The sequence below is a fragment of the Hirundo rustica genome, chromosome Z (assembly GCF_015227805.2).
Source record: "Hirundo rustica isolate bHirRus1 chromosome Z, bHirRus1.pri.v3, whole genome shotgun sequence".
Taxonomy (NCBI): domain Eukaryota; kingdom Metazoa; phylum Chordata; class Aves; order Passeriformes; family Hirundinidae; genus Hirundo; species Hirundo rustica.
In genome coordinates this window covers 59438023-59509912 of record NC_053488.1, presented here as the reverse complement: position 1 = coordinate 59509912, position 71890 = coordinate 59438023, and the positions used below count along the sequence as shown (strand labels likewise).

General features: G+C 41.3%; 1 protein-coding gene across 2 annotated transcripts; it reads left to right on the top strand.

Moving 5' to 3' along the window:
- Window positions 1-12317: 12317 nt before the first annotated feature.
- Window positions 12318-32956, top strand: FEM1C (fem-1 homolog C). 2 transcript variants are annotated; one of them, XM_040089986.2, is made up of 3 exons: window positions 12318-12398; window positions 12939-13666; window positions 26761-32956. In XM_040089986.2, the coding sequence occupies exons 2-3, from the start codon at window positions 13123-13125 to the stop codon at window positions 28068-28070; spliced, it is 1854 nt and encodes a 617-aa protein (XP_039945920.1). In that variant the 5' UTR covers window positions 12318-12398; window positions 12939-13122; the 3' UTR covers window positions 28071-32956. The 2 variants fall into 2 exon arrangements, with proteins under 2 accessions (XP_039945920.1, XP_039945921.1); XM_040089987.2 differs by lacking the exon at window positions 12318-12398 and adding an exon at window positions 12710-12730.
- Window positions 32957-71890: the final 38934 nt, after the last annotated feature.

Below are 71890 nucleotides of genomic sequence, written 5' to 3'. Positions count from 1 at the left end.
CTCCTCTCCTCTCCTCTCTCTCCTCTCCTCTCCTCTCCTCTCCTCTCCTCTCCTCCTCTCCTCTCCTCTCCTCTCCTCAGTAGGGTGACCAGAGCCACCCAAGCTCCTTGAGGAGAGCCACAAGCACTGTGAGCAAGGGTGGAGAGTTTCAGCTGTGGGAGGCTTTTGCTGCTCCTCTGCCACTGCTGATTCACTGAAGTGCTGTCTACAGTATTTACAACCTTTATTTTTCTCCCACAATGTAAACATACTTTTTTTCTGTGATATTTAAAATGGTAGATGTAAAACAACGTGTCTATAGCATACAGTCTAAAAATTACACCAACTGCAGAATTATGCAAAGAAAACAGAAGGAAAAGAAAATGGGAAGAGATCTAAGAGAAATAGGGGTAGATGCAGCCTGTCCTGAAATCTTATGCAGATGAATGTTTACAAAAGGAAAAACAGGCTTGGACCAAACCTCAGCAACCCAGAGACTCCTGTCCTTGGACTCATGGGATGTTGCATTGTTGTTGCTAGTTGTTTCTTCCACCTCTATAAAATCATTCCTTCTGTGTGATCCCGGAAGGTATCAGTTGCTTTGCGGGTCAGAAGCCCATACTTGCAGGTAGTATCCTACTGTGTAGCTCTCAGCCAATGTTTGGCAGTTAAAATCCTCAAGTCTCTTACACTTTAATGTTATTCTCTTTCAATAGCTACTTCAGAAAAAAGTGTTCCCACAAGCATTACTGTCTGCTCATTTTGCTGCAAAGTGCCTTCAAGAACCACACAGACAGCTATCTTGAACCTTAAGAGTCTGCAAATAAAAATTACCATCTCATTTCAATGCTGAGATGTGTTCCTTGCCATTACTTACCACTGCCCATCTTCCTGCCACGCTTACCAGGATGCTTAGTGTACTGACCTGCTGGGTGACTACTGCTGCAACTCCAGCCAAATGAAGTTCCTGTTACCTGTCTGAGGCTGCACTCACTGCTGACTGCAGCTCTGCTGTACCTCTCCCAGGCAGCTGCCTTCATGTTATGTGCAGAGTTTCCTGAGCACTGCAGCAGCATGCAGCACTCAAAAGGGCACGCAGGGATACTCTGGCAAAGGGTGGAAATTAGTATCCTTCTGTGAGAAAAGTCTAAGAAATTACAATTTCATCCAGATGTGACCTGATCCTGCTCTCGCAGTGTAGTGGTTTTACGTTCGTCAAATTTCAGTTGCTAAATTTAGTGTTTATTCTTTTTTCTGCGGGAGATAGATTAGGCTAAAAAGCAAAGCAGGCTCAAGCTTAAAAATGAACAAAATAGTTTTATTAACACACACTAAAAGAATGGGGAAAAAAAAAAAAAAAAAAAGAAAGTTGGGAAAAAGAAAAACCAAAACAGAACGAAACTTCAAAACACTCTTCCCTCGTCCTACAAACTATTACCTTTCTTATAAAACAATATAGAAAGACACAACTTGTGACTTTCAGTCAGTTTCACTATTTAAACATAATCGTTCATTACTTCAGGAGAAGAGTCTCTCTAGAGTTTCATGGAGACATTTGCCACAACACAAAATAGTCCAGTAGCTCCCAATGTCACAAATCTCCAACCGCCTGGAGTTTTTGCAGACTGTGATATTCTATCAGCAGCCTTTTTCTTTGGCCACTTACGGGCCTCTCAGTGTATCTGGAGTACTATTTACAAATATATCTTCTAGTCTAAAATCATCTTTGTCTCAAAGCCTGAGACCTCCTTTTAATCCAGGAGTGAGGGCTTTAAAGTTCTCAACTAAATCTCAATCACATCAGTCCTCAGTTTTGATTAGAATTAGCATTCTCCCCAACCATACCAAGATGCTACAAAGAACAGTCCATTTCTCCTTAGTTTACCCCAGAGAAGTCCGGTTAGAAAACGTCCACTTCTTCAATCCTATTCCAATAATATTATCAGTTCTTTCACTTCTAATCCACTGACTTCATGCGGTGTCTGTTCTACATACCCTCCGTTTTATTCTCTCTCTCAAGGAAGGGTTGTGCTTTAGAAGCTTCACGTTGCTAAGAAGCAGCGGCCATGTGCTCTCCGCCCCGGGCTGCAGGGCTGTGGAGGTGCAAAGCTGCACCAATAGGGGAACTGGTGGTAGTCCTTCCTTCCATCCCTCGGTCTCATCCAGGGCAGTCTGGTTCGGAGCTGCCACAAAGCTGCAAGCACGTGGCATTGCTGAGCTGTTCTCTTTTCTCTCCCGCCGGCAGCCGGGAGAAAGGGCTCAACCCAGGCTGCTTCCATGCGGGCAGCGGCTCCCGGAGGCCTGGCCGGGCCCGGCCCGGCCGCCCCGAGGGCAGCGGGGCCTGACCCGGGTCCCCTGGCTGCCCACGACGTTACCTCGGGGCTATCTTAGAACAAAGAGAACGATCTGCCGGCGATGAGGGTTTTAAATGTGTCCTTCCCAAAGCCGCATCGGCATCTTCATTGGTTAAACTAGCTGCCAATATGTCGGCCAGCTTTCTGATAGGTCCCTGTCCTCGCCCCCCCCCACCCCGTCAAGCACCTCCAAGGTCCTGACAGGGAAAACATTCCACATTTCTCTATAACTAGAAACAAAACTGTGCCAACCAGTGATACACAGTCATTGATACTAGCGCTGGAAAAGTAAGCTGAGCAGCCCTTCCCTGCATTTGGAATAGTAAAAGAAAGAGAGTTACAGAGTTTTGACTACAAATCTAATATATGGAATTACATCTAAAGCTGCATTACTGCTCTGCAGGAAAAACTGAAGAAAACCGTTGCCATGACAATTGCATTTGCAAAGGACACTCTTTTCTGCACCTCAGATACCCTGCAACCTGCAGCCTCCACACTGTCGCCTCTCTCTGGAGGTTCCAAATGTTACCTTGATAACACCTGTCCCCTTTGTGTCCTGATGGGAGTGAACAAAGGGTCAGAGATGGGGAGGGACCTGGGGGATGCTGAGCATCATGTGGACTTGAGTGAAAGGGTACTGGCCTGGGTGAAACAGGCAAGGCATGGTGGTCACTGAGTTCAACAGCAGTGTTTGAATCAGGCGCTTTACTAATAGTTAGAAATCCAAATTTCCCAAACAGATGAGGAAAGATAGTGGTCAGGCCAAAAGGGCTGGGCCAACAAGGCAACAGACTGGAAAAATGCTCTGGTATCAGCCTCAGTCTCCTCTCTCCAAAGGAGGTTTGGTGTTCGGAGATGATCCCATGCTTTGCTATGCTCAGCTTTTAAATGAAGACAATGACCTTTATGCCACAGAAGGCTAATGCAGTTTATTTAAAAGTCTTGGAGGCATTGTACAATGGAAAGGAGAGCTAACACGCTCCTTATGTGTAAGGGTTTATTTGGCTTCCTCTGCAGCTGAATATTTGTGATTTTAAAATTTTCTTTTTTCTGCCTGAAGGCCTATAAGGATTTCTGCAAAAATGCCAAGACATATTAACTGGAAAAAGCCATTTTCTGATGTTTTTTTCCTTGTTAAAAGTAAAACCTTATTGCAAAATTTCTGGCATTCATTTTACATGTTTCTCTATCAATTTGACCTACCACCCCACCCTGCCCTTAGAGAAAGGGCAAAGTAAAATTAGCAGCTCTTCCGTCTCAGAAAACCATCTACCTCATTTGGTGTAACCACTAAATTGGAGGAAAAAAGCCAAACCCCAAGCAGAGACAAAGCAGTTTCTCCTCAGATTTCACTGCTGGCGATGGTCTGCCTGCACTCCCTGGCTGATAGCCTGAGTTCAGGGCTACCCAAGGTACCAAGGACAGTACCTGGGTACCCAAGGTACTAGTGGCATATATCCCACAGATTTATTATTCTTAAATAAGCTAAGGCAATCTGTGGAGAACAGTTTTGATGTGCTGATGAGGTCAGCACAGTTAACATTAAAAGCTAAGCAAACATCTCCACTCTTCTCTAACCGAATCTTCTGAGGCATGCTTCCAAGAAGCCCAGTAAAATGCATCCAGTTTGCAGGATGAAATGGAGCAGATGCTTATACCCTGCAGCAGTGGAACTGGCAGGCTACATAAGGAAGGAATTGGTTACATTAATGTTGTCTCTTGTAGACTAATGCAGAAATGGGAAACCCACTGTCAAAGGCAAGTGGTACGAGCTTGTGGACTTTCCTCAAGCAGGTTGTCTGGACAGGAGGATGTGGGATAATATCAAGGGCATGGCTGGGATCAACAGCAGCTACACAAAGAGAAGAACTACTGCTGAAATGAGACCAGTCTTATCAGAAAATCACCAGACAGGCAGAGACACCAGTGCACAAGGGAACTGAGCAACTCAGTATCTGAACCCTATGTAATTTAAAAATACACCAATCCTCTACCTCCTAACATAGACTCAAGCCAGGTTTGGAAATAATTTTCCTGTTAGTCCATGCCCTGTCTTTCTTCAGGGTTAAGCTCGAGCTGGCAATCAGGGATAAACTAACAAAAGAGTCCCTAATCATGATTTAGTAGGAAGCTACCTCCATACAACTCTTCACTAAAAGACCACACACTTGACTCTGAATAGCTGTTTATGGAAATGGTTAGAAAGCAGAAAATGAGACGAGAACTTTCCAAAGCATGTAAGCATGTGACAATGTGCATGCACACTCATACATACACACACACCCACGTGGCCAGAAACCACTGGGATTCTTTCTGACAGACAGAATGGTTTCAGGATATATATGGCAGTGTAAAAGGTCATGGTTAGTCTAAACAGCTCGATGCCTCTGCAGACTTCCAGTGACAGTTACAGCTGCAGATGACTAAAATGTAGGGATGCTTACAGCACTCACATCTGAAGCCAAGGACTGAAATACTACCCACCTGCTCCCAGCCACTCAGCAGTTTCTGGGAGAGCTGCAGCACGTGGCGTGCCACAATCCAGACTGTTGCCTAGCACTCATACTCTGTTTTGTTTGCTCTCTCGGATTGTGTTGGCTGGGGCCTAGGACAAATGGAGTATTCATCCAATTACCCCGGGCACCCCTTCCTACTGCCAGCAATTTGAGAAATAGTAGCTTTAGCACATGGATGTTTGTTTCCAACTTTTTTGAACTCCCTGGAGACTTTAGAACATTCCATTAACCCAGAGTGCTCACTAGCTGATCAGCTCTGTAGTTTTTCTCTGCAATGAATTAGCGGAGGGGTCTATGCAAATGCCTGGGAGTTAAATATGCATATTCCCAAGTATCATGATTAGCCTAGTAGGTTTCACTGTAGGTGAAACATCTGTTCTATACTTGGAAAGCAGAGGATGTAATGTATTTTTTATTCCACCCATTGTGGAAATCTTGCTAATTCAATAGCTAAAATTCTGCTTATCAACACTGTTGTGCCCATCTTTTAGCTGCTTGGCCTGGGCTAAGAAAGGAAAATAACAGGGGAATAATTTCTGTAGTTTCAAAAAAGGGCAGCAAGGAGACTGTGAGCAGTCTGTTCTGAAAGTTTCACATCTATAATATACCAGAACAGGTACAGACTGAGGGGCACCAGAGGCTTCTGGCATCAGAAGGGCACAACCTGAAGTTTAACAGAGCATAAGTATTAGTCAAAACAATCAGCTGTAAACAAAATTATAGTACATGCCCAACATGTCTCTGGTAGAAGATCACACCATGGCACAATACTGTTCTATGCCAGGATGACCAGCAAAATGAACACACCTGGCTTTACCTAATAATGGCACAGTTAAAGTACCATGAGCCAAGCCACCTAATTTGTAAAGCTAAGCTTTTTTTTTTTTGGGGGGGGGGGTGGGTGTTGGGGGTTAAGTTTTCCTGTGGAATTTTTTCCCCCCCATAAGTTGCTAGGAGACTAAATACTGATGCTTAAAGGGTGCTTGACCCGTACAAAAGAAGTGGATCACTTAGTTTAGGGGGAGGGAAAGGCTCCCGGGAGCTGAGGGTGGTGGTTTCGCTGCTCTCGGTTTTTTGGGGAAGGACGGTCAAGCGACGGCTAGTGGTGTGGAGTCCACGGTCTATCGTCTGCTGGAGCGCCCGGGAGTTCAGAGCTCCTCGCCTGCCCTGCTGGATCTGGTTCAGCTCGGGTCCAGCCACCGCGGCTTCTTCAGGGCTGCTCACTTTGCCTGCAGGGACACCCCCCTGCCTGCTGGGGACAACCCACCCTTTCCAGTCATCAGACCCCGGAGTTTCCACCGTTTTGGCTCGGTGCTCTTGGGGTCCCAAGGGATCAGACTGCCCCGGGCTTGTGAGACAAAGCCCCTCGGGGTTCTTGGTTCTGTTTTATCATTATTATAATTGCTGTTGTTGTTTGTCTGTCCTGTTATATTTACTAGGAAAGGACTGTTATTCCTTTCCCCATAGCTCTGACTGAAAAGTTTTTTTAATCTTCCAAATTATAATAACTTGGAGGGAAGGGATTGGAATTCCCCATTCCTAGAGAGGCCCGCCTCTCTCTAGCAGATACCTTTCTTTTCAAACCGAGACGGGGGGGAGGTGGTTTGTTTTGATTTGGGGTTTTTTTTTTTTTGGGGGGGGGGTGGGTTGTTGTTTTTTTTTTTTTAATCTCTATCTTAGACAATTGTCAGATTTAAACCACTGTTCTGGTGAGACTATCTCGATTTTGCAAATGTCGCTACTTTGGTAGCTACTTTGTTTTGCTGCATTTAAATCCTACCCTGTAAATTTACAAGTTTTACTGCTCCAGATCTGCAATGGAACCTAGGGCAGTTTCTACCAGAATGCCATATTGAAGAGGCAATGCATGGTCATGCACTGGCTAGCAGGAATGTCTTAGGGTATATGAATTCAAACATGCAGGTCTTTTATTATGCATGCCAGGGATTACCAGGAGAGGGGAAAAAAAAAAAAAAAAAGCATTCCAGGAGAGAAAATCAGCTTTCACAAGCTTGTCAAACAATGCCTTGAAAGCTACGTGCACCACTGCCACTGATTTTATGTTGAAAATCTGAAAATTGCAATCTCTCTTAGTGTACTTTCAACCTCTTGAAAAAACACCAGAACAATGGAGAGAGGAAAGGAAATTTTGCAGCTTGCGCATCAAACACCAAAATAATGTGGAAAGCCATAGGTTAATTAAAATTGCCTTTAAAATTGCCTTATTTATGCCTATTAGAAGTCCTTGCATCATTTGGAATAGCATCTGTGTCCTGTAGTATATTTCCGTTACTAAACTACTGCATGTATTTGAGGGAAGTTAATTTATAAATTATTTATATGAAAATAAATATGTACAGGCATACAGCTATACAAATGTAAAATTTAATAGCTATAAAATTAGTATTATTTGTAAAACTTTTTAAATATTGTAAACAAACTTAGATAATTACCTTCTTATTTCCCTGTTTTCATAGTACAGAAAAAATTAGAGAGCCAAATATTGTTATGGCTACTTGGGAAAAAACCCTGGCTCCCCTAGAAATAAAATGTCATCCTTACACCCTGGGGTGAATAGGCAGAGATGCTTATTTCCTCATAAGGAAAGAGTCACCTCCCCACACCAGACTTCTCTCTCTCAGCCTGTGTCCATAGGCAGACTGCAGTCCACAGTTTCTGCTGTCAGCTGTGGGTTAAACACCAAGGGACAAGGAGGGCTCACAGCTTGCAGCGGTTCAGCAAACATGCCAAAACTTTTCAGATCCTGATGACTCACATCTACAGCCATCTCATAATTTCTCAAAATTTTAACACCAATCTGCACAAGTCTGTTTGCTGATGAAACAACTAACAATTCAGCTCCCAGAATTTTATTGTCAGGATGATAGAAAGAAGAGTTTTCAGTTAAAGGAAGAAACTTTGTCATCTGGCTTGTCCAGAGTACACTTTCATATGAAGGGCTGGGTTTTTAGACCAGAAGTTGAACATGTAAATCATTGATGTCACCTAGCGTGAGCAAACACAGCTTAGGAGACTAAGCCTATATATGCAATTACCTCATGCATACAATCTCCCCAAGTTGAGGGTGTGTCTAGGGCACATGGAGCTGCTGTCCTGAGGGAGAGAGGGCTATTTTGTGATGTGATGCGGCACACACAGACTGTTCTTGAATCAGGCTTAGGCAAGATGAGAAGGTTCCCTGAGCCCTCAATCTGGCCCTGGCCCAGGGGTGAAGGTTTGCATCCCTGGCCAGCCAATGCAGAGCTCTCCCCACTGTGTTTCAGCCCCTGGCAACAGGTATTTCCAGCACAGGTGTCTCTGCCTTCACAAAGCTCTTCTGCTTTACATGAAAATACATAAATATTCATGGTTAAGAGCAAGTCTCAGTGATTGTGTATAGCATGAGTGGTGGTATCTGTGACACCAGTGGGGCTGCCAGAGGCGTGGGCAAGTACTGGCAGCCAGGAAGGGGCTTTACTAAGGTAAGTTTGGCAGCAGTTGACAGGAGCTGGTCATCCCTCCCTTGTTGCCCAGGAGTCAGGATACCTCAGAGAAGACCTAAGATCCAGGCTATGCTTGAAGAGGTGTTTCAATTTACCGAATAATTTCGCCTTCGCTCACATCCAGGCAGTTGCAAATGCTTTATGCATCTGTCTGCTCAGCTTGCCATTTGCTCTAGCTCCCCTTTTTGGAGGTCTACTTGATGTAAAATCCTATATTGCTTTCCTGACCTGACTCTCAGACGGGTCTGTGTAGGCAGCTGGGTACCAATTTACGGAAGACACAGACTGCAGACATAACACAGAACAGCTAGAGTGCTTGTCTGCCTTGCAAAATGGAACACAGCCTTTTCTCAGTTAGCTTGGGGCCTGACAGAAGTATGGTCATGCTAGGGATATCAAACATTGCTTGAACAAAAGTGGGTTAAAGACTGAAGAAATCACTGTATTAATGCATATATATCCCTTCTAGTTACAAAGCTACCACCTGAGATGTGGATTGGATTAGATTTCTCTTTGCCGTATTGCTGAGCATAGTCTACCTTGAAGATGAAGAAACCTCTGCCCCTTGTGTCATAGGGATAAGGAATTGAAGGGTTGAAACTGCATACAGCACTTTACAACTACATCTCTTGCTGAAGTCAGAATATGACTTCCAAAATATTATCCATGGCGATCTTGAAAACCCTTCAGCTGGTTCAGACCAAGCACTGCCAAGAAATGTCTAGTGACCTGTAACTTTTTCCTTATGGTATTACCATCTGTACACAAAATTAATATCAAATCTTCAATCTGGAATGAGGGATGTGAATACAACAGTAAAGCACTGACATATGAGACACAGTGCTACAGAGCTGTGACCCCGACACTGAGGGGACAACTGCTCCACGCGAAACCAGAGATGTCTGCAAGGTGGATAGCACGTTAGTCTCTTGTGTATGTGACAAATCCCTTCTGCTGTCTACTGTGAACAGCTGTGAGGACAAGAATACCACAAGGTGAGAACTAAGAAATTGCAACACTATTATTTCACTTAACACCATTCTCCATACACAGCTTTCAAAACCAGAGTGTTTTGAGGAAAAAAACTGAAAAACTGAACAAGCATCAAGACTGACTTGTTATTTTCAATGGCATGCATTATGTTTGTGGCACCACAAGAGATCCCAGCCTGACATCACACCCCTCTTCCCCATGGGCTTGGAGCCATTTTTCCTACATCCAACATGGGGCCAAAAGAGTGGGAGGCAAGACAAATTAAATTGTCACTGGCATTGTCTGCCCATGACAGATTGACTAGCTGTGAATGATTGAAGTTGAAACCTTAAAGCATGGATTGGTATCTCTTATTTTTCATGGTACTTCTGGTACACTGGGTCAAAATATTTGTTTTTGACATTTGGGAAGTTGAGCTTACATTCATTCTGGGAGCCAGATGCTAACTTGAGTAGGGAAGTCCAGGCTGGGACTATACCATGCTGGCTCTCAGTGCCCCCAGCCCCCAGGTGCTGCCAATAAAGTGCTTCCTCCACAAGGCAGAGTGAGAGTGTGAAACTCACAGAGCAGTCAGGAGGCAGCCACATTGTCAGATCTCCTTAAGTCCACTTACTTCATGAGAATGACCTTATTAAAATATAAATATGATCAAACTCTTGAAGATGTATATATAATGAGATACGAAAGAGAAAAATGGCAGCAGGGCACTCAGAAAGGTATAACTCCTGTAAAATTTTGTTTAATAATTAATTTCTCTGCTTAATTCATAGATGATTACACCTAGTTACTCTAAGGTAGATTTCAGAAATATTACGGCAGAATTATTTTTTTGCCACAGAAGTAAGATGTTTTTATATAAAGAAGAAGCCCAGTGGTTTGACAGGCAGAGTCTGAACTCCCCATCAGTGTGCCTTGTGGTTGCATGCACAGGATTATCTTCTGCCATGGTCCAGGCATTACATCTCTGCAGAAGCCATTCCTGTTCTCCTCTGGCCTAGTTGACCAATATTCCTTCTCTGGACCCTCTCCTAAGACCTTGGCCTAATTCAGAGCTGGGAGGGGGTGAGGACAGGCTGTGTTTGACACCCACAGACAGATTACTGTGCCCACTGCCCTGTAATTTGCAAGCCCACCAGTGCTGACTGAACTGCTTACTGCCTGTCCTGACAACTCCAGTGATTGAAGGGGGAAGGTCAGTCAGGTTACCATCTCTGTGTTCCCTCCAGCGCAGAACTGTTCCCTATAGTCCCTTATTTACACACACTATGATTTACACAGCCCACCACGACTATCAATTAGCTCCCAACTTAAAAATTATTTTTCTGGCCTGGCAAAGCCTCCCTACCAGCATATTATTTTTGATGCTAAGTATGCCCTTTCATCTGTTCATTTTGTTTCCAACTGTTATTGATCACACCCAGCAAACCTCTTCAAATAAATCCTCCATTCTACTCACATTTCTTGAAAATGTTCTCTTTTCTTCTTTCCCCCACTTCCTTTTAATTTAGCATTTTCACACAGTTAGGTCTTTTAATACCTCTCCATAAATTAATACCACCACTTCTGTAAAAAATTTAATGGTTTTACTTTAATTTCCCATCAGTTTCTCATGATCTTTCTTCTTCTGAGTCTTGCAGACAAAATAACAGCAGTCTGTGCACCATCTTGTCAGCACCAGGTACAAAGGGATAAAAGGCCACCCAGCCTCTGATACATTGCTTTTGTACATAAAATTAAAAATTGAACTAGTTTTCTCTCTCCCTTTCTTATTCCCCCCCCTCCACTTTTTTTTTTTTTTTTTTTTTTAAAGATGGGGAAGCTACTAGATTGAATTTCAAATTTATATCCAAATTACTGACCATTAATGCTTACGAGGCTTCTCTGAATTTGTTTCTGCATGTGGCTCCTTTCTGAAACTTCCAGGCAACATACTTGGTTGTGACAGAACTTACATTCCCTTGCTCAGGTGCAGCTCTTTGAGGATACTTCTCCCTTTCCAGTATCAGAGGAATGCACAGTAGATGCCAAGATCCTAAGCCTGTAGCAAACCATGTGCAATCTCAGGCATGAAAAGCAACTTTTGCACCAAACAGCAACATTTTCCAGAGCCAGAGCATCCTCTGTGCTGCAAAACTGGAATTTGAATCCAATTTTTTAAAATTAATGAAGCATATATGTACAGAATCATAGAATCATAAAATAGTTAGGGATGGAAGGGATCTCTGGAGATCATCCAGTCCAACCCCCCCACCAAAGCAGAGTCATCTCCAGCAGGTTACACAGGCGGGTTTTAAATGTCTCCAGAGCGGGACACTCCACAACTTCCCTGGGCAGCCTTTTCCAGCACTCTGCCTCTTTCAGTGTAAAGTTCTTCCTCAGGCTGAGGTGGAATTTCTTGTGCTGTAGTTTATGGCTCTTGCGCCTCGATGGGTACCACTGAATAGGGTCTGGTACCATCCTCTTGGCACCTGCTTTTGAGATATTTATTGATGAGGCCTCCTCTCAGTCTTCTCTTCTCTGAACGACAGAAGCCCAGCTCCCGCAGTCTCTCCTCGTACAGGAGATGCTCCTGATCCCAAACCATCGTTGTGGTCTCCGCCGACCCTCTCCCGCAGCTCCTTGTCCCCCTTGTGCTGCGGAGCACAGGAAGCCAGCAGTGCCGGTATACGGACGGACGGCAGATGTGTCCCTACAAGGCCCACGGGGTGTCTATGAAACGCCTTCCCGAAGGACCTCTGTAGAATTCTGCGGGATTCCGCGGGATCTTCGCGCCCTCCGCACTCCCGGGACCCCCGCGCTGCTGCTCCCACGCGCCCCCTAGCGGCCTGCCGCGCCAGCACGGCGCCCTCGAGCGGCGGCGTAGTCCCGCCCCTGGGAGCGCGAAGCTTGGCTCTGATTGGTCGCGACGGGGCGGCCCCGCCCCCTGCGCAGGGCCGGCCCTGGCGGCGGGGCCCGGCTGTCATGGAAGCGCCGGACGGAGCGCGGGCAGCGGCGGCGGGCGCGTCCCTCTGAGGGCGGCGGCGGCGGGAGACGGTGCGGAGCGCTCCGGAAAGGTAACGCGCAGCCTGGCGGGCCTTTCCGGCAGGCGTCGAGCAGGGCGGCCGGGGGGATTGGGTGCCGTGAGGGAAAGGAGGGAGGGGGATGGGACCGCCGGGCTCGGGACGCAGCGGGTCCGGTCGTGCGGCGAGCGGTGGGCTCGGGCTCTCCCCGCCGCCCGGGGCTTGGCCGGCGTGCGGCTGTCGCCTTCCCCGCCCGGCTGCCCTGGAGGTGCGTGTATGGGGGTCTTCGGCGGGAGCCGGGGGCTGTGTACCTGGGATACGCCCCGAAACGAGTCGGGGGTGCAGCTGACGGAGGAATGAGGGAGAAGAGGATCGTTCTGTGTCTGGTATGGATAATGCCTTGGTAGGATCAGCCCCCTTCTCCCCGTCGCTTTCCTCAGAGGCCACCGCGCGGCCCGGGAGAGTCCCAAGGAATGCAGCTGGACACCGGCGCGCCATAACAGCGACTTGTTTGGGTGTAGCTGTGGGAAAATACAATGCGGTTGCTTGTTTGGGAAGTAGGAGGTGAAAACATCGAGAATTCTCCTTTTACAGATTTGTGATAAGCATAGCCTGCGCTTCGTCAGGACCCTGTTGGGAGTCTCCATGTTGTTCTGTCTGGATGAAACCGATCTGACAAGAAGCTGGGGACATTCTGTTTGGGCTAAGCACTTCCAATAAACTCTTGACTGAAAAAATCAGGTGTGTATCCATCAGGAAGCAAAGAGGTACAGACTAAATGGATCTAAAGACAGCAGTCTTCAACGCAGCTCGTGATGGCAAGCTGCGGCTCCTTTCCAAGCTATTGGCGAGCAAAACAAGGGAAGAGGTGGCCCAACTGATGTTAGAAAAAACCAATGGTGCCACACCACTTCTGATGGCAGCCCGCTATGGTCACCTCGACATGGTGGAATACTTGTTGGACCATTGCTCTGCCTCAATAGAGGTTGGCGGCTCGGTGAATTTTGATGGCGAGACTATCGAGGGGGCTCCGCCGTTGTGGGCAGCATCAGCTGCCGGCCATTTGAAGGTTGTTCAGTGTCTGTTGGATCATGGTGCATCTGTCAACAACACAACGCTGACAAATTCAACACCGCTTAGAGCAGCCTGTTTTGATGGTCATCTGGAAATAGTCAAATACCTTGTGGAGCACAAAGCAGACCTGGAAGTATCAAACCGTCACGGGCATACGTGCTTGATGATCTCATGTTATAAAGGCCACAAAGAAATTGCTCAGTATTTGCTTGAAAAAGGAGCTGATGTGAACAGAAAAAGCGTTAAAGGTAAGTGAGTTTTTTCGCTTTCATTGCAGTAAATAGAGGTAAAGTTACTCATTTACTTCTTTAGGAGTCTGACAAAAAATATTCTGCTATTCTCATAAAGCGTAAGATATAAAGTGTTTATAGCTATGTTTTTACTTTTTACTCTTTTTTAATGTGGTTTATAATTTTTTTTTAGAATTGATGCATTTTAATCTTAAATCCCTAATTCTTAAAAGACTTAGTCATATGGAATGTCACATTTATGCATGTGTTACAAGCTAATAAACTTGCTGAGAATCTCTCTGTGTAGCAGGTTGGTCTATCAATGTACTCAAATACATGAGCTGGTATTCTTGGTTTTTGTACTATTGTTTAACAAATCAAGTATGCTGTGCGTAAAACCAATCTGTGCCAGTAAGACTGGTCTAAGGAAATACACATAAAGGAGAATAATTACTTTCTGCATTGGAAAATGAATAACCACTTCGCTATTCACGCACTCCCTCCAGATTACTGAGTAATTTTGTACCTTTTTCCAATGTTAGTAAACAAAAATATATGTTAGGATTAAAGAAATGAAGATGCAGGTGACTGTGATCTCGACAGAAGGATTTCCAGTGGCTCACAGATCTCAAACCCATTTTACAGTGCTCTGTTGTTACCATGGAAAGTGAAGACTTCTCGTTTTCTTTCCTGTGATCATAATTAGTTGGATATCTAATTTTTTTTTTTTTGTTGTTACATATCAGACTTGTATTTAGTTGTGATATTAGCTTGGAAACCATACCAGTTACTGCAAGTTACATGTAATTTTTCATTTCACTGGGCCAGGATTATGTTTCAGCAGGCTTTGGGATTTTTAATATATACCAATATATAAATATAAACTAATTTGCTAGCAGTTCTTTTTGTAGCATAATACTTCTATTGCCTTTTCCAGGCTAATTACATTCGTAACTGTATACTTTATCTTCCAGTTATTTGTGTTAAAACATCCTTTGTGTCTAGATTATTGTGTCATACTGGTAAATACCAAATGTGAAAGTAATCTTTAGAAAAGCTGCTTGGTTCAATATACCTTTTTTCAGCAAATCATGCAAATATGTGGGTTTAGCGTAAAGAAAGCTAAACTACAGATTTGTCATGGAGGTGGGCAGAGGGAAATAAAATCTTTCTTTGTAAGGGATTGAGGTTGCGTATGAATCATCATGGACTTGTGGTAAGATAAAAATGTCATTTTTCTAAATAATGTTCTCGGAATAGCAAGCTAAATATAAAGTGTGTAAGCAGCTGAAAACTGCTTGGGGTTTAGTTTTAAACCTATAATTTTATATGATAGGTGTGAATCAAGCAATGCTGTTAAATATTTGATTTGATAGGGAAAAAGATGTAATTCTGCAGTTCCTTTTCTCCCTCATTTTATATTGGTGGAGCAGGCTTTACCTTACTCATCCTTTTTATTTTCTTTATTAGTGAATCAGTATTATTTGTTGTTTTAATGACTGAGGATTTTCTCAGTGCTGTCAATTATTATCTTAATTCCTTTTTACTTCCTTTAGTTTCTGTGTGACCTGCATCTAGGAGCATGGGCAAAGGTTCTTAAGGTAGATAAATGATCCTTAATTAAAGAAGCTGGATTGGATATGGTTCAGCTCATTAAAACTCATTTTATACTTCAAACTGGCATGTGTACAACTGGATGTGTGTACGTAATAGCTGTCTGTTGGTAATGTGTGGAAATCCCCTCTGGTAGGACAGGAGCATACTTTTTGGTATCTTGAAGTCTGATCTCTGAAGTTACTGAATAAGCAGTGGTGAGGTAAAGCAAGCACCAAAGAAAGTACTATAAACTCCGAAAGTCATCTGTGGAAAGGCAAAAGAACTGAGGACAATTGGTAGCCATAAGTATTATAACAGTGGCTGAGATTCAGCAGGTAACCTTCTTCCCAGTTTTGTTTTGCAGAAATGCAATAGATTTTAAAATTAATCCAACAGGATTAATTCTACATTGTCACCTTCTGCCTCGAAGAGTCTTGTGTATTACTATCAGTTTGTACTCCTCCCTGCTATGTGCTGGATAGCTGACAGTGTGTCTTGTGCTTGTAGCAGGAAGATAACAGAGCACCTGAGTGTCCTGGCCCTGAGTAGTAAAAGTTGTTGCTGTCCTTGTATGTGAGTTCTTTTTAGACAGGCCCCTTCCTGGGCCATGTATAGAGAAGCCTATTTTTCCATGAAAGATGTAAAAAAAAAAAAAAATAGTTGCATTTAAAATTGCAGTGCTCCTTATAAGAGTAGAACTATGTAATTTCAGTAGAGATGCTGTTGTGGGAGATTACTATAGATCCTTTTTCAGATACTATTCATAGAGCTTGTGTAAGGGTGGGGGGCAGAATTACTTGAACTATGTCTTGTGGTTTTCCACTGGATTTTCATATTGCAGAGTAGAACTTAATACACATTTTAAACCTCATGAACTGATAGATAGGAAAATTTTTCAAATGTTGACAGTTCCAGGGAAGAATCTGAATACTTTGATAAGAAAAAATAGGTACATTCACATGCATCTGAATGTATGAAAGAGTAAATGAAAGCATGTGGTAAAATCCTGCTTCTAAAATGCAGAATCCCACAGCTGTGCTTTGGACTATGAAAATTCAGAGTTTCTTGAAAAAGTTACAGAAGTACAGCCAGGAAATTAAGTTGTTCATAAAGATTTCAGACTGTGTCAGGTGAGATGCTACACTAAGGTGAATGAGGTGAAGTGTAGGTCTGGCAGTGTGGCGTGGTAGAGGGTGCTGAAGAAGGATGTTTGTGCAGATGAGTCCTCAACTGTCCGAGATGGCCAGTTGTTCTGAATTTAAAGTACAAGCATTTGGTGGTATTTGTTTCTACTGTTTTGCAGATCTGAACTTTCCCACAGTTTTCCTGAACTTCTGTGTAGGATTTAGGCTGTAGAATTGTAAGCAAAGGATTTTAAAACAATATTTTAGTTTACATGAACAGTGTAAGTGACAGGGACAAACTGATTGGTGGAGTAAGAAATGTGGATGGGTTTTATTATTTTGTAATTGTGGTAAACAGCAAAGAAGTCTGTAGATAGGAAGCAGCCTAAGCAATAGTTCACAAAGTGAATTAATTTACCAGTCTCTGATTCATGGCTTTCTCCAGTGTACTACTCTCTTGGTTTAACACCAGCCAGCAGCCAAGCCCCAGGCACCTGCTGGCTCACTTCCCCACTGGTGAGACCAGGGAGAGAATACTTGTGGGTTGACATATAGACAATTTAATAGGGAAAACAAAAGCAGTGCACATAAGCAAAGCAAAACAAGGAATTAATTCACCACTTCCCATGGGCAGGCAGGTGTTCAGCCAACTCCAGAAGAGCAGGGCCCCATTACATGTAGCACTTACCTGGGAAGACTAATGCCATCACTCCAAGTGTTCACCCCATCTTTTTGTACAGACCATGATGTCACATGGTCTGGAATATCCCTTTGGTCAGTTGGGGTCACCTGTCCCAGCTGTGTCTCCTCCCAGCCTCCCATGCACACCCAATGTCCTCACCAGGATGGAAGTACAAACAGCAGGAAAGGCCTTGGCTCTGTGTAAGCCCAGATCAGCAATAACAAAACATCTCTGTATTATCAACCCTGTGTTCAGCACAAATCCAAAACACAGCCCCATACCAGACACTGTGAAGAAAATTAACTCTATCCCAGCTGAAGCCAGCAGAAAAACTCCTATAAGAAGCTGCAAATTAAAAATAAACCTTAATGAATTTCACTTGTAGTTAATGATCTCTCAGATGGCAAGTTGTTAGGCTGTTCCTAAAAGTATGAAGAATGTGGATGATGTTAGAGTAGCAGAAACACATTTTTTTTCGGGAGGTGGAATCCTAAACTAAAACTGCAAATGAAGCATAGTTTTGTCTCTGTGCCAGATGAGGAGCGTGTCCTGTGTCAGCTGCATGCCGTTTTCTGTTCTGCTGCATTATGAAGCCTGCCAGTGATTTGTTATTAGAGTGGTGCTACCTTATTATTACCTTCAGAACAGATCACTGCATTCTCAAATACAGTGTTCCACTGATGTGCTCCTGTGCACGGTCTTCGTTTGGTGATGTGTAGGCAGGGAAATGCTTACTCTCTTAATACAAGTGTCAGTCATCTTAGGGATTCCGGGTTACAGATTTGGGCTCTTTGGGGCTGTCTTTGTTTGATTTTTTTATTTAAGGTACAATATTTCATGTAAGTTCCCCAGTAGATCTGGTTTTTTCATTCAGACTGATTGTAAAGAAATCTTATACTTCTGCCTAAATTCCAGGCAGGACAATTAAGATCCTGCATTTTGAAAATTTGCAGTGCACAAGTTTGAGTTATACTTTATTCTCCTATGCCAGATTTGCAGAAAGGAAGGGGGGAAAAATCCATTTTTGCAGTAATTAATGAGTTATATTATAGATAAAGTATACATGTGCTGGTAGCCAGGATGGGCCTAATGCAAGGGAATTGTAACCTTTTTTCAAAATACATGCTTGAAAGGCAGGTGTTTTACCTGAACATAGCTGGTAAGTTTTTCCATTTCTCAGTGGCTTGGTATGTGGTCTCTCTCTTCAAAGTGTTTTCTGTGGTTTTGTTAGTGGTTTTCACCAACTCTGCCTGTCTTCAGTAGTTAACGGACTCATCAGCAAGCTTAAAGACTGGTTTTTCTCCTTCAGAGTATTAGAAAATCAAATTTTTTTTTTCCTAAGAAATGCTGGACTATGCATTTTCTTAGTTGTTGCTTGAGATGTGCACAGGAATGTTTGCATTAAAAAAACATACTGTGATTCTTAAATTCCACTGGCACTGTATTTGATAGTTTTGTAAAATAATATGGTGAACAAGATTTGTTGTCTTTGTTTCCTCATTTTGAGGAGTATAGAAGCATACAAACCTCTGTCTCTGTGGGTGCTGTATTAAGGGCTAGTGCTATTTCAATATCGTTTTTTATAAGGGGTGCTGGAAGGTATAACTGGTAAGGGAAAAAATCTTTTACAGACACGGCAGACCCAGAAGTAGGGGGATTATAGAGGGTCATGCTCTTTCCTTTATGACAAGTGTGGCCTAGTATGTGTTAAAAATAATCCGTTTTCTCATGAGGTAAATGTTAAGGAGTCTTGACAGGTTTATTTTCTTCTGAGGGTGTTTGTCTTCTCTGGTTGCCAAGGTTCATAGAATCATTGAGGGGCCAGGGAGGGAGTAGAAAAAAAAAAACCCCACAAAGGTCCAAAGGTCCTTGGGTGATATTTCTTCTTGTTTGTTTCACTTGGTGGTGTTGTTGCCTTTTTTTTTTTTTTTTTTTTAAATTCTCCCTGTGAATAAATACTTGCTCTAAAAGTGTGCTGTGTCTTTTTTTTGTGGGGGCAGAAGGGGAGGGGGCTACTTTTTTTTTTTTTCCTTTTCCTTTTTTGGTAGGTATTACACGGTACAGGGCGCTGAAACTTGTAGATATTTTGTATGTGACCATGTGTGGAAACTGAACTTCAGGAGGAATGTCTCTAAGTTAAATAAGAAAGATAAAGATACAGTTTAAGTTTAATTCTAACTAAAAAGCTTTTGTTGGAATTAGATGATTAACAGCATGGTGTTATTAATTTAATAATTAGTAAACTTGATAATACAAGTTCTCATAAAGTACTTCAGTGAGGAAGATAGCAATTATTCTCTTACAGCATGTGGAAATTAAATTAAAATAAATTGTTGAGATTAGCAGTTCTTTGCAATTTTTAGTTAGTTTCTTAAAGGAAAAGACATTTAGTTTTTATTTTCTATGCATACTAAGATGTGTAACAGTTTTCTTGTGCACTGTCCCTGTTGTATCTGGCAATACTTTTAAATCAGTAAAGACTCTTGGAAGACTGAATTACTTCAAGTGCTGTGATAGAAAGAGAAATGAATGTTACTTCAAAAAAATCACTTTATAAAAGTGATCAAATCATTTGTAAGGCTGCAAAAATATATACAGGTGGTTGATTTTACACACTGATCAGTCATTTAAATTAAATACTTTTTGTTCTGTTTTTAATGATCTTACATAGAAAATCAGATCTGTGTTAAGTTTTAATGTAAGTTTTACAACGTGAGAATTTGATAAATTATATTGGAAGTATTAGGAAGTGGATGCAGTTAATTGGTTGCAAATCAAGTCAGATCATTTTCTGTGTTGTGGCTTCATGTTCTTTCATTCCCTTGTCACAAGCTATCAGTCTGTTTTGGAAATTACTTGCTTCTGACTTAGAAAGGCCTATCCTCCTTCTCTATTTGAATACCCACCCCCACTCCAGTAAGCTTTTTGGAAATAGTGGATAATTAGTTTTGTGATATGTGAAGTGTTTCTGAAATGTTCGTAACTACTTCAAAGGAGTCCTGTTAACAACAGAGTAAAATGAAGATACAATACCATCTATCCAAAGCTTTTTCCATACTTTGTATCTGCAAGATTTGGAAGGACTGGAGTTACAGTTATTCTGTTTCTCTTTGCTATTTTTAATAATAGGAAGGTAATTAGGTTCTGTGAATAGTAAAGTTTTATACAGATAGAATCAGTTTTTAAGCAGGATTAGCAATACAATATAGTGACAGTCAATATTTAGCAGAGCACTATCAGGACTACCAGAACCATCTGCAGTTCAGTTTTTCGTCTGTGCAAGGAGCCTTTCATGTTATGGTAACACTAGCTACCTTTGGTATGTGATTAAATTCCTGCAGGCTATTTTACAATTAAAAATTTATTTTAAAAAATTAAATGAAACCTACTTCGAAATAATAATTCCCACTTTTAAAAAATTACTTTAATTTGACCAACACCATCATATGTGTCTCTTGGAAAATTACTTATCAAAGAGAATAATTTCAGAGTACTTTTGCTTTTTTTTTTGCATTTTTCCTTCTTAATGCAGCAACAGATATAACATTTTTTAGTCTGTTACTGAATAGATAATGTTACAAAAGTTGAATTAACTTCTGAATTGTGTTCAGCCACTGTTTATCACTATAGATGATATAATCACTATAGTGACGCTATAGACAATGTAATGTTCTGAAATGGATGAGTTAATTCACAGAATAGTGGTTGATTTGCTGTATTTATTTGAACTGTTCAATTCCTGGTCAATTTGTGGCTAATGTGTAGCCTTTGATTTATATATTAAGGCCGCTCCCATGTTTTCTTTCAAATTCTTCCTCTAATTTAACAGTTGATACTTGCCAGGTATAGATGGCTGGCAGTGTTATTTCTTAGGGTTGGGGTGTACGTTTGGAGGGGGATTTTTTTGTTTTTTTTTTTTTTTAAGTTGGCAGCTCAACTATCTGTCTGCTCCTAGGAGCTTTTCTATGGAAACTTGTTTTTCTTATGAAGTATTCTTCCCACTCCTGTATCTGTGCAGTCCAATCAAACTTCATTGAGGTGCAGACACTAAAAATTAGTAGTGATGGCCTTGCATTTAGTTTATACATGGCATGAATTAAGCTGTGGTTATTTTAATTCTAAGGGCTACTGTAGTTTAAATAAGTTGGAAATTACCACTACTTCTGATAGGTTGTATAAACTGAAATCAGTAATTGTAATATCAATTAAAAAACCTAAATTGTTTCAAACTTAGGGCATCCAGTTGGAAATTCCTTGGAGTCTTAAGCATATTACCATATGTTCTGCATAGCTGCATTGTATATTAATGGCATACAGGTTGCTGGATTGATTTTAGTTGGACGGTGGCCAAGCTTATTTTGTGTGGATTTTTTTCAGTCATAGTGTGTATGCCTGGGGATTGATAAAAGAGTGTCAAAAGCAGCATTATGTGGTGATGGATCTGCAGTATGTAGTATGCTGGCGCTCTTGTGGTTGTCAAAACTCGCAAAATATATATTAATAGTTTTGAAACAATAGTGAGAACTTTGATGTTACTGATGCCTTTTGGCTTATTTATCTTTAATATGCTTTTATGTTACTGTTTTTAAAATATATTTTAAAAATTTACTTGAAATTAGAAACAGCTGCTTGTTGCGGAGATCTGCGGTGAAGGATAGTGTTGGAGTTGAGTACACCCTGAAAAAGCTGTGTTAACTGCTGGCTCAGCCAACATCCATATGCATCTGGTTTTGCCTTTATCAATAAATGCAGAACTAAAGATATTCTGAGAGACCAGCCATTCTTTAGTTCTGGATTGACTGCTGTAGTCTCATTTTAGCTAGACTTTCAGCAGCATAGCAAGAAGAATAAAGGGCATGTGTGTAGGTAGGTTTGTATATAGGTCTACATTTGACATCTTCCTCTCTTAGGAATGTCAAAGTCTTGTCCTTTCTCAGTTGGCATATTAACAGTTTTCTGGTCTGTGATGTCAGATAAAGACAGAGAATTATAGTTGATGTATGCCGAATTTGCCAACATGCCATATACACCAAATTTGCCAAGTTTCAATCCACCTAAATTTGCTTAAATCTCTACTCCTGTAAATTAAAGTCTTGTTAGTCTCAGTAGAGATTGTAATGTGGCCAGACCTATATCTGACTTACTGCTATTAAATGTTAAAAATTGGCTGAGGTATTAGAAAGGTGGGAAATCACTTCTCTTTGTATGAACTAGATTTAGCTTTATGAATCTTGATCTAACAGGTAGTTTCATATGCCACTTTGTGTCATATGTGGGATGTCTTCCTCAGTTTACTTTTTAGTAAATTATTGTAAAATCACTGGTCACTATTCAGAAATGTTTCAGGAAAAGAATATTTTGACAGTTAAGTTCACTGTCAATAAATTAAGCACTCTAATATATTTTATGGGTTTTTATAAAAAAATAATTTTGCACTTAAAATATGGTTCAGGGGACAAAATATGTTCATAATTCTGGTATTAATTGCAAAAACATGAGTCATAAGCTTTAGAAAATAGTTTTTTACTCATCTTTTGCATGAATTTGATTAATGTGTCAACTAAATTTTGGCATCTGCTGGGCCTGGATTGAAACTCAGTTTGTTATGGATAACTCAATTTTTCTGTTATTGATATTTTTCTAGTTGCTGGAATTGAGACCGTCGAAAAGTGTTCAAATGTGCTGTGAGTTCTTTTTCAAATGGTTCACAAAACAGTTTGAGGAAGAAGCAGGAGTTCAATTTACATGTGGAGTTTTGAGAACTTAAAGAGAAGGAGTGAGGAATGGATGTTTGGGACAGTAGTGAGGAAACCACAACAAAACACCCAGTGCCAATTAGAAAATATTCATCTAAGCAATCTTTAAGTCTCTATATCCCTTTTCTGCATACCAAAACTTGCAAAGTGTTAGACAAACATTTTCTGTCTCAGCTTGACAGAAGATAAAAACAAGCTGCTATGTGATAATCTGCTAATATAAAACACAGAATAGAGGTCTACATTGTGGACCTAAGGTTTCTGGATCTGCTGCTGAAAGAGATATTAAATTTAGAGGGGAGTAATTATGGTTTGACTAGACACTTCTGAATTTTGCTTTCTTGGTTTTTATTCCTTCCTTTGACTGTTTTTACTCTTACTGTGCCTTGTTAAAAAGGAGTTAAGTGTGTTATGAAGTCACATATGTAGAAGTTACAGGGTTTCAAAATTATTTGCATAGACCTACATTAAGTTCTTCTAATTGAATTGGAAACGGGACGTATTTACTATTTCTGAAGTGTTTTAAATAAGTATGAAATATTGTTTCTTATATATATGTATGAAATTCACTTTTTGCTTTGGAATTTGCCATATTTAAGCCCGTGTAAACTATGCATTTCTGCCAGAAAGAATGTATTAGTGGAAAGACTTCACCTTTAGTTTTGATTTATTTCTATACAGTGTTAGGCTTTTAAAGCAGATCTCAGGCATGCTTTTGACTAGAGTTTCATTAATGAAATACTTTAGTATAAAGAGTGAAGTGTGCATTCTAGATATCAGAGTCCGGGAAAAAAATTAAAGTATATAGGTATATAGGAGCTGTAGACTGTGCAAATATATTCTTATCTTTCACATGACCTGAAGATTTCTGGTGCTTTCCTTCCTAATCCATAGTAGTTTACTTAGAGACAAATACAACAGCAAGGCCCAGTGTATCATGGTCTTGTTGGCATTAAAAACATAAGCCCACCAAAAATAGAAATAAGGAAGTTTCCTGAAACTGTCTTAACTTTTAAAAGCCAGTCTTATTACTAGGAATGGGCAGACAACCATTAGAATAGGAGGTGTCCTTTGTAAGTGTGGAAACTTGCCAGCAGTCTAAAAGAAACTGATGATCTGATGAGCAGTTAACTGTATTTGCTGGGCTAACAATATAGGAAATCTTAATCAGTTTGTGAGGTAGATATGAACATGAATTTTCTGTTAATTAATTTTTTATGAAGCTGAAAATCTTCTTTGCCTGAGTCTGTAATATGAATAATATATTATAAAGAAAAGGGCAGGTGTGAATTGTGTGATTTTAAAGTCAGTCAACCACATGAGAGACTTCGTTATGTTAGGAGGGGGCCTGGAGATTTTGTCTTCATTTTTTCTTTCTGCTCCAGTGAAGTATATCTGAAGTTAAGTAAAACCACCATCTAGTTGCAGCCAACTAGTTAGGTGTTTAGCTGTAGTATCCAATACTTGTTTTCTAATTTTCTGTGAATATTTTCAAACAGGTGCACTGGTACTTACTTGAAATTTCCCCACATGGTATCAGAACCTGAATGCCATTAAATACAAAAGACTCTGCAATGTCACGCTAATGGAAAATAATCGGCATGTAAATCAAAAATTGCTTATAACATAGATGTCTGTATATTATGTGTTGTGAACTTTTTTTTCTTCTTGTCTTTGGGAATCCTAACAAGACAAGCAGAGGGGTTAAGGTGGAACTTAAGGTAAAGGCCTAAGTATTAAGAATAGATTGTCAGGGTTTATACATTCCCTTGACAAAATATACTGCTTCTTTAGACTATACCAGCAGTCTCAGAGATCCCAGCTGAGATGCAGGGTCTGTTGTGATGTTTTCTGTTGAGTAAAGTAATTTCTTCAGAACATGAAAATCAAAAGAGATGGCAGGTGACGAGAGGAAGAACTACAGGGTAGGTGAAAACAAAGCCAATATTGTGTTAGCCCAGCTTCAATTTTCGTGCAGATCCCACTAATTTTTAATAATTGCTGGGCATTGAGAGGAAGGGAAAGTTAACAAGGAAAGGGGGAAAACTGAAGCAGCATGGAGGTAGCCATCTTAAGTTCCTGTTTCATACTTGTAAGCAAATAAAAAATCCCTTATAGAATAAATTATTCCTGTTGGTTTATGGAATATGAAGAGTGATCATCTACCTGACCAATTTTTTTAGCTAAATTGAATCAAATTAGTGAGGACATTGACCAAAGGCATCTGAAACACTGGCAGGCTTGGGGAGTCAACCATCTCTAGAAAAAACCTCCTCAGTGTTTGAAGCAAAGTTTCCTCATATCAAGTCTGAATGTGTCCTAGCACAGTTTTGAGCCATTCCCATGTGTCCTGTCACTGGATACTGAGGGACCTCAGGAAGCTGTAGAAAGCAGCAAGATAATCCTTTAGCATCCATTTCTGCAGACTCGACATATCCAAAGTCCTTAGCAGCTACTTGCAGGGCATTCCTTCTAGCCCTGTCACCAACTTGGTTGCCATCTTCTGTGTGTGTCTGAAGACTTTCATATCCTTCTTAAATTGTGGGGCCCAAAACTGCTCACAGCACTCTGGGGAAGGCAATGCCAGTGCTGAGAGCAGCAGAATAATCACCTCCATGGGCTGTCTGGCTGTGCCGTGTTTGATGCAGCTCTTGGTGGGGTTTGTCCTGGCACCCCGCTCACTCACGCTGAGCCTGCTGCCGACCAGCACCCCCAGGTCCCTTTCTGCAAGGCTGCTCCCCAGCCTGTTCTTCTCCCAATTCCTATTTGTGCCAGGTATTACTCAATGCCAGGGCAGTGTCCAGTGTCTGTTCTTGCTAAATTTCATGCCCTTGATGATTGCTCAGTGCACCAATCTGTGTAGATCCTTCCGGAAGGCCTCTCGTCCTGTGAGACCCCTCCCTGTTTGGACTCATCATCAGGCTCTCTAATGGTGCATTCAACTCCTGCATGTGGGTCATTGACAAACGTATTGAACAGCACTGTGCTCCCTAGACTTGAGTCCTGAGGAGCACAGGAACACATCTGGTGACCTGTCTCCAGCCACTGGGAGCCCCATTCACTGCAATCCTTTGAGCTCTGTCCTTCAGACAGTTCTACACCCAGTGCACCTTGACTCTACTCACCCCACAGTGGGATAACTTGTCCAGAAGGATGTTGATGTTCAGTATTCGCGTAAATCCTATCAGGTCCCATGGACTTGTGAACTGAGAACTGCTTCTCAGATAGTCCTTGAGAGGCGTCTAAACAAATGAGAAGTCACGATTCCTGAAGTCATTCTAAATCTGGGGACTGGGCAGATGATAGTTTATCTGTATTATTAAAGACTGAGGCAAAGGAAGGCATTTAATGTCTTCACACTTCTTCACCCTTAATAGTCAGGTGACCATCTTCAATAAATATCAGTCTGGTATTTTCTTTAGATGTCCTCTTGCTACTAGTGTATTTTAAAAACCCTTCTTGTTGTCTGACACAATACTGGTCAGTTTCAACTCTAACTGAGCTTTGACCTTTTGCATCTTGTCCCTTGCATATATGAGCCACTGCTCTATTAAGTTCCTGCAAAGCCTGACCTTGTTTCCAGATAGCATCCAATTTTTTTTCCTCCTGAGCTCCAAGAGGAATTCTCTGTCCAATCAAACTGGTCTCCTGTCCTGTTTGCTTGACTTTTGATGCAATGGATTTGCCGACTCCTGTGCTTTTATATAGTGAAGAATTCTATTTTAATTCTGATTTGGGGATTTTTCTTAAACCTGTTTAATTTTTTCAGATAATAATATCAAACATTTTGATTTTTATAACTGTGTGGCAGCCTTGCTTTCATGGTACAAAAATGGGGAAACAAAACCTGCTTTAAAACCATTAATATTTGGGATTTTTAAACTATTTACTAGCACGGTGAGATTTGGACTGTAATTTGATATGATTTTTGTAATTGTGTTTGTTGTCTTGCAGGAAATACAGCACTGCATGACTGTGCAGAATCTGGAAGTTTGGAGATCATGAAGATGCTTCTCAAGTATTGTGCTAAAATGGAAAAGGATGGTTATGGAATGACTCCTCTTCTGTCAGCCAGTGTGACTGGCCACACAAATATAGTGGACTTTCTGACCCAGCATGTGCAAACTAGTAAGGCTGAGCGCATAAATGCCCTGGAACTTCTAGGAGCAACATTTGTGGACAAAAAGAGAGATCTTCTTGGTGCTTTGAAATACTGGAAAAGAGCTATGGAAATGAGATACAGTGATAGGACTAATATCCTCAGCAAACCTGTGCCACAAACACTAATTATGGCTTATGATTATGCTAAAGAGGTAAACAGCTCAGAAGAGCTAGAAAGTCTTATTGCAGACCCAGATGAAATGAGAATGCAGGCATTGTTAATTAGAGAACGTATTCTTGGCCCTTCTCACCCAGACACATCCTACTATATTAGATACAGAGGTGCTGTGTATGCAGACTCCGGAAACTTCAAGCGTTGCATCAATTTATGGAAATATGCTTTGGACATGCAGCAGAGCAATCTTGATCCACTGAGCCCTATGACAGCCAGCAGTTTGCTGTCATTTGCTGAACTTTTCTCCTTCATGCTTCAGGATAGGGCAAAAGGCCTGCTGGGCACTACTGTCACTTTTGATGATCTAATGGGTATACTGTGCAAAAGCGTTCTTGAAATAGAACGGGCCATGAAACAAACCCAGTGTCTTCCTGATCCAATACAGCTGAACAAAGCCCTTTCCATCATTTTGCATTTAATTTGCTTGTTGGAGAAAGTACCTTGCAGTTCAGAGCAGGAACATTTTAAGAAAGAAACTATTTACAAGTTTCTCAAGCTTCAGCCTAGAGGAAAGAATAACTTCAGTCCACTTCACCTTGCTGTTGACAATAATACTACATGTGTTGGTCGCTACCCAGTTTGTAAATTCCCCTCTCTACAAGTTACTGCTATCCTGGTGGAATGTGGTGCTGATGTAAATGTCAGAGACTCTGATAACAACAGTCCATTACACATTGCTGCACTGAACAACCATCCAGACATCATGAATCTTCTTATCAAGTCAGGTTCACATTTCGATGCCACAAACTCATGTAAACAAACAGCTAGTGATTTGCTGGATGAGAAGGAAATAGCAAAGAATTTAATTCAGCCCATAAATCATACTACTTTGCAGTGTCTTGCTGCTCGTGTAATAGTGAATCATAACATATCCTATGCAGGGCATATCCCTGAAAAACTAGAGAACTTTGTTTTGCTCCATAGATGATAGTGTGGCATTCCAGAGCACTGTTTTTGAAGCACGACATGGTGATATTTTACTTGAGCACTGTTGTGATACACCAGCGTTCCCTTAGCTTGCTCCGTTTTGCTCTCATTGGCTAGTGTTGTTAGCATCAGATCTGCAGAGTTGGTTACCCAGTATTTAATATAAATATGCCATATAATATATTTTGTGGATTATTTAGAAATGTGATGCCATATTTAGACTTTTTAAATTGTCTGCCAAAGGCTTGTCTTTTCTGGTCTGATTTGCCTGTTGGGTGTTTGGGACTGAATAGAATATTTTCCACTGATGTCTTTTTACTATAACTGTTATGTGGATTTTATACAGTTGGAAGGTCATCTTTTTTTGATTTTGCTTGAGCGTTTCTACTCTTACTCTCTTCTTTTTCTATGGACTCATTGCTAAACTGTGCAAGTTGTATGGACTTGTTAACATTTGCAACTACCATAAGTGCTTTTATCTTCTCTATGCACTGGCTTAAATATGACTGTTGTGTGTGAGCATATTTCTATGCAGCACTTGGCCAATTTCAACTTAAATGCCAATCTTGTTTTGCAGTTTGTTTAGAGCTCTCTTGAGAATGCTGTCTTCATAGCATGATGAATTTTGGAGTTATTTGTCAGTTCTCCAAACTTGGGTTTGACTTTTTTGACTGCTGTAACTGAGGTTGCTTTCATTTTGATCCTCTGGAAAATTTTCCTAAATTGGGGAGAAGAAAAGCTTGCTTTTTTTTATTATAGTCCACTTGAACTTTAAATCTGAAAATTGTTCTGTTGCATTGTGCAGCTGGGGGAAGAGTCCTCATGATGTACAACTGACACCTTCGCCTCTGCACTAATGTCTTGCTTGTTCTGGTTTTGTGACTAGATGTGAAGTTTGCTTGAAGTTTAACCTCAAACCTTAATGATACACTTCTATGAGAAATAGATCAAATATATGCTCTGCTTTAAAATCTGCAAATCAGCTTTAGCTACAAAAGAAAACTAAAGCATGTTGATGGCATGATGTTTATCAGTCCAGATCTAGACATCATATAGTATAGTAAGTGGCTGTCTGCCAGCGTATTGAAAAGTTCTATAGCAGTGTCCTTTTTTCTTCAAGTATCTTTATAAATACTTGCATGGATTTTTCATCTCTATTATGTCAGTTGTACTTAACATAAGCAGAAGTTCTGTTGTGTATATAGCTACTATTAAAGTACCTATTTTTTATAATATTTGCACAACAGCTTAGCTTTTGCAACAGAAAGGGCTCTTTTGACTTGATAAGAAGTCTATAAATGAAGATCATAAATGTGAGTGCGATTCAGGTAATTAATATAATTCAGCACTTTACTGTTGATTAATAGTAGGATTTATTATGGCACATTAGCCCTACAAATGTCTTAAAGTGAAATTAATTTCTGTTGGATAGGATACAGTTTACTTGCAAGTTTAGTCATCTAGTATATTGGGTATTTTTGACTTAATGTTTCATCTCAGTCATGGGCAGTAAGTGTACCTATGGGGTTCTTGCTCCAGAAATCCAACAACTTGTTTTATGCCTTTGTCAGAGATAAGAGGCATTTAGAATCCAAATTGATTAGGTTAGGAGGGTATTTTTAGTACTTTAAGTTGATGTTTGGACATTTTTGTCATTTGTGATTGAACTTGAGGAAGAACTTGTCTTGGGAGCACATAAGAATAGCCCTTCCTTGTTTTTGTTTTGTTTTGGCATTCCTGCCAGTGTATGGCAGTGTACAGGTGCCTACTAGCTTAGCCATTTTTGCAAAAATTATGGGGATGTTTTTAAGCAAAGATGTATTGAAAGCAGTGCTGTTTGTATATTGTCACTACCAGAGTTGCTGTTTTGAAGCAATTTTCACTGGTTTGTCCCTTGCCATGTCTGTGTTGTATACTATTACAAGAATCATAGAATCATTTAGGTTGGAAAAGATCTTTAGGATCGTTGAGTCCAGCCCTTAACCCAGCACTGCCAAGTCTAGCACTAAACCGTGTCCGTAAGTGCCACATCTACATGTCTTTCAAATACCTCCAGCCATAGTGACTCAACTGCTTCCTTTGGGCAGCCTGTTACATTGTTTAACCACTCTTTCCATTAATTTTTGCTTTTATCCAATATATATCTCCCCTAACTCAATTTAAGGCCATTTCTCCTTGTATCACTTGTTACTCAGGAGAGGAGGCCAACCCCCACCTTGTCACAACCTGCTTTCAAGTAATTGTGGAGAGTCGTAAATTCTCCATTGAACCTCCTTTTCTCCAGGCTGCACACTCCAAGCACGGTCAGCTGCTCCTCATCAGACTTGTGCTTCAAACCCTTCTCCAGTTCCACTGCCCTTCCCTGGACATGCTCCAGCACCTCGATACCTTTTGTTTAGTGAGGGACCCAAAACAGAACACAGCACTCGAGGCGTGGCTTCAGTGGTGCCCAGTACAGGGGATAATGGCTGCCCGGATCCTGTTGGCCACACTATTGCTGATACAGGCCAGGATGCAGGTTTCTCTTGCATCACACAAGACTAAACTCTAGTTAATTGACTGAATTGCTGTGATTTGTAATTCTTAGGACACATGCCACTCAGCTTTTCATTTGTGAGAATGTGTAGTTTGGTTTTTGAATTTATACATTTTAATGCTTTTTCTGCTGCTCTGTAAGTGGGGATAATCAGCAAATCATACCATGTTAGAAATAGGTTATGCATCAAGTCATAAGAATAATTCTTTTTGTATAGGTCACAGAGAAAAAGATTTTTAGAGTTTTTTACTTTGTAATCTGTTCTGCTCTTTGCTGGTTTTAGTTTAAATTTCTGTCTTTATAACTGACAATTGCCGTGTTTGAAATTAGTTGGATATTATTAGTTGGCTGTTCAGCCTGAGGAGGAGAAGGCTACAGGGAGACCTTATAGTACCTTCCAGTACTGAAAGAGAGCTACAAAAGAGCTGGAGAGGGACTTTGTAAAAAGTCATGGGGTGAAAGGATGAGGTGGGGATGGCTTTAAACTGAAAAGGGTGAAATTTGACTTAGATATAAGGAAGAAATTGTTTACTGTGAGCATGGTGAGGCACTGGCACAGGTTGTTCTGAGGAGTTGTGGATGCCCCATCCCTGAAAGTTCAAAGCCAGGCTGGGGCTCTGGTCTGGTGGAAGGTGTCTCTGTGCATGGCAGAGAGGTTGGAACTAGGTGATCTTTAAAGTCCCTTCCAACCCAAATCATTCTATGATTTATGATTATTAGTCCAGAAATATAATGTAAAAGTTGTTAATTGTTAGCAATTTTTTAAATGGAAAGCATTCCCAAAAGTGAAAGCGTATCACTATTAGTTCTGTGTAAATCTAGTGAATATTGCTACAAGAAAGGCTTACTGTGTTAGCTGCTCTTTAGAAACAACCAGGCTATTAGTACATGCTGATTTATTGCACAAATTTCTGTCTAAATATCTACTGATGTGCATCAGTCCAAAGGATTTATCACCTCCATGCTGAATTTAATTTTTCATGGTGATGAAGCTCTCTGCTGAAGAGAATACTTGTCTTGCCAGATAACTTGGACTTAGGTGTCCTTGCAGCTGAGTTCATGCATTGATGGCCACTTTGCATTTAGACCTGTGTGTTTATACTATTCTGTTTTATTTATCTTGATTTTAATTTTGTAATACTTTTAACTCCTTCTTTCACCATTTTTCTCTTTTCTTCCTATTTTACATTTTTTCTGATGAGAAATACTTCTTCTGAGCTACTGACACAGAAAAAAAGGAGGAAAACACTGTAGAAATAATTGTATGTCCTGCAGGGATGAAACAGGTTTTAAATTGATGAAACAACTTACAAGTATCTCTCTCCTGAGATGAAGGAGCTGATACTTCCTTGCTTGTTGAGACCTCTAAGTTACATTTTTTGTGGAAAGGGATAAATGCCTAAAATAGCTTTTCTTTTAAGAGTTGTAGGTTTCAACTGAAGTACTTCAACAAGGAAGATGAAAAATATTCTCATAAAAAACCCCTAAAATTATATTCCTATTTTTATATCACTTAGGCGGTAACAAGAGTCCAACTGCCTGCAGTGTCTGTTCTGTTTATTAAGTGCAGTTTAAAGATGCTTTCTGAAATGCAGGACAATATTATATTTAGTTTTCCATATATACTTCACAACACTCCCTGGATAGGAAATAGTCTCTTGTAGTTTGTAAGTCCACAAAGAGGTGTCTTTTAACAACTGTTTTGCAACTGGTTAAAATTAACCTCTTTCTATTTTTACAAACACTACTTTAAAGAAAGTAATGCAGTGCTATAGCAAAATCCTTAAAGGAGGATTTGTAATTAGATGAAAACCTTTTGAGGAAAAGTGTGCCTCTCCTCAATTCTTTATCAGTTGCAAGGTGACAGTGGCAGGACATGGATGCTCTTGAAATAGCTTCTTCATGCTTTGAAACATAGAGTTTGAATGACTGTTATTATCTAAAACATTGAGAAGCATGAAAAAGTAGACTAAACACTAATTTTACCTACTGTGACTGCAATGACGCCAACTGGTATTTAACGCTTTGAAGTAATTTTGGTAATTCTGATGAGAGACATACTAGACTGCTCATATTTCTTGGCTTTGAGTGTAAAAGTAACTGAGCCCTCAGTGAGGGCAGAGCGAAAAGCTGTTGTTGGTTTTAAATAATGTTGTATTTGTGTTCCATTCTATTGCAATGACTTCCTATGCAAGGGTAGCTCTGTGTATGGAAGTATTGCAGTTTCTTTTTTACGTGAAGTAATTTAGTTTTAACAGTAATGTAAAAAAGGAATAACAAGCATATTTCTCTGCTCCTACTCTCTTTAGGCTTGAAATGCAGATTACATTAAAAATATGTTTTGGAGAACACCTGTCTGAGTGTTTGTATCTGTTTTCTCTTGGATATTACTGGTTGGTAAACTACTTTTCCTGTTGAGTAGCTAAATGTGAATTCTGCAGCTTGGATCTTCCTGTCATCAAGACTGGTACCTTAAGCAAAAGGTCATGTTTCATGCTCGTTCTTTCTGTGAGATTGTGGTCTGGCAATTTGAATTCGGTTGTGGTTAGTAGTAGAGAAAAGGCTTAAACTGAATGATACAGGAGAAATTATTTTCTCACTTTCTAGAAAAAGTAGTTAGTCATAATGTTAACTGGAGGTAAACATAGTACTTTCAGTTTGTAACCTAAAAGTAGATAGCAGTGCCTTGTAAGAAGTAAGCAACAGACAGTTTTCAAGAAAGCTGGACAAATTTATTTTGTTCTTCAAGCTTTTGAAGGATCTACCATACTGCATGAACAGTTTGAAAAACATTTCAAGGGTGAGAGATCCTTCTTAGAGGCAACTAGAGAATTGGAGACTTTGAAGAACATTCCCTTTGTAATTTCAAAATACCTTTGTAGTTAGGCACAGTAGTCACAATCCTATCTTGTAAGGAAGTGTACATTTCAGAGAACTGGAGCTTTATGCTGATCAGTAACAATAGGATCAAAAAAGATGAGGTTCTAGATGAGGAGAACTGCTCCAGAACTTTCCGGTAGGGTAATTGTCACACAGATGGCTTTAGTGAATTGAATGTAGGTGCTCTTAATTAGGAAAGGGAAAATCTGGAAAGGATCATTTACATCATTATTCATCCTTCTGCAGCTGGAGATGATGATAGATGTCTGCTGTTACCTAAGGTATGTAACCATCCAAAAATGCTTCTTGGCAGTAGCAAGTGCTGGCTGGTGCTTGAAGACCAAAACTCATCATACAGAGTAGTGCAGGACTGAGGCAAAAAGGAGAGCTAGTGTGAGGTGTGTTGCTCTGGCAAAGGCTATAGTTTTGTTTGTTTTGCACATAATATCCAGAGGGGCAAATGCCATCCACAATGAACAGCAGAAGGCCCTGCTCTCCCACTCCAAAGTCTTACCTTGCAGCTGATCTCCAGCATTCATAAAAATTGAGAAGAGGCTGTACTCAGAAGTTATGAACAACAGTGTTGAGTTATGCACACAGGTGAAAAAAAGAATTGCTTTCTGATCTGCGTGTCTGTCAGAAACCATTGGGTATGAGGCAATGTAAATTATGAAAAAGGCAACCACATCTCCCATCAGATCATAAGACATGATCATGAGACATGATCTGGGTTCCTCTCTGAAGTGCAAAGGGTTGCTTCTATCATATCTCCTGAAGATTTATCAAGTCATAAGTTCCTTATTGAAAATTCTCCTTAGAAAGTTATTCAGAATTCCCATCTATCAATAATTAGAAACCTAATTCCCGTTTGAAATACATGTCTTCCTAGCTTTGTAATGTGTAATCTTTTCATCGTTTTAGCACTTGTCAGTCCTTCAAAGAGAGTTGTCCTCTCTCAGCCTTCATGTGGTTAGGCTAAATCAACCAACCAGAAGAACTCCCAAACTGTAAGAATAAGCAAACAGCAGAATAATCTAGAGCTGAGTAAGCTGACAGAATGGTTCCATTTTCCCTTTTCCCCTCTCTTGATTGCATACTGCTAAAAAAACCCCAGGATCCTCTGGTTCACTACACTTTTTGCTGATGAACCTGCAATTTAAGCTGCCAATTCATTTTTTTTTTTTTTTTTTTACTATGGGAGGGGTTTTTTTCTTTAGTAAACAGTTGACTGTTTTCTTTCCAGATTCTGTAACTTTGTATTGTTCTCTTCTAATATTTTAGGTGCCTGGATGTCACTTTGTTCCGTTCACACACAGCATTATCCTAACGGGAATGTGAGGCAAAACATTCCGTGAACGAGCCAGACTTGGATTATTTTTTGTTTCCATCCCATAGTTTCAAAATAGTGTACTTGCCTTTTTCTATTTTCTTTTTGCATGTGTGGCTACTAGGTATTTTATTGGCTTCTCTGTGCTTTTTATTGGCTAGCCTGTAAGAAGAGGTCTTCCTAGCATGACTGCACTTTCTGGTTTTCTGGCTAAGGGAAGCGCATTTCCTGCTTTAGCATGCTTTGTTTTCCCGTAATGCATGAAGTGGAAACTTCAGGAAGTTAAAAACCAAAAGAAACAAGCAAAAAATCCAAAAAAGAAAACCCATCAAAAATCCAACCAATCCCCAAACAACCAGAAACAACAAACAAAAAATTGCCAATAAAGCCAAACTGAAAACAGGACCTGCTGTAAAATAACAAAATATGCTATGTGAGGCAGATGCCCTGTGAGTTGCTACGAGGAGTATGGATGTTACTTCCAGTCCCACCCTGTGGTAACCTTAGGGCCAGATGGCAGATAGTTCTGTGAAAAGGTTGGTCCTTGCAGGCTGCACCCACCCCAGTGCTGCTAAGATCAGGAATATGCTTTTCATGGTCCATCCTTTGCTTGTTTGGTTTTGTGTCACTGAACTGCCTTAATGCACAACCTGTGTTACTTCTGAATGCACTTGAGCTTACAAGTGTTCCAAAAGCTCACTGGACCAATAGCTGTCCAGGTCACGGGAGCAGACTGTAAGTTGTTTTCAGATAACCCCTTTATCTTCTCCCATTCCTCCTCTACTCCCATGGAGTTTCACAAACTTTTTATCCTTGGCATCAACACCTCCATTCTACAGATCTCCCTTCTAATACAAGTGTAACCATAGTATTCTGCTTCTTTTCTGATATTAAACATAGGTTGACACATACACTGGCTTGTTTTTCCTCTTGCTTGTCTGTGGCTACTGTCTATCATGCGTAACATCCCATAACCCATGTTCTACTTTAGGCTGGGTCATGAAAATGAGATAATGTAGTTGATTGCAAAAGGTGGGTCTACCACGTCATTAACTGTTGGAAAATGAGTCAGCTGTGCCACATGGAACAATGATACTTCCTCCTGACAGCATGACTGATCTTAGTACAAAGTGCTGTTGTAGTGTTGTAAAGAAATATTTGCTCCATTATACAAAGGCAGAAACTAAGGCACAGACTCAGTGACCTCTTAAAATAACAGGAAGTATGGACTCTAGCAAGAAACAGGGTTCAGATCATCTGGCTCCAGAGACTTTAATTTTGAGACTCTTTGCTCCAGGTCAGTTTCACATCAGTAATTTCATAAATGAGGACTCTGCTATGAAACAAAACAAAGCCACCAAGAATTTCTTAGGGAAATCAGGCTAATGTTATTGCACAGTTTTAATGTATGTATCCTTCCTTTCTCTAATTTTTCAGTATGTTAGGCCGGTTTAATAAACTCAGCAGAAATAGAGCAGCCTATGCGTGTCTGTAACTTCCTTGAGAACAGCGGAGTGAGCAGATGGCAGAGTCTGTACTAACAGTTCCCACTGAAGATGAGGATTTGGCAGGAGCTTGACTCTTATTGGGCATGGGAAAATCCACACAGAAATTAAATACTTAGGACCATGAAAAAGTCTTTGATCACAGTCCAGGCTTTACTAGAGAGCAGCAGATCTGGTCACTGTTCAGGATGTGCTGTACTTGCATTACATCATATGCAGTCAGTGCACCTCTTCATCAAGGTGGTAGCATCTGAGCATCAGATTATCCCGGTTTGTATAGCCTAATCTCCCTCATTAGGTAATGGCACAGAAGGTAAATGAAAATTGGCTAAGCTGCGCAAAAATGAGAAACTCTAGGACCTTCTATAACTGTATACTGACTATATTAGTGTACATGCCAAAAGGGTCTGAAGTTAATTCTGTTGAGTAGTTATTATTGTCTGCTAAGCAAGTTGGGGGAAATCATGACCCCCAGTTCATCTATAAAAGTTCTGACCTTGTTTGAATAACAATTTCTATTGACCTTGGTACAAGTAATGAGCAAGACCTGAGCAAAACCCAACTGTGATCACTATTTTTCAAAATCCTTCATGTTGATTCTCAAGTCTGGAAACTGTTGTATTAAAGAGCTCAAAGTGACATGAAATCTGTAAGAAGAAACATGTATCTGGTGAAGAACTATTCAGAGGAAAAATGGATCTGATGCTTCTACCCAATGATGTTTACTCTCCACTGAGCCTCCAGTGGAAATTTTCCTGAGATCCCTGCTTCTGTCCATGCCTTGGCTTAATTTTCCAGCTCTGATGAATTCTTTGTGCAGCAGTGTTTCTCCAGCTGTGATGCCTTGCCCTCATGCCCCTCTGAAAGCTGCAGTGCATGGTGACGGCCCTTGCCCTGGGCTGCTGCTGAGAGCCAGCTGCTGAACTAGTCAGCCCTTCTCTGACAGCGATACCTGGGAACGTCCAGTGCAGGTGATATGCAATGACAGCTATTTAAAAATAAATAATAAATGTTCTGATTCCCCTCCATCCTTTGTGACACTTTCTGAATGTGCCATCAAGTCTTATCAGCATCACTCTGTTCTCAGCTGCCTGCCTTTATTGTTCCCAGTTGCTCCATTGAGCTTCTTGCCTCCCACTGTGCCCCTGCTGCCACTGTGGCTGAGTGAAGCCTGCATCGAAATGGGAAATGCTTGGGGATATTTGGCGCTTGCTGTGCCTTAGGCAGCTTGTGCTGTTTCTAAGCTGTGTCAGTTGGGAAGCAGAAAGGCTGGAAGAAATGCAGGATTCAGCTTGCTTGTCCTTTCTTCATCTTCCTGGTGAGGGTGCTTAGTCTCCTGTCATAGTTCACCCCAGCCAGCAGCCAGAACCCAGGCAGCTGCTCACTCACTGCCCCACCAGCAGGACAGGGGAGAGAATTGAGTGGTAAAAGCCAGAAAATACATGGGTTGTGATAAAGACAGGTTAATAGGGAAAGCAAAAGCCACACACGCAAGCAAAAAAAGGATATAATTCACTGCTTTCCATGGGCAGGCAGGGGTTCAGCCATCCCCAGGAGAGCAGGACCCTATCACATGCAGTGGTGACTTGGGAGGACAAACACGACTACTCCTAGTGTCCACCCTCCTCCTCCTTCTGCCCAGCTTTATGTACCAGTCACATGGTTTGGAATATCCCTTTGGTCAGTTGGGGTCACCTGTCCGAGCTGTGTCTCCTCCCAGCCTCTCATGCACTCCCACCTCCCTCACCAGCGTGGAAGTACAAACAGCAGAAAACGCCTTGGCTCTGTGTAAGTCCTGCTCAGCAGCAACAAACACAGGTCTGTATTGTCAACCTGTGTTCAGCACAAATTCAAAACACAGTGCCAAGAAGAAAAATGTACCCCAGCTGAAACCAGCACACCTCCTCATTAATGTGAAATGTGGGCTCTCTTAATCACTCTGCACAGTGGGTTTTGTTTCACATGATGTTGCAAGATTTACTCTGCAGATATTGCCTGGTGTAAGCTGTTAAAGATTCCATAAGCAGATCTCATCCTGGAATCAGGATGTATTTCCTCACTTGCAGAAGGTATTTGAAAAGCTTTCCACCTGTTTAAACCCGTGTTTTGTTTCCTAACTTGCTGATTTTTTTGCTCTTGAAAATCTGCCTTTAAAAAGTATTATCTCAATGTCTTTCCAGATCCCTTTACTTTGTCCACCAGGTTCCTGTGTTATGACTTTTACCCTTCTCTGCCACAGAAATACGTGGTGGAAATACGTTAGGAATGCGACATTTCACGTGCTTCCTCTGAAGATGCCTCTTGACTCTGCAAAAGTGGAAAGTGCATTAAAATTGCCTCTAACAGGGTGGTCTATCTGGTTCTGTCTTGCCATTAACAAGGCAAGGGTCATTTACTGCAGAGGATGAGTTCTAGTAGAGTAAAAAAAAAAAATTAGGTTGGTGATAATGAAAATTTATAAATTCTTAGCATAAAAATGTGTTTTAGCATGGGTTTGGGGTTTTTTTGTTTTGTTTTTTGTTTTCATTTTTGGTTGGGGGGTGTTTTTGTTTGTTTTGGTTTTGTTTTTTGTGGTTTTGTTTGTTTTTGTTTTGGTTTTCTGTTTTTTGTTTTGTTTTGGGGGGTTGTTTTTTGGTTTTTTTTGGGTGGGTTGTTGTTGTTGTTGTTGTTTGCTTTTTTGTTTGTTTGTTTGTTTGTTTTTTTAAAATTGAATATGGAACTGTTTCTTGAATCCAAAAAGGAGGAAACAAAAGGAAGCTGGGCGTACTTCTAGTAAATTAGAAACCAAACATGCTCTGCCACTGGTGGAACTGGAGAAGAAAGTGAAACTTAGAGCAAATAATGCTAAATGCACAGACCTGGCTGAAGGCTTCTTGGCAAAATAGGCAAAAGAAAATCTAATCTTGCACTGACAGGCGATTGTGTCTTGCAGCAGAGGAGGAAGAAAGGCCAGGAAGAGTCATAGAAGGAGGAAGATGTAGTGCCCAGCTGTAGTGCCCAGCTGGATTTTACTAGGCTATATGTAACCTAATGGTACCGCAGAGGGATGTCTGTCAACCCTTGCCTCCACCTTGCAGGTCCTCATAGCAGTCTTTGCTCTCCATTTTGTGTGATGGGCAAAGGTTTGAGCTCATTCTTATTGCAGCAAATGTGAGGGATGAGGCAAAAGAATCCACATTCTGCTCTTCTCTGGCAGCCAGCAGTGGTGCAAGAGGGATAGCGATGACTGCTGCTAGAAGTCCCTTTCACTGACAAGTTCACTGAACACAGCAGCTGTCCCTCTGTTCTCCAGAACAGGGAGAAGTAAAGGAGTTGATCTAAGCAGCCCCCTTCTTTGAATTGCACTGTGATCTGGAGCTGGATAACATTGCCAGTCAAGGTATTCGAACATAGTGTTCTAACAGCAGTATGAAGAAAAGCTTGGGCAGTACCACTCTTTCCTAATAAATCCTCACACCCTGCTTCAGTCTTTGGCTGTGTGACATTGATCTGATACAAGCAGAAAACAGCCAAGAAGAAAAGTGAAAAAAGGAATGAAGCTATTGCAAAGCCAGTCTGATTTAGCAGGCAATAGTAAATTTTATTTGGGGGTTGAGAAGGTGCAGGAACACTCAGTGAGAAAATAAAGTATTGCTACTGTACTAATAGTTCAAGGCGCTAGACACAGAACACTACAGAGAGAACAGGGTCAGTGCTCACATATTGTGAACTGTCAGTCTTAAAATCTGAAATATCACCTCAGTAATTTTAGCAAGGTTTGATCCCAGGAAAAAAAAAAAATTGAAAAGTAGCTTTATGTATTTTCTAAGCAATTTGGATTTTGTGTGTAGTCGTAGAACCATCCTCTGACATGATGCTAAAGATTCCTTAAATTTCCACTTTGATTGATGCAAAGTGACTTCAGCGTCTTCTGTAAAGGATTTCTCAGCAATGAACACTTTACCTTCTAGGCAAAGACGTCTACACAGTCAACTGTTCAGCAATCTACTCAGCTGAAAAAACATTTTTGAAATGAGGAAATACATTTTGAGACACAGAGTCAGAAATGTTCTAAGCATTGTGTAAAAGCATTCAAAACTTAAAAAGCCCCTCAGTCCTGAATAAGTTCTTGTTCAAAAGAGAAATTTCAGAAGGTGGGAGAAAATGTACAAACTTTCTTTAATCTAGGAAATTGATCTACTCACAGCTAAAACAGCACTTGTTTTATCTGTAAAAGTTAGATAAAGACCTCTAAAAGAAAAATATTAACTCATGTTATCTAGATCTTTTATTATATGCTCTCTGGAAAATGGCTGATGATGCCTCTTCCAAGAGAACTTACTTTTAGTCAAATCAGTAAAATCATTTGCTTTCATACAGAAGTGGGATTTTTATTCAAGTGTATCAGAAAGACTTAAAAATCAATAATTTAACAGAATTTTTAGTCTCTGTTTCCACAGAGTATTTGAGTATCCAGTGCACTGCTGAAAGGTGTCTTGAAACTCCCAGACTTAGCACCTGGGGTTGAGCACCTGTGTAATGAACAACAGTGTGAAACAGGGTCAGACATTCCATCCTTGCTAACCAGGCAAGGCCCAGCAAGCATGCCTGCATTGTGTCAACGTGTGTGTGTACAGTTCATGGCATAAATATTCATGTGCATGTGTAGCAAAACACTGAGTTCATATGCATGCACATACTCATAGACAGAACCCTCTTTGGTCATTAATTGTGCTTTTTGCATGTCCCTTCATTTGTCTGAAGTAGCAAAGACAAAGCAGAGTTACTTGGTCACTGGATAGCAAAACTGAGGCATGAAGAAAACGGGAAGTGTTGACAATCATGAGTTTATGGCTCGTGTAAGCTATTAAAGATTCCATAAGCAGACCTCATCTTGTGTGATACTGGCCTTGAGAAAATATGCCCTTGGAGAAAGCACTGAGCAGAACACTAATTTTCATAGCTATTACCATATTTTGTGTGCTTAATGGCATATGATGGAACTGCATATATGGATAAGGAGATAATATTTATTCTGTTTTGGCATGGTTAGAAAAATATGTGACAACCTAGTGTAGAGGGAAAAGAAATCCAAAACTGCCTTGATTTCCTTTTGTGTTGTGATCATTTTAAAATCAATTGCAAACCTCCACATATACTTTTGCCCTGATGCCCGAGCAGATGTCTCTTGAATTAAATCTGGCAGGTATTCACAGAACATCTCCATTGAGGCAGCTTATTGAATGGAAGAAAGAATAAGGATGTTTTCCCTAAGATGTTTTTAAGAGGAACACAGACTCAAGTTCTGTAGGATTTTTTTTCTTACAATCTTTTGTTGGTTGTTGGTTTTCTTTCTCCAAATGGAGTTACTGCATATAGAAGAGAACTGCAATAACACAACTGTGTTTTACCTCAGAATGGTCACACTATCTGCAAAGTGGAAATGCTGTTTGCTTAAGTATCTTACTTGCAAAACTACTCAACTAGGAACTTCTCTACTTCTACAAAGAAACGAAGATTAGAAATATCTTTGTCTTGCCTGCAGTGTCTCAGGGAGGTCCAAGTACAGAAATTCTTCATTATGCCCAGTAAGATGCTGCAATAGATAGAGCATAATTCAATTGCCATTTATCTTAGTATGTAATTGCTCTTGCCAGAATATGTCCCTAGCTATTTTGTGCTGCAGAGCGTGTACACCTGGAAGGAAGAGGCACCTCTGAGACAGTACAAATTGCAAGTGTGAATTATCAACAGCAGGAAAGAAGAGAAGCAGCAGTTTGCACAAGTAAAAACTCTCCCTTTTGCTGCCTTCCTAACTCCTGACCTGTACGTTTTAAAATCAAGTGAAGAGCACTATTGTTTGTGGTTGTCATGCTAGCATTAAGGAGTGAACCGATGGTAGAGTTCTCATGTTTGCAGACAACCTGAAGCTTTGGCATTAAGAAGCAAGTTATTTTCCAGCCTTCTCTCCAGGATGATGATGGTGAAAGCTCACAATGATACACAGCATTATTAGCTATGCAAATACCAGCTAAAGCACCTAGGAAAGACAAAGAAGTGTCAAGATTATTAATAGTGTTGCATTGACTCTCAAGATTTAGTGAAGCTCAGGAGGTTGCCATCACATTCCTAGTTTTTCCTTACTCCTGCTGCCTCTGTCCTGGTGCTGTACACATGCCCAATGCAATTGCTACAGCAGTCTGCACTTGGCTCACATGTAATCCCTCTACAGTACTTCTTCAGACATCCTTCAGCTTGCACCATTTAAGATGAATTGTGAGTGTAACACCTCCTGTGGAAGGATATTTGGGCTGCTTTCTTCTTCCCTGCTGGTAGAGAAGTCACTGGTTTGTTAGTGGCAATGTGTTTGTCCAGCTAAAATAGATATTTTGCTGCCTGAGAGACTTCTCTGGGAGGAAGTCTAAGTTGTGTTAAGGGCGTGCCAACACAGAAAGTTTATGCCATCAAAACACTCATGCAAACAAAGCACTACAATGGCAGGCTGCTGGGACTCTCCCTATCCTTCAGGAATTCAAAGTATTTCTTAATGTTTCAAGGCATTCTGGAATCAAATTTGATTAAGTTTTGCCAGATAGAATACGGACAGCATTCAAAACTGTAATGACGTAGCCTAACTGCTGAAGGGCAGAGGAGGAAAGAGATGCAGTGCCTTAGCAGAAGGGAATCTTTGTGTCTTCCATTGATGGAATTTAGGCTTCATAAATCAGGGAGGGACCTTTGGAGCAGCTGTTTGGCACAGGTCTCCTGGAAAGTTAAAACTTTCCCAAGTCCGAATGGGTGGGGGGTAGCTGAATTGGCTTTTTTTTCTGACTATATTGCACCTTGTATATGGGGTGTATAACGGAGACAGTAATAGCATCACCATGGAAATAGGAAATGGCAGAAATGTTTCTGCAGGGGTCTTCCTCTTCTCAGCCCCAAAATGTGCAGGGGTGAGGCCATGTGATTACTTTGTTCCTTTCTTGTTCCTGTAAAGATTTAAATCTACTAGGTTCTGAATTATTGATGTTCTCACATCTTATCAAGCTACAATATGTTGAAATAGGATTAAACTCTTCATACAGAGATAGGAGTTCGCTGTGTACGCAGCTGTGCAAAGTGAAATTTTGCCAGGTGTATTAAGTCATTTAATATTACAAAAACTTTTCAGTGGGTGCTGGGGACTTCTGATTAAGCAAACACAGTTGTGTTTTCAAACGTATTTTATGTTTCAAAACCATTCAAAAATAGATTTGCAATGTGCTTTGGCAAATACGTTGGTTTGATGGTCTCATGCTTTTCAGCCAGCTTTCATTCTTGTTAAGCTGTTGGAAGCTCACAAATCAGAGTGGTTTTGGAACAGTGTATTTTAGAGTATCACAGTCCATCAAACTCATCAGCATGAGTTGCTGATCAGCTTCTTCCTGTGAGTAGCTTCACTGCTGTCAAGGAGATTGGAGATGTACTTCATCTGTGACTGTCAGCCAAATGCTAAGCGTGCATAAGACACTGCATTTTTTCTAGCTGTTAGTGCCATTAGTTAGTCTTTCACAGGATCCAGGTTGGATGGGAGCTGAAGATGCCTCTTACCCTACTTCCATCTGAAAGTATGGTCAGCTATGAATCCAAGTCAAGTTGTCTCAATACTTTATCTGGTTGGGTCTTGAAAAAAATGATGGCATTTCTCATAGGATCATCTATCTTCTCTGCTGCTTATTTGGAGAAAAATAATACTGTTTACAAGTAGGACCAGTGTATAGGGTATTTCTGCTTTTTGTCTTGGCTGGCTCAATGCACCACCCTGGAAAGTAAGCTCCATGAACATACCATCTATAAATTGTATGCATTTTTAAGAGAATAGAATCATAGAATAGAAGGTGTTGGGCTGAAAGGGACCTTAAAGGTCATCTAGTTCCAAACACCTTGCCATAGGCAGGGATGCCTCCCCCTAGATCAAGTTGTCCAGGCCACATCATCTATTTAGATTTGTGCCTTTCTTGTACTAATATTAATTTAATAGATCAGCAAACTGCAGATTTCCTTCCTTCACATTTTCCAATTGTCCATGGGGGTCTTATTTCTTTTATGCTTCCCTGTTGCTGAATATTCTTCAGCCACCATCTGTATTTCAGGTACCATTGTCCTCACCTTTCTGATTCTACACTTCTGCCGGCATCTTCTAGTCCCTGTTTCTAAACTTCTGTGTAATTTTTGTGTGTAATTTTTCCATGTGGGTAGACAAGGGTATATATAACTATGCAGAAGAGCAAAATTAACAGAAAAGTATGTTGACAAAGGCAAAAAATTAAAAATTCTGACTGTTAGTAGTCTCAGTCTCTTTTCCCACATGCACATGGCTGATCAAGCTGCTGGTAATTATAGGAGCAAGTTATTTTATTCCCAAAACCCTTCCTTGTTCCTTGGACAGGATGTGATTCTGGGTGCGAGCCAGTGCTATACATTGAAGGAAGCTGTTTGCTGTTGCAGGAGCTGAGACATTTGTAGTAAAAGGGCCCAACAATTGCAGGAAAAGCAAGAGGATAGCCTTGTTTTTAAGGGGACTGACCCCTGCCCTGGCCATTTGGATGAGTCTAGTCCAGGATTTTGGTGATGTAAAGCAAGTGGCTTCCACTTAAATTCTCAAAGGCAGTTACAGCGGGCATTTCACGCTTTCCAGGTGCTTGCCTGCTTGATACCTGGTAACTCTCTCTCTTCACAGTAAATAGGAAAGATTTGCTTTAAACCTCATAGAAAAAAAAAATAAAATATATATATATATGTGTGTGTGTGTGTGTGCGCGCGCGTGTGTGTGTACATATGTATGTATGTATGTGTATATGTGTGTATGTATATGTATATGTATTTAAAACCATATATATAAAGAAATAAGTTTTCTGTTTAAAAAAATCCATATTCTTAAAAATCATCTCCCTCACATTTCAAATATGAAATCAAAAGCCTGAAATAAAGTGCGGCACAGCTAGTTTAAGACAGCATTAGGAATGTTTCTCAAGCTCTAAATTAAAAGAAGGCCACAAAGATATGATAGGCATGCTAATGCAAATGACAGATTCTCTATTCATTGTCATTTGTTAGGTTTATGGCTTTTTATGTTTTGTGGGTGAGAAGCTTGTGAGGACAAGATGTGGGCATGCATATTGGTGTCTCTTAAGTTCCCATCTTTTTGGTGTCATTCACTCTGTTATTACAGGTACTTGAAGCCTTATTAGACAGATCTATTACTCATTTAGTATTTACAAATACTTCAGCTAATTTTGGAGTTGATTGTAAGGAGAAGTAAGCCAATATACTTGGACCCTTTGTCTACCCCAGAGCTTCCACTGTCTGGCACAGACCTCCAACCTCCACTCACAGCCCTTGGGTGCATCGTGTGACCTCCAGCCACAGAATATGAAGTATGACCTTTTCAGGACAGACCCCTTCCACTACACGAGTGGGACTACAGTGCTCAGCCCCTGTTGTGGGTATGTGGAATGATCTGATAATGCAGACCAACTTGCTGGTGGGAAGCACTCTGCCTCGGATACTGCCCTGTGTCCTTGTTCACATGCAACTGGGTGGTGTATTTTGATAAGAAGTGTGTGATATACCTTCAGCTTTCACCAGGGATGGGTGAATAAGAAATGTATCAGCTGCTGCATGTCTGGGAAAGGCAGTGCTTTATTGACGCTTACTTCTGCAGTCGGTCTGATGACTTGTACGTTGAAGTGTGATTTAACTGGCGCTGATGTGAGATGAGTCAGATAGGATTACACATATGTTGCATGACTTCCTTATAAAAAAGTGTTAACCAGCTGGAGTACAACATCAAGCCTGTCATTTCAGGACAGAAATTTCAAGTATGCAAGAAACAGGTGTCCCCACAAAATGCTGGACCCTCCAGGAAAGGCTGTCCTTTAAATATATAAGTGAATGCATTTGTTTTGGTGGCAGGTCACTAAGCAACCTGCACTGAACCAAGAAAATACAACCTCATCAGCGCTTCTCAGTACAGTCGGCATCTTTGGTGTTGATTCGCCATACTATGAATTAACACTGACAGTAGCTGCAGGGCCTTGTCCACAGCAAAATACTGCGGGCAGATACTCAGCTACACCAGTGATTTCGTGTGCAAATTAAAATGTAGGTATGCTGGTTTAGAGTACTGCATAGCCATTACTTAGTGGCTGGTGTTTAAATCTTATACAGTACTGTCAGTTCTTCTAGGTAGTATGAAAGTGGATTAATAGTTGCAAAAGTCCATAGTGAAATGCAGTGGTTTGAGCATAAAGATTACTCTTACCTGAAAACTGTCAAAGAGCAATTTTTTCTTTCAAAAATTGGGGGCAACTAAATAGGCTGAAAGAGTATTGGAGAGGGAAAAAGGACAAGATCTTTAAGAGGTTGGGTGCATGTGAAATACAGTAGTGCATAGCTCTGTGACTGAAACCCAAACAAATTAAATGGCCTCACCCAGTTGTTCCTCAGTAAACTCATCATCCTCACCTGTCACATGGCAGTCAGTCACATGAAATTTAGTTTAATGAAGCAAACAAGTGAGTTATTTGCCACTGAGAATAGACCTATTTTTTCAGCTTCTTTTTGAGCTTTATGTGGCACCTCACCTAAAATAAAAATCTCCATAGCTTCTGCACCAGACATTAGAGAGGTCTGTCTGTAGATTCAGACAGGACACAGAGGATGTAGTTACAGCTTGTCTGTACCTTACCAACACCTTTAAGATCAGTGAAACTTGTAGATTAGATAGCTAATCTGTAGCACATCTTGGTGCCAGACCATAGGAGGAGACACAGGAACCCTTTGCTGTCTATATCGGAGCCCCCTTCTTGGGAAACCAGCATCTATAGGCTGCTTTGGCATGCTGTAATGCAGACTGGAGCATGTCCTTACTTTTTTTGATACAAAACCTGTCAATGCTTCAAGCAAAGTAGTGAGAAGTGTGAGGTCTGTATAACACACATTTCTAGCTCTCCTTTACTGATGAGAGTGAGCTACCTCAGGTCTGATCTAATTTGATGCTATATGAGAAAAGGAGGGAGGGAATAAACTATAACATTGAAAATTAATCTAGGAAACCAGGTGACAAAGCATTACACAGACATTAAATAGCACTTACACAGTAAAATGAACTGGCATGAGTAGGAAATCTGTGTGTTGGGACTGATGGTATGCCCAGTCATGGCCTCATGGTTTTCTTTTGTAACAGAAGGAGTGGCCTGTATGTAATCCTTCATGCTGAATTTACTGTTTCACTTCCTCTATGTCACCTCCTCAGTGTTGCCATAGCATTTCAGCCTGTCTGCATTTACTAAAATGTAATTTGCTCTAGCATGGAGATATTTAAATGAGAAAGATTTACTTGATGCTATCTGCTCCTTGTGGACAATGGCAGCACATGAGCCCCCTGTGAAGTGTGTAACTGATGTGAAATGAATGTGACGCTAATCCTGCCCAAAGGCTTGTGAGGAAGCAATGCTAGTTCCATTTCCAAACAAATGTTTCATTTTAAAAGAAAGTTAAAATCAGATTTTAACGGGAAATGACACTGCAGTTTTATAAGAAGACCCCAGAAGGATTAATTTTTTAGACAGCTGTTTATCCTGCATCTGCTGTATTTCAATATTGTTTTAAGACCAGTTCCTAAAATGTATTTCTTACTGCTAACCTCATCTTCCAGCATCACAGGCACAACTTGATGAGAAAGACTAACATTTTGGGGATCAAACAAGGGATCAAAGATTATAAACTTCTGATTGTGCAGTTGCTTGATTATGTCACCTGCCTCTCCCTCCTACCATGATTATATTTATATGATTTCTCTGGTTTATGGCTCTACACATTTGTTAATACCAAATATCTTAATATTGCGAACAGCCTACTTGACTCTAATCTCCGTGGGCTGTGCTGCGGATCATTTGTCTGGTCGTGACTGAATCGATACTCGTCCTCAGGACGAGAGAAATGCAACTAACTGCAACAAATAGAGAACACAGATAGGTTTTATCTTTGCCAACTTCTCTTTTCCCTGTCTTTCTCCTCTTTTTAAATTTCCTTTAAAGGGCTTTGGAAACAAGGACTCACCATGGGTAGGGAAGAAGCAGACACCCCCTATTCCTCTGGGACAGGAACACACTGCTTCTAACATGACATGTAAAGGGAACTTATCTCCCAGGTTTTCTAGCACTGTAGGCTGCTGACCAAGCAGCAGCAATGACTGAAGTGACTTGATGGAAGATCTGGATGCCTCCTGCCTGCCTCCTGCCCAGCAAGCAGGTCTGGTGGACCAGACTGCTCAGCTGGGGCTTTTTGAGGGAGGTTGTTTATTTTTGGGGAGATGTCAATGAAAAGAACTGCTGGTGTGTTCCTCTGGCAACTGACCTGCATTTGGAGAAGCCAAGTGGCAGCAGGATCACCACATGTGAGTTCCCTCTGGTGCCTGCTGAAGTGGCTGGTGAGGTGTCAGAGCTCCTCCACAACCAGATAATGAAGAGGGATGAGGAGGGATGCTCCATAACAGTAGCAGTAGCAGTTCAGCTGGGAGGATTTGGCTAAGCAATGTGCATATGGATACTGACAGCACCTGTGCAATTCACAGTCTCTCACCTCTAAGAAGCAAAGGTGCTTCTAGCTGCCCTCCTGGACACTTCTCAGAGGGCTGCAATCTGAGAACTCCTGGTTTATATGACATGGAGTGCTGAGGCCACGGGAAGGAACCACCCACCTTCTGAAAATATCACATATATTTATAATTATCTTTACTGAAATACCTGAGAGGGAAAGTGGACATCTTGCTAGTACCATGATCCATCAGCTTCTAAGAAGTTACTCAGGTCTATTAATTTCAAATGAATCTAGTTATTTTTCATGTCTCAGTTTCTGCATCCCCAGGTTGGAAAAGTGAAGCACTCAGGATGCAACAGTGGGAACTCAGTTCATTCAACAGCTGTGGAAGGAGAGCCTCAGACACTGCAGGCTGGGCAGAGTAATACAAGAGATCCTTGGGAATGATAAACTGAGTTGATGCCATGAAAAAAAGATATTAGCAGTTAGAAAAATTCTAGTGTTCATTTTGCTTACTCTTGATGCTGTTCTTTGATTAATAGCACGAAGGGTCAATAATCCCTGGTATCATTGTACTTCATAAACAGAAATAAAATAGCTGACTTTTAAAATAAAGGTGAGTCAAGGTTCACTTGCTGAAGGAATCAAAATAGTATGTTTTAAATTTGACATGATCTTTTCTTCACAGTACCTTACAAATCTGTTTACATTTCTTTAATAGAAATGTTTGTTAGATAGTCTTGCAAGGAGTAATGCTGAAAATGAAATGAGAAAACAGTTTATTACCTTCAGCATGTAAAAGCTTTTCTCTAAAGGAAAAATCCCACCATCAAGGCACATTTGATGTTCTGCTAAGTGTAACAAAGGAGCAAAGATTAGTGACAGAATTATTACAAGGGCTTAGGTGCACACCTACAGCTGTGTGGCTTTAATAGTTTATGTAGAGGTGCTGTCACCTATTTGTAGCAGGTGCTGAACTGTGTGGATTGTTACATCCAGGCAGAATACGACCAAAACACTCAGCTGCTTCAGATCTCCACTCTTTGCCCTAGGTCCGTGCCTCTTCCTTGTACGAGGTGGGTACTGGCATGGGAAGGTTAGTGGCATTGCCCCATTCCTCACTGGAGGAACTTCACATAGCCTGTGGGACCTGCAAGGATGTGAGTGAGGCTTCACTGCACCTGGGCTTTAGCTTTGAGGGAGCCAGTTGCCACCTCTGAGATCCCAGAGAAGGCTACTCCTGGTTTGTTTGGTGTCTCAAATCAGCTCTGAAATCTCAAATGAAGAAGCATCTCCTCTGTATGACATGCCTGTGCTAGGGAGGACAAGGCTTGGAATGGCAGCACTTGGCATGGCAGAACCTGGCAGCTGTGCTCAGCTATGGGACAGTTAGAATGTGGGAATCCATGGCAGGATTCCCAAAGCAGGGGATGAGGTCCCACAAAAAGAAATACTAATATCATTCTGACTATTGGGTTCCAGTTACCTTGAGCGTGGTGTCTTGACAAAAAGAAAATCTAGTTACTGCTCTTGCATACTGCGTGTTCAAGGGTGTTACAGAAAAAAATTTCAAAAGTAAAACAGAAAGGAACTAGTGCATATTTGGCATCAGCCCTGGTTTTTTTTTTTCTATACCTTTATTATTGGCAATGTAGAGGACTTCCTACTTGCAAATTCACTTCTGAGGAGCTCAATTGCTTTTTCTAAAGAAGTATACTAGGGAATTACTTAATTTCTTGTTTAAGTGGATAAAATGTTGCATTATAAAAGCCTTTCCAAAGACATTTCTTGAACTTTAAGCAAGAAAGGATCTTTCAGCAAAGGATGATTGCGTAGAAACTAAAGATTTTGTTTTTCAGGTTGAAATTCCCCACTCTCTTCAAAGGTAGAAACAAGTGGTTTTAACCCAGAGGAAGGTGGCTTTGGCAGCAGACTCTTGATTTTAGGCCAGGCACAGAAGCTAACTGCTATATGAAAACAGAAGAAATATTGCTAAGACTTGTTGTTACAATTCTACCAATGAAGCTTCTGAATACAGCCACTGAAGTGTGAAATAACAACAGTTCAGCACACAGTACATACTACCAAGTATGGAACTGCTTTGTCACCTTTCAGAAAGTAATTTATCATCTTGATGAAAAGAAAACAAACCAACAATCTAACCAATCTACCCAAAGAAACTGTTTATTGGGTTATTCTTTGTTTCACTGTTTAACACCAACTGACTGTAACCCAAAAGAATTACCTCAAATAAATTCAGCCATTTATGTATTTAGGGGCCTCAGAATAAACAAATTGGGACTGAGGGCTACATTAATGAAAGATGTTTGTTTAGGTACAATGGTTCAGTGTGAAAAAAGTACCCACTTCAGAAGTGCAAACTGTTGGAAGCTCTCCAGAAAGGTGTACGCTTCTCTTGTGTGGAAGAGCAGAGTGCACTTGCTGAAAGTCAGATCAAACAACTGGAGCCCCTGCACTGGCTATGAGAGGGGATGCTAAAGCTGTGGCTGAAGCTGCACCATCATAGGAAGGATCAGTAAGGTCCCACTGTAAGCAGTACTAGTGCTGGCTGCTGCCTAGCTGTGCTATTTTACCTGCAGTTTGCATTTTTTGCTGCAACTTTGCCACAGGACAGAAGTGACTAAAAGTACCAGTAGGCCTAGAAAGGGATTAGATTGCTAAACTGGCATTTTAAGGAAACACTGCCTGTATGCACCTTAACCCCTCAGATATGGGGGAAATCTGCTGATTTCCAGATTGCATGCTAGGGGAAGGCCTGCTTTACATTTGTCCTTTATGCTCCAGCAGTTATTGCTGGTGGATGTCTGACTGAAATATGGGACCGGACTGATCTCATACTAGTGAGCTATTCCTGTTTTTCTTCCTCTTTTCTTGTATTGCTGAGTGCATGCTGCCATTCTGCAGCTCTGCCTTTTGCACCCAGGATCCCGAACCTGCCACCTGTGTGTCCTTCTGCCTGTCAGCAGGGATCTGGCAGGGATTGACCTGTGTCACTCTACATACTGCTTGCTTGCGCGCCTAAGAAAGAGCTTTTTCACCCTATGTTCCCTTTTGTAAAATGAGGACCAGGAAAATCCCTCCCTGGGCTTGCACATTTTCTTCCTGCTGTACCTCTTGTAACACAGTTTGCAGCTGTCTGGGTCGGCACTGAAAAGGGCCGATAACATCTGTGGATAGTGAGCCTGAGAAAGGCAGTTAATGAAGATCTTGTTTCAGATACTGTACTTCTCTCAACCCTAGAATAGCCAGAGACATGAAGTACATGAGCACCATGTTCATTGCACAGTGCTATTTTTGTCCCTTTCCCTTCTAACCCCCTTTAAACAGTTCACTGTGTGGAACTCCCACCTCATCTTGGTCTGGTAGGGTGCAACACTGGTCTCCAAAGTGGAGGGGTATGAACCTAGGTGGTGCACAAGACAACCCACTAGGGTGCAGGAAGAATATATCTTTTGTGCCATTATTAAGCAAGATAAAATTATAGTTTTAAAACAGCGTTTACTTCATCCCTTTTTAATTTCTTTTTTTAATATATAAGTTTTATAATGTATGTACTATTTAGCTCAAAGATTTTTTTACTGAGAGGGATGAGCAACCAAAAAAATTTGGAGGTCACAGGCTTTAAAAGACATCTCAGAAAGCTGACATCTGCAAATTCTTCTGTTCCACAAAGATCTAGTCTGGTTTTCCTCTCCAAATCAGTCAGCCCCACCAGAACTGTCATTTTCCCTGATTGTCATCTACACAGGTATTTCGAGACTTCCTGCCATGTAATTTTCAGTCCCACCTGGAGTCTGTACAAATGGTGGTGTAATCACCAGTTAGGCTGGGATGAATTCATTGCATGTCACCAGAAGAGCAGGAAGTCAAACCTACTAATCTGTCAAATTTATGAGGGCCTGCAAAAGCCTGGGTGGATGTAATAATTCTGCACAGAAAGAGCAACTCAATTCCAAGTACCAATCTGCCAGCTGGACATTTGCTGGGATATCAAAATCTTTGTTAGAAAATGATCCTGACAGCTGAATGGCGAATCCATACAGTGCTAGAGCAGACCTGGTGTACTGTCTGTCCTCAGCTACAGGCTTGGGGAAGATGCATTCTCTCCTCATTTTGTGCGATGCAGATCACGTTTCTTTTACATGCTCTTTGTGGCAGCCTCAAGGCCTTTGTGGCAGTGGCTGTAGCTTGCTGAGAGGTCAGTGAGATTGATCTCACCCTCCTTAGGCTGACAGTGATCTTCAGTAGAAGGTTTACGCCCTACAGCAGTTCTGCCCTGGTGAGTGCAGCTCGGTGTAGCCACAGACACATAACAAGGTTGGGTTTGTACAGAAGGAGGGCAGTAACTAAATTCAGAATGACCTACTTAGACTATGTGTATTGAGTTATTAGGTACTGATGAAATTCAGTGTAAGAGCTACCAGGCAGTAAGAAAAGAAAATTATGGTGACCTGTGTAGGGTCACCTTCAGCTGTACTCTTTCAGAGCAAGCAAGTTAATGGGTAAAGGTTTGGAAATAGATGTATCTGAACCATGTGTGTGAAAATTCTAATTGACAACATGCAGGGATTATGCCTGCCTGTAAAAATCTGACTATAAAAGTGCAGGAGAAAATCATCCTTTACTAGTAACAATAAAAAAGCTCTCCCCTGCCCCCCCAGTTCAAAGTGTTCATCTCTGCCAGCTCACGTACCACTGGGAATCATCTGTGAGGAAATGGAGTGGGGTTAATGTGCTCCCCTTAGTAACCTGTATGTGGATTTTTCTGTGTATTATTTGGGATTTGATGCACATTGACATGATGGCAATCACACTGGGACATAAATACATGTCCTTGGAAAGAAAGGCAAAATTTGGGTTCTGTTCTCAGTAGTTTCTTCTCCAGTCTTTGAGAACAGAAACTTAGACGTGGATGTTTAGTACAAACCGTGGCTGGCACGGGCTGCTATGAAGTGATGAGCTGGGGCCCAAGTTGTATACCATATCTTAAGCCCCTAAGAGGTTTGCAGATTGATTTTAAGACCTTGACTGATTTTATGAAGTGGATTAGTAGGTGATAGGATCCTTGCAGACCAGAGGTGATTTAGAGTAATGGAACCATCTTCACATGTGAAAACCTGAATGATGCAGAGTCTTGGATCTGCTAAGAGGGTTAGTTGCTGTAAAAAAGATGAAAGTATGAAAACTGAAAAGAAACGGGATGATGTGTATGAATATGGAAGAGTTTTATGTAGCAAGTAACAATGTGATCAACACATTGACACAAGTTGATTTATTTCAAGAGGAAAGAAACTCTACTACTGTCTGTGATTCTAAGCTTGAAATCAACAGCTTCTGGTGTGGATAGAACCCAGCTCTCAGTAAAGGAGGCTCTTGAAATGGCACACATCCTTGGACCAGCAGTATATGCACTTCAGAGCACTTCAGAGTGCTTCGGAGTTGAGGCCTGCTGTAAATATTTAGGACATCCCAAACAAAAACCAAGAGCCTCATCAAAATTAATTAAACTATCACTAGTAGGCAGAAAATTAATTGTAATAAATTATTTGTATGTTCCCTGGTCTATTCCCATCCTCTTGGTTCTTATCTATAACATCTAAGCTAACTAGAAAGACCTCTCACAGCATAACATGGCTGCCTCTGCACTACGCGCCTTTGCTACTCTTGAAAAACATTCTTTGCTGAGGAAATAACCGGCCATCCTTTTTATGTAACCCAGCATTTGATGGGGCTGTCTTTGAAGGGAGATCACTGTGCAGAAATTTGGTGATTCCTCCCTAATCTCAGACATAATAATCTCCAAAGGGGAGGGGCACTAGAGCAACAGGCAGCCAGAATCCTGCAGCTGTTTTTAAATGGTCCAGGCTGCATGGCCTTTTTGTTGGTCTGGGGGCAAAACTGCTGAACTCAACCCGTTTTTTCTCATTTTCCATCAAGTCAATGGTGAAGCCAATAAATATCAGATGAGTCACCGCAGCCATGAATTTGCCATGAGCCAAAAGCCACTCCTTGCCCCCACATTAGTGCTAGGCAGTGCAATGTGTAAAAAGTACATCACAGGACACAGCTTTGCCCCAAACTGAGACCAGTGCTGCACCTTATCACAGTCTGTAATTCTACAAGTACTCATACAGAACAACATATTTAGTACCATATTTATAACAGTCAGCACAGAACTACTCAAGGCATTTATTTTAATCTTTGCCACTTGGGTGCAGTGTCTTCTTAAGGTCAAAAGCAGTGTGGATAGCAGGTCAAGTGAGGATTTTGTACCCCTCTGCTCTGGTGAGATGGGCCCACCTGAAGTTCTGCATCCAGTTCTGAGGTCTCCATCACAAGAAATACATGGATGTGTAGGAGCAAGCTGGGAGGAGGACCATGAAGGACAGAACACTTGTCCTATGAAGACAGGCTGAGAGAGTTGGGGATTGTTCAGCCTGAAGAAGAGAAGGTTCCAGGGGGACATTATTCCATCAATACTTAAAGTGGACCTACAAGACAGCTGGAGAAGGCATGTATTGATAGGACAAGGGATGATGGTTTTAGACTGAAAGAGGAAAGATTTAGATTAGGTACTAAAATTCTTTACTGCAAGTGTGGTGGAGCACTGGAGCAGGTTGCTGAGAGGTGCTGCAGATGCCCCAGGCTGGAATTGTCCTAGGCCAGGCTGGAGGGAGATCTAGGCAATCTGGTCTAGTGGAAAGTGTCCCTGACCATGGCAGGAGGACTGCAACTAGGTGACCTTTAAGGTTCCTTCCAAAACCAAACTATTCTGTGATTCCGTGTTTCTCCCTTCTGTCCCTACGCTGCACACTCTTGTCCATGACTGTAGTACATTTTAAAGGAGGTGGTTTAAATTCATCTTCCCATATTCTGAATAACAAGCGAATGGTGGTATCTATTCCAGAATAAACATCAGTAGGTTTGGGGAAATTTTTTTGTGTCAATATCTTTTTTATAAATCCACAGGTCTGAAGAAAAGAATTCACACCGCTGTTAAGTACAGCTATTATGGATTTCTTCCAACTGGGGATATAAGTAGAGACTGAAAGCTGAAGAAAACTTCCCAGGAGCACAAAATCTTGCTAATTTATTGACAGAGAAATTTCAAAAAGACTGCAAAGAACATCTGCCATCTTCTGGTTTACATTTCTTCTTCCCTAAGTATTCTCCTAAATAATTGGAGGAATTTAATTAAATTACAATCTTGACTGTATTTATCACTGGACTTTTATGGAACCTTTTATCCTAGGACCTAGGGAAAATAATTTAAGTCACAAAACACTCCCAAGAGTTGAACTTTCATGTCACTACAAGGCAAAGAAATACAGAAAGCAGAAACAGTCCACGGACAAGACACAGAAAACTTGTCGCAGAGGGAGGAAGGAAGCCTCAGTTCTCTTGGGGTCTCAGGCAGTGTGCTGTAAACCAAGCTTGACCAAAACATAATATTTCTGCTTCTTATTACTTCAAAGCCCTTTCACAGGAAAATATAATTTATAATATAGGAACTAATGGCTAAAATATGCATGTACCTTTCCAAGGGCAAAAATAATTCTCTAACCTTCTGCAAACGTGGTGCTTTTGTGAGGCAAGGTCACTGCACAGTTTCTTCTGCTCTGCTTAAAAATATCTCACAGATATCAAGTGAACATACTGCCAGATCCCAGAATGAGCCTCTTGAATGCTCTTGACATCACAAATAAAGTTGCCTTTAAATAAATAGATCAGTAATTAATGTCAAGTTAACCCTCCTGAATATTAAAAGCTTGCATTTTCCCCATCTCTCTCATTGAAATTACCATAATTTTATTTCAGCAGTTTCAGAGGTTGTGCTCTGTGTAAGATCTACTCCAACAAGGCCCCTGGTGAAGCTACCTCCATGAAAAACTCTAAAAATCACCCTAGCCTTCTTATGAGCCTCCCACAATCTGCCACCCTTATAAGCTCCATTGGACTAATTGCTTACCTTTGTGACTAGCATTTTTCTGCCTTAGAGTTACTTCATGCAGTAAAACAGCTACACTTCAAGTGGCATGACTGTGCTATTCCTTTGCAAACAGTACATCTATGTTTAAGTTCAGGGTGAAATTTAATGTTAGCGATGCTTAAATTACCCAAGTGAAACTCTCAAAGTGGAAAGTCAATTTGAAAGTCAATGGCTTCATCGGGGTGAGCTCCAAAATGCTTTTCATAAAAGGGAGAAATATGCCCCTGCCTACCTAGAAGTCAATTATATTTTGGATTTTTTTTAAAAAAAAAAAAAAAAAAAAAAAAAAAAAAAAAAAAAAAAAAAGGAAAAAAGCCATTCCTCACCTGCCTGTCCATGAAATGTTAAGAATCCCTGTAGTATGCAAAATACTTCTGAGCATAGAATTGCATCTGTTATTGAGCCTCAGGTATCATTTCATAACTAGCATGATTATACTTGCAGGGAGGGGGTCAAGTACAGTTAATACACACACATGCAAGAGCTATTCCTGCAGGTACTGCTGGAACTTGCTGTGTTATGTTTTGATTAACATAGCTCTCCCTTATCCACTGTTTCTCTGGTGCATAGACACCTGGGCATATCTCAGAAATGTGCACTGGCAGCCCAAAAGGCCAACCATATCCAGAGCTGCATCAAAAACATTGTGAGCCACAGGTTGAGGGAGGTAATTTCACACCTCTACTCCTCTCTGGTGAGACCCCACCTGGAGTGCTGTGTCCAGTCCTGGGGTCCCCAGCACAGAAAAGATGTGGTCCTTCTGCAGGTAGTTCAGAGGGACACAAAGATGATCTGGGGACTGGAACACCTCTCCCAAGAGGAAAGGCTGACAGCGTTGGGGTTTCTCCTTGTAGAGAAGAGAAGGCTCTGGGGAGATATTACAGCACTTTCCAGTACATAAAGGAGGCCTTTTCTTAATGAAAATTGGAAAGGTGTGATTTACAAGGGCATGCAGTGATAGGACAAGGGGAGATGGCTTCAGACTGAAAGAGGGTAGATTTAGATTAGCTATTAGGGAGCAATTCTTTCCTCTAAGGGTGGTGAGGCACTGGAACAAGTTGCCCAGAGAAGCTGTGTATGCCACACCTCTGGTAGTGTTTCAGACCAGGTTGGACAGGGCTTGGAGCAACCTGGTCTAGTGGAAGGTGTCCCTGACCATGACAGGTGAGTTGCAATTAGATGATCCTGCCCAAACCATTCTGATATTCAGGCTGAAGACTGCTTTAAGTATTAATTCTTTCTTGGAACTATTCAATTCATGCTTTTGAAGTGCACAGATGGACTTGTTTCTCCCACTGGTGCCTACACAGCAGCTTCCTTCTGCTGATGCACATAGCACTCTTATGTGGACACTACAGCCAGATCACACAAATCACCCCATCGGCTCACACTGGATTTGTGTCTGGTCAAAGCTCGTTTGCCAGGACTAGCAATGTCTATGCCGATCTCATGAGCAAGCTGACAGGCTGGAAAAATTTGGCTTGACACAGCCCGTGAAAAGCCCAACCAGCAGTGGACCTCTGAGCTGCTGATAATCCCAATCGTTTAGCTCTCCTTAATCATTTTAAAGCATTAGAAACAAATTTACAAATTGCAAAAAGGCAGTTTCTCATAAGATACTCAGTTGCTATGCTAGAACAGCAAGAACAGGCTGTAATAGTTATTTCAGCAAGCAGTGGAAGCATCAGTGACAGTGGTTTGGCCATTAGGAGCTCAGCTGAATTTCTGGTCAGTGCAGGACAGTGTGTTCTTCTTCCTGGGATAGTGGATGGTTGCTGCAGATGATATCAGCTTTTCCAAATTGCTAAACTGCTGGTGTAGACCACATGATGTTACAATGCTTCTCAGTACCTGTGATAGCAGAGGTGAAGATCTGCATGGAAATGCAGCAATGGCACAGCAAAGACACAGCTGGTGCTTGGTGTGGAAACTGGGTGCGTGAGTCTTGTGTGGGTGGGTGTCAGGGGTCCGAGGTGCCCCTTGCACTGGCCAGGTAGTGCTGGTATGTGGATGGAAGGCAGCTAGTGCTGCACTTGTTTACTGCATGCATGCTGCTATTTCCAACTCTGTGACTCCGTCTGTGTTCCTCAGGGAGATTAAGGCTGCCCTTATTTCTGCAAATCCTCAGCTGAGATCATCCTTAGCTTTAGTATCTGTGCTTTAGTAGGGCCAAATCCCATCTTGCAATGGGATTTATAATAATTTATAATTATAATTTTAATTATAATCAGTGTTGCCATGATGGTGATGTTCTACTGCAAGGGCACCCACGAATATGCTGGGGACTAACATTGATCAAATCATGTTCCTTCCCCAGCCCCTCTGCAGAGCAGAAGCATGCACTAGACAATTGTTTCCTCTCCAGGCAGTCATCAATGGGATCTCTGCCTATCCGTCCCAGAGGACAAATTCCAGGAGGACTCACACAGGGATAATAGCCACACTCTCTGCTAGCAGCCCTGGCCTGCTGGGAGCTTCAAGCCAAGATCCCCTCCATGTGGTGGGATGGATCACACATGCAAAAGGCTTGGTGGCCTCCTTGGTGGTGCTGTCACTGGGGTGAAACATGACGTGGAAGCAGATGGTGCTAATCCAGATGGGAAGTCAAATATAAATATAAAAACTTCTAGTTACTTTTGTAAGCAGAGAGGATGGCCTTCCAGAGGCTTCAGTAAATGGGTCTGCAGTGCCTGAGATCATGTGTGAGCAGCTGTTCAGTGTGTGAAGGCCATGCCAGCGCATGGGACTGCCTGGATCTGGCTGCTGATGCTCAGAGCACAGCATCTGCCTGGGGTGCCAGAGGCCTCTCTGCCAGGCTCATGTGGAAGGGGATGCTGTGGAAAGTGCTGCAGGCATTCTTTTGTTAACACTCCTGTGGAGCAAAACAATAAAGGCAGCATGTGTCTCTGCTCTTTTCTACTAGCCTTTAATAGGGCATTTTCCTTGTACTTTCAAAACCATATTATGCAATACTCTGAAAGTACTGTCCCCCCTACTTTCAAATAAATGCCATTATAGAATGTGAATGGTTCTAGTCTATGCAATTTTGTCTCATTGTATTCCACTTTTTTTTTTCCTCCTGTAGAAACCTTGCAAAACTTGTATTTAGGTCTATCATTAGGTGTTGAGTATTCAAGGGTAAAAGCAGGTATTGTGTCATCTTGACCCAGGATGATGACTCTGCTGCTGCTGAGTTGTGCATTATGGTGGACAACACAGGTTGAAACTGAGCTAAAACACTTTTTTTTTTTTTTTTTTTTTTTCTTAAGGGAGACCTTTTTTGTCTTCCTAGAACCAAAAATTTAGGACTTTAAATTTTGACTTGAAATGTCATTTTTGGCAAGCAGTTTTAGTACTACACTTTGGCAGACCTCCTATGCCTTTTGCAAAAGAGCAAAACTAGCATAATCCTGTGTGGCTGGAGAAATACACTTGCTAACAGAGATTGCTTTTGACCTAGATGACAAGCTCCTGCCTGCCTGTCTGGCTTGGTTTCTAGCAAGTCAGCTCCCACAGTTTGGGCAGCTGTTGTAACCCTCTTTCTCCAGAAAGACATTATGCACTTCGGTGAAATCTAGGTCAGCCAAAATGGGGAGGGAAATATCAAAACTTGTGTCTGAATAAAAATGTAGACACACTGCATTTGAAAATTAATTTTCTCTGTTTAGGAAGTCTCTGTTGTGACAATTCTGTTAAAGCAGAACTGGCATTATTTCCCAAATTTTCAATTTGTTCCAATTTCTTTATTTGTTTGTTGATATTTGACTAAGCAGTTTACCAAACATTATGCCATCCAGTGCTGGTAAGTGTTGCTTGTGCCTCTAAAATTTTATTTTCCCATTTCCAGTGGATCACATTTTGAGATTTCAAGGAGAGAAGTTATTGTAGAGAGTCACAAAGGTGCTTTCTTTGATGACTTCTGAGATTTTCTTTTTAAAATTTCCCTACACAGACTACACAAAAATAATTTTTCATTAGTATTTTATTTATTTGACCTAGTATAGAAAAGTAGTACCATCAGATCTTCACATAAGCCATGTTTACTTTTTGCCCTGAGTGTTGTTCTGTAAATAATAATGCTACTTTTATAAAACTTCAGGGCAAGTCTTCTGTCCATGGGGTATGTTTCAGTGATGCTAAACCAGAAAACAATGAAGATTTCAATGGACACAATGTCTCAGCATCTTAACATAATTTCACCAACAGGATATGGCAAGAAGATGCAGCTGACTTCTTTCAGTGTATAACATCTTTAAGCCTGCAGCTGATTTGTGTAAACAGTTGTTTATTCAACAATCTCTTATGCAAGGAGACTTCCTGTGAATTGCTTAATATGAGGCAGAAAAAAACAGAGTGAGCAAAAATATCACTGGGAGAGCCTAGAGCATGAAAAGAAAACAATAGGTGTTTTTCTCCCCTCTGATCACCAGCAGCAATGTGTGTTGAGAATATTCATCACAGAAGTTAGGTCTCCCAAAGCTGTGGCTGCAAATTCGGCTGCTTCCCCCCTGCTGCCTTCAAGCTTACTGCCTCCCCTGACCACTACTTCAGCGTGAGGTGTACAAAAAAACTGGGAGTGGTGGTTGGGAAAAGCAGCAGCGAGGAGCGACTGGGATAGAGCAGTTAACTCTGCGCATTCCGGAGCAGTGGAAAAAGAGCTTGAAAGCAAAGGAGGGAGGGAAGGAGAGGGGAGGAGGAAACAAGAAAGTACAAGAAAAAGAAAACTAGCTGAGCAGTCAGTAGCAAAGATTGACAAGATTGGGAGTATGGCACTCCCATAAGGGGCAAAGTAGCTGGTTACAGGGAAATGAAGTGTGTTTTCTCCGTAATCTGGAGGAGACCTCTATTTTTCCTTTAAGTGCATACATTCATTTGATATCTGGGGATAAAGATGTTTTTCTGTCTTATTATGACACAAATCTTGTGATTTTTATAGAGGGGATAAATCACAATATATGTATTAATAATTGGTAGCATCATCACTGCATTTCCTGCAAAGTGAGCTTTAGATTTCATGGTACCATAATCATGTTCACAAAAATTACCTCAAATCTAGAGTAAGCCTACCAGATGGGAAACAAGAAGCCCACAGACAAACTCACCAAATGAAAGGGTGCAGGGGGGGCTCTCCACCTCTCCACTGGAATGTCCCTGTAAGAAGGACTGGTACTGGGACAAGGACTCCACACATCCCACAGCATCATGAGCAGGTACATTCCCAAGTGATATAGCAAGCTTGTGTCTTGAAGAAAGACAGCACGATAACTTAAAAAATATGTTAGTGAGAATGGCTGCCGGTTTAACATAGGTCTGTGATTTGGATTTGCCAGCTTGTCCAAGGGATGATGCCTGTCTCCTGAAGCCTTGCAGCACCAAGCAGCACGCTGCACTCTGGTGATGCTCAGCTCAGCTCAACTCAACACAGGCAATCCTGTAGTCAGTGTAACACCAGCTGAAGTGGTTTTACAAGTTCCTGACCCTGCCTCACACACAACTGAGGCAATTATTTTTTTGCAAGTTTCCAGTATGCCTGTTTCCAGTGACTCCTCTCTGCCTCCAGTCCTCTGTCCTACAATGCACTCTGCAGAAGGCCATGGTTTCAGTCTGGATACAAAACCTGTGGAGAAGCAGCCCACCTGGATCTCTTTTCTCTTTTTTTTTTTTTAAGTTTTCTATCCCTACCCATATCCTATGTGCTTGCTCCCAGCTTGCTAAACATTCATACTGGTTGCAAAGAACTCAATATGCTGAGAGGATCTGTTTCTTCACACTCCTACACAACTTTAAAGATGAACTTTTTATGGGACATTTCAAATATTAAGAAATCCCTATGATGACTGTATGTGCTGACTTCTGTTTTAGAGTTATGCTATCAAAATCATCCCAGCTACATGTCAGCACAAACAGAGTTGTGCATTTCTTAGGACTGGTAAGTTAGGCTGTGTTTAAGAGGAGGACACGTTGTGTGTTTTGCCAGTAGCATATTCTGGGAGGTTTTTTCCCCATAACATTTTCTGGTTTTCTCCCAAGGGCCTCTTTCAGTACACTGGCAACTGTTCTCTTCAATAAGACAAGCATTATGACACAAAAGCTTAAGTTCGTGTCCATATCCCACTTTGGCTTCTCTTACATGCCTATGGGAAATCCTTGGCATGGGAAATATTTAGCTGGCACTGCAGCCCAGCTTATATCAACCTCTAAAATGATGATATTTAACTGAATAAAAGGTGAGCTGGTATAGAAATGTGGGTAAACAGAAAGAGATGTACCATACAGATGTTCATGAAACAATTACTTACATTCAGCAAATGTCTTTATGTGAACATCACAGTGACAAAATAAAAAAATGTTTCATCATGCTAGTCATATGTAGCTCAAATACATCAGGAAATAATAAGAAATTAGTGCCTTGGTGAGTTTTGAGAACAGCCTGCAGATTTTCTGACAGCATTAAGCCCCTGGCCATCACATTTATTTTATAGACCCTGGTTCTGAAATTATGATGGGACTGGTAGATAAGCAATTAGCAGATACTCTGCACAGAACAAGCCACTTGTTCTGCAGTAGTGCCCCGAGGCACAGAGTATATCACCATTTTTCCATAGAGTCTCTGTGTTTAATTAATATTCCCTAAAAGTGACAGAGCCTAGTGCTTGTCTTTTCCTTCTTTCTCACCCTTTTATTTAGTTCTTTGATTTTTCCACTGTAATCCCCTAGAACTGCTAAAGAGGAGGAAGTATTCTCTGCCCATAGCTTGCCTGTTTCTGCTGTTTCTCTGTTCTCTTGGGTTTAATCAAATGTGTGGCTGAGGTGTGAAACTGTGATACTCATAAATGAATATTGTCTTATGTCAGAAGTGTCCTAAGTGAAAAAAGAGGTGTTTTTTATGGAGACTGTCATTACATTTTATGCTTCTTCAGGAAGAACAGTCTGAGCTCCACCTTTCAAACCCTCTCCATGTAATAAAAGATGCTTGTGCATCTGTTTGCCCTGATGGTGTGGTCCAGGTGTGCAGCCACAAGTGGGCGAGGGAGTGAAGGCAGATCAACCACATTGCAGAAAGTGTCAGATTCTGGTTTTGTTGGAAACAGTTTTGTGCCACTCAACATCTTTTTAACCCTGTCTCATAGTTGCTGGGGAAGCAAGGACTGTTCCCATGCTGCATCAATGCACAATGCAAGCTCAATAAGTCAACCTGCTTCTAGCTACTGCCCCCAAACTCCTGCTTTGGGGCAAGTTGTTACTGTGCCTGAAAGGGGCAGCTGGGTCATGACGTCTTTGCTTTGCTTCTGACTGGAGTAGCTGGATTGCCAGCCACATTTAGAGACAACAGGACAGACAGAGCCCTCATCTGGGCTCAGAAATCTCTTTTCTCCACCATAAGGAGTGCAGAGAGCTGCCAAGTTCCCCATGATGGAAAAATCAGTGGATGAGAGCAAAAATAATCTCAGATCACCATTCTGTCTCAGACATATGCCTCTCTTAAAAATCTTCTGCTTTGATTCACAATCCGTGCTCTGTTTCTTTGTCTCCCAGTTAAAGATTCAGGCAAGACAAAATGACTACTTTGATTTTTGTGGAAGCTCTTGTAAGACACCACATGGCTGTGTCCTAATTGCCCCAAATCATTATAGTTTGGGGCTAGGTTGTATGAGTTACCTTATGTGCTTTCCAGCAGTTCTGTACAAGAACCTGCATTTTGGTTGAATTGGCCTTGGAAAAATCCTCACTCTTATAAATATTTTGACCTACTGCTGGGCTACAGAAATCTATTCTTAGAGCAAATGATGCTATGGCAACTGTCCCTGCAATATGATACAGTAGCAAGAATTATGTCTTCTTTTAATCTGTAGCTCCCAAAATACTATCTGCACATCCCAAGCTACCTGGCTTTCCCCACCCTCTTCAGAGCCAGGAAAGCAGCTCCTTCCCAATTTATTTTTCTAGTTCAGTCTGAGGCAAAACTGTCTTAAGTCAATCTAAGTAGATCTGAAATAACATACTCAGTCCCAGCTGTCATAACCTATATTGCAGGATATTCCCCTTACTTTTCTGTGACACTTTCCCAGTTGCTCTTAAGATCTCATTTCCCCTCAGGACTTCCTAAATAACCCTGTGACATGGCCTGTATCATACCCTACATTCCTCTTCGTATATCCCACCAATCAAAGGTGAGTCGTCAACTTGAAAACATCTGTTTGCACTTTTTTTCAATCAATATAACATGCCATTTATTCAGAAGCTAACATTTTTACACACAGCCTTTTTCTGACATGACTTACTTGTGTTTTATTTATTGATTTATGTCCTTTAAAATAGCTAGATTTTTTGGAGCCCATATATGTCAAGAGCTTGCTTTAGTTAGAATGTGCCTATACCCATCCTAAGAAATGGGCTGTTCCTTAAAGAGCTGAAGACCAGGTGCTATAAACATGCTCAGAATTAACCATTACATGTTCAGGACTGTTAGCAACAGACCTATAGAAAAATCTGGTATTTTTCACCCCTCCTGATCCATGCTTGTTACCTACTAATTTCCCAAGTACACTGTGGGCTTGAACATGGCATCCTGCTAGTAACTGGGAGCTGCAAGTGCTGTTTGCTTGAGTACTGAGCCACCTACAACTTTCACAGCATTTGGTGAATAACTGGAGGGTTCGTGTGTTCAGTACATCCCATATGCCATGACTGTTTTCAAGTGGCAATACAGTGATAGCAACGATATGGCTATTAAAAAGTTCTGTAGATACCAGATGAATTCACGCCTTGTGTAACCCCACTGACAAATGACCTGCAGGTGGAAAAGTGGCACACTAGGCTGTAGGATGTAAAGGGGTTCTTCCTGCTATCCTGCTTGGGCTCTCTTTGTCCTGCTGCCCTGCCAGGATGCCACTCGTGTGTGTGGCACTGATGTGCTGAGGAGTGTCTGATAATATAATTTACAGCTCTTCAGTGGGGTCCCGCAGGCATTAGAAGAGTAAATTATCATTGCTAAAATGCGGGCATGAACAAAAATACTTGCCCTGATTTCTCTGCCTTAGTAATCATAATTTCTAGCATAAATTATATTAACCTTCTTCCTCTCATAAGAAGTGTTTTAACCCTTTAGAGAGAAAGAACAGGGTAACAGACTAAGTATAATGTACTGTGTTTTAAAATTTATCACTGTGCCTCAATTTCCTTCATACTTTATTTTACTGAAAGACTTTTAAGGGCACTGTCCTTTTGTGCAATGCAATGTACTGATACTTCTGTCAAGTTTTCCTTACTGGAATGTAAATCCTCTAAAATCCACACCGTTCACATTATGCCTGTTTCTTCCAGCTTTCCAGGTGTCTTCCTGTACCGCAGGAGGATGGAGCACCAAGGGAGGGAAGGGTGAGCAGATGATAGCGCAGTGTCCTTCTCTGCCCCAGCTGCAGAACGAGAGGTCTAGAGCAGATCAGTTTCGCTCTCTGTTTGCACCTGTTAACTGGGGCTCAGCTTTGAACTCAATGCTTGTTCCTCAGGTGCACACCCAGAGCCATCTGTCTCCCCAGCCTGCCATGCTGCCATCCAGCAGGTACTGAATCATCCAGGCAGCAGGGAATGTCTCCAGGAGGAAAGGAAGCAATAGCCTAACACATTCACTACAAACATTTGGACCTTCAGCCCACGAGGTCAGCAGCCTGTCTGCTAGGGTCTGAGCAAACTTGCTTGCTCCAACAGCTTTGGGGTTAATCAAGCGATAAGTTTTGTTTTGTTTTGTTTTGTTTTGTTTTGTTTTGTTTTGTTTTTTCCCCAAAGACAGTACTACATCCCTGGCCACAAACACCCTGTTGCTTTAGCATGGCCTAAGCCCATATTTTACCAAAATACCCATGGACAGGCTGAAGCTCCCCTGTATGTGATGTGGCTGCACCCTGGCAGCGCTGACTCTGACACCAGAGCTCAAATGGTTGCAAAAATTCTCTTCTGCTCGCCTGCATAAATAATTCTTTGTTGTGCATGTGTGTTTACACAGTCAGTCTGAGTTTTCTGAAGTTTCTAGGGGTGCAGGAGGGGGAAGAAGCATAAGGCCCACTGGGATTAACCCCGTCTGGCTGTGCACAGCTCTGCTTTTGTGTGTTTTTCCAGCTCAGTCCTCCCCTCCCTCCTCTCACACCCACTGGCAGAAATGAGCCGCCCCAGCAGTGACTAATTGCATCAGGTCAATGGCAGGGCAGCAGCCGCCTCCCAGCACCCCCGGCCCCTTTCCCTTCCCTTTCCACCGAGGTGCCTTCTGGAGGAGACAGTCAAAGCTGCGTGGCTCTGAGGTTTTTCTGAGTGGGTCCTGCCTGCCTACCAGAGATGCAAGTAACCAGCTGCTTGGGCACTGGGCACTGGTGTCCTGCCACATCTGAGCAACCTGCAGCACTTGGGTTTTGGTGAAGGAGGTGAATGCCACGGAGGCAGTCTGCATCATTGGCTCCGTCGGACTTGGGTTTAATCAATCCTTGATGCTTTGCATTGAGCCTTTTTGTTGTTACCATTTATCATGCATTTGGAACGTGGTTTTAACCAGGTAATTATTTTATCCTCAAGTGAAGCATGTACTCCAGCACTTGTAATTATCAGCACTGTGTGTTCAGTTTATGCCGTCAATCTTCACATGCTATATTTGGATGTCTTTGTCATGAAATACCTCGGGTGCCCTGTGGAGGCCTCAGACAGCCCTTTGATGGACTCCAGACATCCTCTTCATTGGCCCATTATCTTGTTGTTTACCAGTTGCATTCTCAATCACCTATTATATTAATTGCAACATTCCAATAATTAGATTTCCTGTTTTTCAGGCCTATATGCTATTATTTTAGCCTTCCACAACACACGGACCTGGAATGAGTGCTGCCAATTTGCATTAACTAAGTGCAAACAGAGCAAGCTTCCTGAGAGCTGGGAAGGACACTGATGTCTGCAAGGACACCAGGCACTGCGCAGCAGCTGCACTTTCCCTGCACAGATTGAAGAGAGAATTTGACCCCCTAGTTCCACTTTAACCTGTGTGAAAAGTGCATATTATATGGCTCTACGCAAGATATTTACTATATGTGTTGTGTTGTGTTAATTGTTGGTGTTGTATTAATATTTTGATAGTATAGTAAATGAAGTTTTGTAGTTAAAATGTAGTTTTTATGTACTAACCACAGGAAAACGTAAATCTTTCTGAGAAAAAAGAATTTACTACTTCCTTATCAGAAGAGACCAATTTCTCCTGCCTTGCTCAGCCCTGTTGATGCCATGGAGATTAAAAGAAGAAAGTGATATTAACAAGAGACAATTCTTTGTTTGAATGGAATTTATGCATCATGTATGAAATATATGAATATTCAACAGGCTATTGCTTTTAAGAGATAATCTTTTGTTAACAGGGGTCCTTCTTCAGAGCTTTTTTGCTCGGAGAGGCACCCAGATGTCTGTAACTTTGTTTTTTATTGTCTCGTCCTAACTCTAAAATTGTTCAATATTTTTATTCTAATTCTATTTTTATAACCATCTTATTTACTATTAAACTTCTAAAAATTTAAAACAAGTGATTGGCATTTTTCACACCTGCAAGAATTTAGATTTCCACTGAGCCACTAGCCAAATGCATCATGACTACCAGCAGTGGTGGCTCCATAATTTCTTTAGCATCTTTAGCATCTATTTTCTAAATGCAATGTTACTCAGCCTTTCTCATAAAAAATCTCCTGGAAACTTTGGCTTTGTTCCCCCTTTAATAAATCTTGCCATTCAAAATCAGTTGTTCTATATGCAATTTGCCATAGAAAATATTTGCAGTACCATTTTATTTCTGTGGATATGGATTTATTTCCTACAGGAATAGTATACAGTAAGCACATGTTATTCCACTGCATCTGTCACATTGTAAACACTGTCTTGGGTTTAGGTATTTTCCTGTCCTTCTATGAAAATGCATGAACTTGTTCAGATTATGAAAACATTGAGGAATCTGCTTGACTGTTTCCAGACCACACCCGAGTTCCACCGTGCTACACCGCCTTCCTCACCCTCTCCATTACAAGGCTTCCTACACCTTCAGTGTTTATGCCAATGAAGTCGGTGGAGGAATCCTTTCTGCCAAATGAAGTCTTACTCATTAAGTAGCAATTTGTTGTTATATTTAGCACAGGTTTCCTCACTAGGCAGATTCTACAATGTATCCCAGAATGTACCTTTGGTTTCTGTGGGAGCTTTGTGTGGGTTGCTTATGAAATTCTACCTGTTGTGCATATTCTCCACCAAGGCCCAAGCTGGAGCAGAAATGCTTCAGTGAAGCTTTTGAGTCAGCTAGCGCTGAAATTATCCCAGCTCCAGCAAATAAATAGCTGCATGGTAAGCAGTCTGGGAAATCCAACACAGCTGACACTAGAAAACACCAAGAAAACTGCAACGGGAGCGGGATTCAGGGACCACAGGGCTCTGAATGGGTGCACTGGAAGAGATAGCATGCTATGGTCTGCACGGGACTGTGAGAGGCACTGATATGTCCAGGACCCTCCCCACCTTGGCAGTTTAGCTGGGGCCAATAATCAGACCTTGTCCTGGCCCAGTGTGGGCTAGAGTCTCAATGAGATGCTGTGTTTTGGTGTAGGAAAGAATGTGTGAACAGCACATGGTGGGTTTCAGAGTGCTGGGGTTAGAATGGAGCAACAGTGCACGAAGGAGAGATAGAAGAGGTTGTGCTTGCGAACTGAAGTCATTCCTCATAGGAGATGACAGCTTTATAGTTACTTCACAGTCTTTAGAAACACATATTAACTCAGTAATAAGAAGAGTTTAAAAAAACTCTATTAAAATAATAGTGCCTGCTTTAGCCCTTCTGGAAAAATGAAAGATTTGAATTTTTTTAGGCTAAATACATATTTCCCTGTTCTTATCAAATATGCAGCATGTTTCCTACTCCTCCTTTTAAAATACTCCTCTTGCTAAGAGCAGATAGATACATCTGATAATAGTATCACAGTAACATTCAAGGGCTACATGAATAGTTCCTTCTCCTTCTCCTTCTCCTTCTCCTTCTCCTTCTCCTTCTCCTTCTCCTTCTCCTTCTCCTTCTCCTTCTCCTTCTCCTTCTCCTTCTCCTTCTCCTTCTCCTTCTCCTTCTCCTTCTCCTTCTCCTTCTCCTTCTCCTTCTCCCCCTCCTTCTCCCCTCAGCTTAAGTGACATCTACTTTAATGCATTGCTGGATTTGAGACCCAAGTACTACTGAGGACTCAGCTGAGACCTAATGCCACTTTGCCAGCTTCAGAGAAACCAGGAGTGAGAATCTAATGTTTGCTCTTTGTTCCACAGCAGACAACACTAAGTGGAGGGGAGCTGCCAGCTGTAAAATACTCCTTGCCTGCAAAATATGAGTCATGTTCCTAACCACATATTTTTTCATGCTAAAAAATAGTAAAGCAAGTCTTCAATATTAGTAGAAAATACCATGCATTTCCACTTAACCAAAACAAGTATTATCTTTTTTTCCTGCAGTGCATCTTGGATCAAATATACTCACACTGCTGAGGGAAGACTCAGTTGGCGGGACAATGCAAAGATCACAGCAGGAAACAGACAATCATCACAGCTTCTTGGGAACCAGTCACTAAATACTTTTCTTAAAATAAAGGAACATGTACATCACCAGTGAACACAGAACAATTCCTTTTTTCAAAAAGGTATTGCTGTATAAAAGACCATAATAAGCATTTCATTAATGTATTGCTTTTAATATAACAATTTTACAGCCTAATTGCATTCCAGAAGCAATTATCTCATGTAATATGTGCTCTGGAGGTAATGGAGACAGAAAAAAATGTCTCTGTAATTAATGACAACTTAAAATCTGCATCAAAAGCCCTTTGCATGCCAGACTTTTCACATGCAGCTGTGTCTGCAAGGCTGGTTTGGCTGATGAGGTGCATGGCTGCTGACTTCTAGGGCTGAACTCCAGGAAAGTAGCATCATTCCCTTCCTACAGATCAGGTGATTTGCAAATCTGAGCAATGCTACACGGTTTTCCACCAGGGTCTGAATGCTCGCACAAAGTTTTTGTCCCCAGAAATGCTCTTGACCAGGAAAACTTTGATTGCAAGCCCCACTCCCACCCTTCCAGGACAGGAACCATCAAAATTACGTTTTTGTTAGAATGGTCTTGTTATCAAATCCTTGTCCAACTGAGTTCTAAACCTGCCATATAATCGCATTTTGTCTTTTAATTACCATGTAACCACATTGTTTAAGTACTTTTTTTTTCCCCAGGGCAGAGGCCCTGGCTGTGCCGTGGTAGAAGACTGGTGGGTATGAGTTTCTGTTCTATTTTAGACTCTCCAATCTGTGTGTGTGGAGTCTGATTTACGATATACCTTAGGCAGCCAAGGTAAAGGGTATGAGTAAATCCAGGTCCTTCACGGCCAGCTTAACCTGGTGTCAGGCATCCCAGCTTCCTTACACTCTTTTGTGAAGTGTTAGGACTGCTTCTGTTGTAACTTCACAGAGCTAGCTAGCATGGGTGGAAAAACACGCCCTTTTTGGCTATCATGGGAACACATCTAGTGAGTCACTGAATACTAGAATCACAGACCAGTTTGGCTTGGAAGTGATCTTAAAGGTCATCTAGTTCCAAACCTCAACAGACTAAGTTGCTCAAAGCCCCATCCCAGCTGGCCTTGAACACTTTCAAGGATGAAGCAACCACAGCTCTGCCAATGTCTCACTACTCTCTCAGTAAAGAATTTCTTCTTAGAAATTCTCTAAATCTAAATCCCTGCTCTTTTAGTTTAAAAATGTCCCCACTTGTCGTATCATTACCTGCCCCTGCAAAAAATCTGTCTCCCTCTTTTCTCATAAGCCCCCTTTAAGTACTGAAAGGCCACAAGGAAAACTTAGATCCAACTAGAATATATTTTTTTGAAGATTCTTGTTCCACGTGTAGTGAATCCGTACACACTAGCTAAGAAACAGTGATTTTTTTTCTCTGCGGACCAACGAAAAG

Bases quoted from the DNA above. Each gene is read 5' to 3' on its own strand.
- FEM1C (XM_040089986.2), top strand. From the start codon at position 13,123: ATGGATCTAAAGACAGCAGTCTTCAACGCAGCTCGTGATGGCAAGCTG. The intron at 13,667-26,760 runs GTAAGTGAGTTT...GTTGTCTTGCAG, and splicing joins GAACAGAAAAAGCGTTAAAG to GAAATACAGCACTGCATGAC.